The 72,089-nt window shown below is 34.8% G+C and overlaps 2 protein-coding genes across 2 annotated transcripts in view; one reads left to right on the top strand and one right to left on the bottom strand.

Moving 5' to 3' along the window:
* Positions 1-27,988: 27,988 nt before the first annotated feature.
* ift43 (intraflagellar transport 43 homolog (Chlamydomonas)) lies at positions 27,989-58,800 on the bottom strand. Its single transcript, XM_073827446.1, has 9 exons — positions 58,747-58,800; positions 57,944-58,045; positions 51,534-51,604; positions 47,836-47,871; positions 45,568-45,614; positions 32,059-32,131; positions 31,238-31,313; positions 30,955-31,017; positions 27,989-28,538 (listed from the first exon to the last, which is right to left on the bottom strand). Exons 1-9 carry the CDS (start codon positions 58,789-58,791, stop codon positions 28,428-28,430), a joined length of 624 nt encoding a protein of 207 aa, XP_073683547.1. The 5' UTR covers positions 58,792-58,800; the 3' UTR covers positions 27,989-28,427.
* A 3,359-nt stretch (positions 58,801-62,159) lies between these two features.
* Positions 62,160-72,089, top strand: part of tgfb3 (transforming growth factor, beta 3) — a 28,288-nt gene continuing 18,358 nt past the window's right edge. Inside the window, exons 1-2 of the mRNA XM_073827602.1 lie at positions 62,160-62,840; positions 70,921-71,084. Of these exons, the coding sequence (XP_073683703.1) occupies positions 62,495-62,840; positions 70,921-71,084 (510 nt within the window). The 5' untranslated portion in view covers positions 62,160-62,494. The remainder of the gene's footprint in view (positions 62,841-70,920; positions 71,085-72,089) is intronic.

Raw genomic sequence — 72,089 nt, 5'->3', positions numbered from 1 at the left:
GTACAGTAGACCGCAGAAGAAAAAAATGTCAACTCTTCAGCAATAAAAAAAAAGGAAAACAAATGTTAATGGTCTTGAGTAATTTTTTCTTATTAGTATGGATGAATTGGATCATCGAAGATTGGCAGCAGACATCGGTTAATAAAATGGGATTAAATACATAAAGGATATTTGTATTATTAAACATATTTAATTATTGCAGGTTTGGGTTGAATTTTACTGTTTTTATTTAATTCGAGGAAAGCTGTATCTGTTTTTTTAGTAAGTGAGAATCTAGAACTAAAGTAACATCTTACAATTTCTCTCAACATGGGGACAGGAGAGCTTTTACTCAATAGGGGAGTAACTTGCATTACTTATTTGAAAAAAGTAACTTGTAACTATTTTATGTCAACTAAAAAGTAATGCTAGTACTACTTGAAAAAAGTAATCTTATTACGTAACTTGCGTTACTTGTAATGCATTACCCCCAACACTGCATATAACTGCTAAACAAACTGTGCAAAAAGACACTCAGTGAAACATTACCACTGAAAAGTCATGGAAACTGTTATTTTAGCGGCTGAACTTATTGTTTATGCACTTGTAGTTTTCCTTTCAGATGCAAAATTTTATGGGAGTTTGAGTATTTAAATGTTTACTTATTTGTGCCATTATTCAACCATCAAAAAAGCATGTTTATCCTGTTGTGAGCCTGTGTTGTTAGTAGATCACCCACATATGATTATCATCAACCCTACACTAATTTCCTGCTCTTGGTGGATTGTGTTGGTCATTATGACAATGATCTGGCTGTGTCTGTGTTCTTTCATTTTCTACTCATTGTCAGCATTTTCTGCAGTACTTTCCACTCCCATCAGTGCTTTTATGGGATTGCACTCTCATACTAATTTGCCCTGTTTAGTAAAATCTGGCCATTGGAATAGAGCATAATAGTCAGTTCCAGAAGTAAAAACTCCATTCATTTTCTCCATAGGGAAACTGATTTTCAGTAATAACTTACATAGGAAAGATAGACTTATTGCGAGCGAGCTATGGGTTATTAATCAATGATATATGCATTTGCTGATCTGTTTGCATTATTTCAACTTATGTTTTAAAATAACCATATTTAACCACTTAATTTGCGGAGAAAACTACATTACCCATGATGCTCTACAGAAAATTCCACCAATCAGTGAATCAAATCTAGATAACAAAGTTGTTTAGCTCCACTTACTCGCATGAAGCAATGCATAAGTTAAAAAACGCTGTCAAAATACCTTGATATTTTGGTAACACTTTAGATTAGAGAAGACATATTCACTGTAAAAACTCCTAGTTTGCTGCTTATTAATAGTAAGTAAGGTAGAAGTTAGTTTATGTTTTGGATTAGGGGTTCTAGAATATGGCCATCCAAAATAAGGCTTTAATATGTGCTTTCTTAAGTACTAATATGCTAGAAATACACAAGTAGTTAATAGTGAATAATGTTACTGAACAGATGTAATCAAATCTAAAAGAGTAGTTTCTCTATTGTTTTTAATTTGATTAGTAGGTCTGTCCCTTACTAATGCTGTTAAGTTCACAGTCTTGTACTTTCAAATACTTTTTTGTAACACTTTAATGAAAACTTCCCAAAAAGTTTTCATTAAAAAGTGGGTGCAATAATGAAACAATTTCCGTTTGATAATATGAAAAAAAGTCAATTGGAGATTCCGCTAAAATTCTCATTTTGTGCTCCAAAGATAAAATTAACTCATATAGGTTTGGACTGACATGCGAGTGAGTAAATTCATTTTTAATTTTGGGGTGAACTATCCCTTTAACAATCCCTTGTGCTAAATTCAGCCCGCATTCGCTCGGTCGGGAAGTTTTGCTCATAGTGTGATGACCACAGTTCTCTTGAAGTGATTGGAAGACAATCACAGTGCTTTCCCACATCTGCCAGATTACCCAGAAGCCTCAGCGAGAGCTCCGCTGCCTCCACAAACACTGGAAAGAGAGACTTCACAAAGTCCCTGTAATTTTCCAATCACTTGTGTTTAGGGCACATCTCAGTCTCTCTGCGGCTGTTAGATCAGATGTGTTCCCTCTGTTCGGAGCTGGAGGGTCTGTTTGTTTGTAGACATCAATACAATCAGAAGCAAACAAAGTCTTTTCGTTCGGGTTTTCTGTGTCGTCTTATTGACTAATAGCCAGAGCCACACAAAATCAGTTTGTGCTCTGAAAAAAGCTCTGCAGATTTTTTAGAATTCAAATATCCATCACTCACAAGTTTTGCACATTTCTGTTACCCATGTGTTTTAGATTGTTAAACATATTCCCTGATATGCTGTCAGCAACCAATAAGACTATAGAATGCATTAGTTAATTCCATTCAGTAGATTCACTTCCTAAATAGGTAAAGAAAAGGCAGTTTGGGCTGCTAAACAGACCACTGGAGTTTAGACCACATTTAGTTTATGTGGATTTAGATATCCACATCCACAATGATAAATAAAAATCCTCAGAGACCCAAACATTGATTTTCCTGATGTTTTTCCCCCCATTCACTTGTAAACATGTTTTTGGGGGAAATTACAATTTTGAAAAATGTTGCAAACTTTTTTTTATGTAGCAAGTGAAAGTTTTGAATAAGGTTTGAAAAAGGATTTTGAAGAAATTTCACTATTTGACAATCTTGTAATAAATATTCAAATTAATAATAAATATAATTAAGTGATTTTAACAACCTCATAACAATAATAATCAATCAATTAATACATTTAAATAAAATGCATATATGTCATATACATGTTTTGTAAATGGATACATTTTTTACAAATACAAAAGTATTGTGTCATCTGGCTGGTGTCTTTGGTGATCTGTGGCAGTTAATATGCCAATTGTTAACTGTTAACTGCTGTTGTGATCATTGTAGTTTTTACCCATATTTAATGAAAATTATATAATATTTAATTGCTTGATTCAAACATTGCAATTCTGCCATGCTGGGTCCAGAGTTCTTAGAAATTAAATATTTATCTTGGTTTCACATTTTGTAGAAAAAAATCCTGTTATTTTCTTATTCCTAAATTGTTTCTAATAGTTATTTCGAAACATATATTTTAATTTGTAATGATATACTGTATATTACATTTCTGATTCATTCTAAGGTGTTTGAAGAGGAGCTAAAATATGAGTACGGTTCTTTACCTTCTTCACATGTAGCACTTTCTGACATGTCTCTTTAAGAAAAAAAAAATCAAACCAATCCAAAAATTATAATTAAAAAATTATTCATTATTCACATTGCATAAAATTGCTAAATAAATTAAAACTTGGTTAAGCTGTCATGTGTCAAGATGCACTAAATTAATCTCTCTGCACTCTTAAAAATAAAGGCGCTTCACGATGCCATAGAAGAACCTTTTTGTCTAAATGGTTCCATAAAGAACCTTTAACATCTGAAGAACCTTTCTGTTTCATTGTTTCTTTGTGACAAATGAGGTTCTTCAGATTAAAAAAAGGTAAGGATGAAATGGTTCTTAAAAGAACCTTTGACTGAATGGTTCTTTGTGAAACCAAAAATGGTTCTCCTATAGCATCGCTTGAAGCACCTTTATTTTTAAGAGTGTAAGTCATTCATCTTCTCATGGATGGAGACCTAAATGGGCTGAACATGTCAACTTTAGGTTCATCCAATGGTGTGAGTTTGAGGCCGGACTGCTGACCAATGGCAGAAGGGGAAATAGTTTAGTAAACCTGTCTGAAAACAGTTACTTTTGCTATTTTGGTGCTGCTATTGACAAGAAATTACACATTTCAGCAAGCAGTAAAATAATCCAAGCAGTAAAATAATCCAAAACAAATAAGAATTAATCAATTTCTTTCTAAATTTACCCACTCAACTTTTTTTTTTTTTTTTTTTGAAAGAACCAATCTTTTTTTGAAAACCTTGGTCAAGGACAAAATCATTTTTTTTAAATAGTGGTTTTTAGACATTTAAAAGTCCTACAAATAAAAAAAAAACCTTACCTCCAGGAGCATTTAAAAACAAAAAAATTACAAGTAAATTTCAAAAATAGTTACATAGAATCAGCAACTTTCAGAGTACATTAGCTATGCAAAGATCAAAAACATTTAAAGGTAAAATTTTGAAAGAAAGAAATGCAATAAATCATGAAGAACTGAAAAAGTCGTCGGGCCTTTGAATGTTATTGTGAACAATAGAAGGCAAATGGATTCAACCGCTGATGTATGGGAAACATTGTGAACATGGCTATATGTGAGCGCTCAATTACATCATTACCTTCATAACGTGGCAGTATGTGACTCACACTGTCCGAGTGTCTGCGCGCGCACACACACACTCACTCACACGCACGCGCGCGCAGACGGACGCAGGTGGAGCGTGTTCCCGCTGGGCGCTGCGGTGGAGCTGCTCGCTGCTGATGAATGTCAGGCCGGTGCTGAGATCTGCTGGCAGCGCTTCAGCGCACGTCTTCAGACGGCAGAGGAAGTGTCACTCTCCACGGGCATGCTGGGAAAAGCCTGGAGTCGGGCGCGTCTCGCTGCTGCTGTCTTCACAACAAATCAAAGCCAAGCGGCAGTACACCAGCGCGCTCCATTCAGTCCCATACTCGCCCACCGGGGGCTCGCGCTCACCGCCGCGCGTGTTTAGATTCACTGTCTACCGCACAACAGCTGATCTTACCGATGTTAGGAGAGCACACAGAGCCGCCATGCCAAATATTCAACTCCATGCAGTCTGATTATGAGCTGAACTCATTTTTGCTTCTAGCTTGCATTTTTGAGGGTCCTAGCAGAGTTTTTAGGACAGACTAAAGAACTGAGCTACAGTAGTGAGCTGCACATGCTGTCTGCTCCCTGCAAAGACAGATAGCTCTCCACTTACACATGCTGCTTCTGAAGCGCACAGATTTGATTTATTTCAACAGTGTTAAAACTAGAAAATTAATTAATTAATTAATAAAAAAATACACCATTTCCACTCATTAAAAATTTGTTTTCAAAGTCAACTTTATTGTCAATTCTGCCACATGTAAAGGACATACAGAGAATTGAAATTGTGTTACTCTCAGACCCTTGGTGCATAACAGGTAACATTAAATACAAAGGTAGTATTTTAAAATTACGAATAAATACAATTATACATATAATATAAAAAAATATATAATATACAAATAAGGGCACATGGCAGAGAGTGCAAACCAGACAGTAGTGCAAATGCAAACAATGTAGTGCAAATAGAGCTTGTAAGTATGATAAAAGTGACAGAGAGCAGTCTTGTATTTTATTATACACACTATAAACTACATTTTTAGGGTCTGTAAGTTTTTATTTTAATTTCTTATATTTCTTATATTTATTTTTAATTCCTTAAATCATCAAGGATGCATTAAATAAATCTAAAGTGCCAGCAAAGACATTTACAATGTGACGATTTCGGTTTCGAATAAATGCTTTTCTTTTGAACTTTCTATTCATCTGTGAATGTATCACAGTTTCCACAAAAATATTGGGCATTGAAAACTGTTGTTTTTAAAATTGATAATATTCAGAAAAGTTGTTTGAGCAGCATATCACCATATTAGAATGATTTCTGATAGATTATGTGACACTTAAGACTGGAGTAATGATGCTGGAAAATCAGCTTTGATTATTGAAATCAAGTACATTTTAACAGATATTCACATAGAAAACAGCTATATTTTAAATTGTAATAATATTTCACTGTATGTTTTTATCAAATCAAGGCAGGCTTGGTGAGCAGAAGAGACTTCTTTAAATAAGAATGTGTGTTAATGAAGCTTTGTTGGTAACCACTTTAATTCTGTTATCATCTTTACTTATTTTTAATACAAGTTTTTTTTTTATATAATTACATTTTATTTAAATGTTTCACTGTGTGAAATTGCAATTGATTTTCTTGAAATTATTTTCAATTTTATTTTTAAATGCTACTATATTTATTTATTCTTTTTTTATTATTATTATTATTATTTTCTGTCCAGCTCCTGCATATGACCTGACTTCCTTTACCTCAGCAGGGTAAAATGTATCTGTCTGTTAATATCGATGTCTGTTTGCTCAGATATCTCATTTCACATGAATCTCACCTTCACAGCAGCGGTACTGAGTTTCACCTGCGTCACATCAGGAAAATACCCACAAACCCAGTGTGTGTTTCAGTGACACCCGATGAGCGTAAACACCGCCTCATCCCCTCTATTTACTCCTTTATTCACACTCTCTTTAGTTTGAACTAGTTATTATGCCACGGCACTTAAATAAAGTCGTCAGCAGTTAATCAAAGAAAGCTTGTGACTTTGTCTGGAAGACGTAAAAAGCGTGTTTGCTTCACTTGGGTTATAAAAACGTCATTCATTTTGGATATTGTCAGGTTTATGAGGAGACTTTTAGGAAATGATATGATTCAGACACAGACTGCTGTTTAGACACTTAGTTGAAGTTTTATAAGATTCTGTGTTAATTTCAAAGAAAGAACAAATAAAATATCCTCACTTCTCTAAATGTTACAATGTTTACCAAACATAAATGAGATTGAAGGTTTGACCATATTTCTCAAAGTCAAAACATCTTTATCTGAACTGAACATCAGTTTTTATTCATATTTTTAACCAGTTTTTATGAATATACTTTTCTTTTTTCTTTCCATTTTTATCATAGTTAAAGTTTTAGTAATGTATGTGTGTATTGTTTCATTAATTTTTTATCTCAGTTTTAGTTTGAGCTATTTTATGCATCATTTAGTACATTAGTTAAACTAAATTAAAATTACAAAAAGAATCAGGCAACTAGCTGATGACATTAATCTCTTTTAGTTTACTTTGATAACCCTGATGCATGTGTGTGAAAGTCTATTTGTGATCCTGGACCACAAAACCTGTCTTAAGTAGCACAGGAATACAATATTTTTAGTGATACCCAAAAATATATGGTATAGGTTAAAATTATATATATATATATATATTTTTTTTTTTTTATGCCAAAAATCATTAGGATATTAAGTAAAGATCCTGTTCCATGCAGAGATTTTATAAATTTCCTACCATAAATATATCACAGCTTAATTTTTGATGAGTACTATTCATTGCTAAAAACTTACTTTGGACAACTTTAAAGGTGATTTTCTCAATATTTAGATTTTTTTTGCACCCTCAGATTCCAGATTTTCAAATAGTTGTATCTCAGCCAAATATTTTCTCTTTTCAATTAAAAAAAATTACCCTTTATAACAGTTTTTTTAGTGTAAGGTCACATTTGAACAATATTTTCACTTATTCAACTCTTTAGATTGAACTAAATTATTGTATCATGTTAAAATTAATTATAAATTTTAAATAATTTGCACATTCCTTGTTTCATCTGAAAATATAAGTTGTGTTTTAATGGTGTATACTTTCTAAAGGTTTAACAATGAATAAAAAAATGTTTTAATATATTAAAACTGTGGTTCTAATTATAAATGAGATCATACAATGCATTATAAGGGACAGTTAATGCATTCAAATACTTTTATCATGCATTATATATAAAAGTTTTAATGTTACAGAAAGGGATTTAAAGACATAAAACACAAAAATATTTGTCATTGAATTAAAGTCTTGAAAATTAGTGCTGAGAAAATATCCACAATGAAAAAATGTGAAATGGCATTAATAGGTGTTCAAATACTTTCTGAGGTCTCAGTATGACATGTTTTCATGTGACAAAATCACCAGGAGAACAATGAAGCAGAATTTGTGTTACTTCATGACTGTCTGTCTGTCTGGTTGTGTTAGTGTTTTAGTGTGTGTGTGTGTGTGTGTGTGTATGTGTGTGTGTGTGTGTGTGTGTGTACGGTAGAATGATAATAATGTTTCTAATCTTGTAACATGGCACACAGGATTGTGTTCAGTGTTAATGATGAGCGCTGGCCTCCTCCTCCTCCTCCTCCTCCTTCGGCCGAGCCGCTTTCTTTCAATTTGTGTGCTGTCATCTCTCTGCACCGCCAATGAAATTGATGCGCCCTCTTCCCTTTAATTAAATCAAAAAGCGGGCAGGGGGCTTGGCTCCGCAGGGGTCGGACAGGGGGGAAGGGGCCCGGGGCCCGTCAAGCACCCAACAGAACCCGTCCCATCTGTGACACCTTCAGGAAGAGCTGTGCTTGACCAATCGCTTTCTTCACATCTTCTCTGCTTCAAGGTTTGTTTTTCGGATTCAACAGTCGGTGCAGGAGACTTTCCAGTTTGTAGTGTAAAATAGCAGATTTCTCACTTCTTTTTTAGGAAACATCGACGGAATTTCACCTGGAAAGCAAAACTGTTTGAGAGATGTACTTATATAAGTTGATTTTGCTGTGTGCCACAAAAAAGCAAAGCTTTTAAATTAAAGTCTGTTGCAAATTAGTGCAATCTAGGTCATTTTGTTGATGTTTCAAGGCTATTTTAAACTTGAAAACGCTGTTATCAAAAATATTATTAACAATGAGTAAATGTTTTAGGGGAAAAAAACACCATCTTTGATCTGAATATGACAGTTTAGTGGTGATAAATTGACGGCTGGTGTGTGTTTGTGATGTAGCTGAGGGCCGTGGCGTTTGCGAGCCCCTGTTTTGCTATTCACCGTGTGGAGCCGCAAATGAAATTACACGAGGAAGACTAAAGGACGTTCTCTTGAATTAATCCCATTTAGAGCCGAAGCAACTTCAGACTCTTACACTGAGGACTCAAGGTTTACAAAAGAAACATTTACAATTAAAACAATTAAAACAATCAGCGTGAGGTGTGTGCCGTGTGGAGGTCAACTCAGGATAGACAGAGAAACACACATTTAGAATTGCACTTGTACTAAAATCATTCATTATTTTACATGCATTTGAATTAGACTTTCTTGTATTAAGAATAGAAGAATGCATAAAATAAATGTATAAATCTAAATTATAATAAACATTTTAAATAAATACACACCTATCTTGCCATCTTGTCAGCTCATTTTCAAGCTGTTCTCACTGGACATTTCCTTTAATGCTTTATTGAAGATCATATACATATTTATTAACATAATAAAAAATAATATTTAAATATTCCTATTAATTGGCTACATATTTGAATTTGGAACAAATTCAAAGATGAATGTAGAAATTCATATGCAACTTGCCACATGCATTTCTTAACTGTTTGTAAGCAGAATATAAAATCCTTCTTTATGAAAGAAAAACACAATCAATGTCCTGTCAGTTTATAATTTAATTTGAGTTATTTGGTGCGGTTTCTAATGTTTGGAGTGCATTACAAATCGGCATTTAGAGGGAAAAAAATAAAGATATAATTATTTTAAGTAGTTATGCCAGTCGCGATGAATTATTGCGTTGAGTGTAGATTGAACAGATTTGATTTGAAAGGTAATACTGTGGTATTTGTGTGTGTCTGTGTGCAGCAGTGCAGTGAAACACTGACCCCTACTGCACAACATTCACTGCACTGGACAGCATCTGACAAACCACATCTATACTGATTCAGCTGGAATATAACACATGCATCTTTGTTTTCATATGTGTGCATATGTTTATATCGTTGCACCAGTTTTGGCCTATTTAATGTTTTTAAATCACTCATTTATACACATATATGAGTCTGCAGTAGCTGCTGTAGCACAGAATGATTAAAGTATGTTGGTGTGTGTCCACGCAGGACGCAGATACTGTGATCGTAGGTGCACACTGGTGAAGTTCACAATTACTCCAGCTCTGCGCCATTATCCCGTCCTCGACTCCAAACACGCACTTTTAATTTGAACTCTCTGATTAGCGGATGATTGGCTGACAGACGCTCGCGGATCCCAGGTCTCTCTCTCCCAGCCTGCAACTCAATCACAGCCAATTAGCGGCTCCCCAAACACTCTCTCCTATTAGAGCGTCATAATCCGCTCATTGTGTCCTGATTTGCCAAATAAATCACTCCAGAGGCGCCGCGTCTTCCTCCGGCTCTCCTCTCCTCTCTGCTCGCGCTCTGCTGTCGCCTGCGTTCTTCCTCACAACTTTAGTTCTTTCCTAACTTTCTTTAATAACTTTTTCTTTTACATAGCTTTTATTTTTTTCTGAGCAGCGTTTTCTCTCTATCCCTGCACTCTCAAAAAAAAAAAAAAAAAAGGTACAAAAGCTGTCACTGGTGCAGTACCTTTTCAAAAGGAATTAATATGCAGAGTTGCATTACAATATTGAGTTACTCCCTTAAAAGTAACGGATTACGTTATGGAAAGTAATGCGTTACGTTACTTTTTAAATCTGGGCAGGGCTTGCTTGTTTGTTTTTAATATAAAAAGTATTTTTGTCAAATGTAAAATCCTTTTTACAGCAAAAGCCTCAGGCTTAGAGAAAAGTACATTGACGTCTGTACAGTAGACCGCAGAAGAAAAATGTCAACTCTTCAGCGATAAAAAAAGAAAACAAATGTTAGATTATCTCGAGTCATTTTTGTTTATTAATATGGATGAATTGGATCATCGAAGGTCGGCAGCAAAGACATCGGTTAATAAAATTGGATTAAATACATAAAGGATATTTGTATTGTTTAAAATATTTAATTATTGCAGGTTTGCGTTGAATTTCACTGTTTTTATTCATTTTGAAAAACACTATCTGTTTTTTAGTGAGTGAGATGAATTAATGCATGTTCACATTTATTCTAGAACTAAAGTAACATCTTACTCACAATTTCTCTCAACATGGAGACAGAAGAGCTTTTAATCAATAAATGAGGGAAAAGTAACTGGGGTTACTAATTTGAAAAAGTAACTCAGATATTTTCGTGTCAATTAAAAAGTAACGCGTTACTTTATTAGTTACTTGGAAAAAGTAACTTGCGTTACGTGTAATGCATGTTCGCTTTTGGTACCTTTGAGGTACTAATAGCATATTTCAGTGAGTAAATAAGGTACACAAGGCCCAAAATTAAAAGGTGAAGTATTTTGAATGAGATACACAGTTTGTAGAAATCATAGCAGGATGATTCAGCGGCTGTCCTTGTCTTATCAAGGTTAAGAATCCATTCTGTTTGAGCCAAAAGAAAGAGTGAATTATAATAAGTGATGGCGGACGAGCGGACGGGGGTTTGGACCGGCCGAAGTCTCACCTATACGGACTCTCGCAGCTCAATGTCACGTCAAACGTCTCCATCATTTACAATCCTCCTCATTTCTGCATTGAGACAAATGCACGTTTTTGTAGGCAGATTGACTTTCAGGACGAAGCATAGAGACAGGGAGGAAACTAGGAATCTGAGTAATTTGATTGGACGAGCAGATGATGTTGAGTTCATGTTGACGGACATGAGAGGAGATCAGACATGAATGCTGGAATAAATCTCTCACACATTCGTCCTTGGTAATGTCAATAAGATGGGCCCAAGTCAAAATAAATAAGTGCAGCCTATAAATATGATTTCATGTATATTGTGCTCCTGACAAATGTATTTTACCTTTTGAAAAAAGGAAGTTCAAATACAATTCCGTTTCCAGGAAACTCTGACCTTTGTGTGTCTGTCCGTGATCAAATAATTGATTAACTATATAAAACATATCACAATTGGAGGAGATACTTTAAAAACACATATGTGACCCTGAACCACAAAACCAGTCATAAGGGTCCATTTTTTTTTTGCAAAGAAATTCAAAATATTGAGAAAATCGCCTTTAAACTTTCTTAGCTTTGCATATTACCATTCAAAAATTACATTTTGATGTATTTATGTTAGGAAATTTACAAAGAACCTTCATAAAACATTATTTATTAAAGAAAAAGCAACAATTTTGACCCATACAATGCATTTTAGGCTATTGCTACAAGTACACCAGGATCTACTGGTTTTGGAAGACTGGTTTTGTTGTCCAGGATCACATATTTATTAACGAATCTAAATGCTGTTCATTCTGTTCCAAAACTGAGCTTATTCACAATTGATTTTCAGAGTTTTTGCTACAGAATGCATTACTGTAATAGCATAAAATTACAATAATATTGAGTAAAATGTGCTTTTTTAAACATTGAACTACTTTGATAAGCATATTTAAAATAAACTTTGTGGTTTATATGGAGTTTGTTACAATGCATTATAATTTACTTTTCCAAAGAACTCTTAAAAATAAAGGTTTTTAATTAATTAATTTATTTATTTTGGCTGTGATGCCGTAGAGGAACCATTTTGGGTTCCCCAATTAAAGAACCTTTCAGTGAACAGTCCTCAGAAGAATGTTTTTTTTGTTTGTTTTTTTTTGTTTTGTAAGTGTAAAAAAAAATGTTTTAAAAAACCTTTTTCCAAAACCTTAAAGATTCCATGGCTGTTTTGGTTCTTCATGAAACCATCAATGCCAACACTGCAAAAAATGCTTTTCTTACTTTGATTTTAAGTCTCGTTTCCAGCCAAAATATCTACAAATTCTTAAATCAAGAAGGATTTTCTAGATGAGTAAAAAATATTGTCTTGTTTTCAGAAAAAAAAAAAAAAAGTCAAAATTAAGTTTTTGCTTAGAACAAGCTAAATAATCTGCCAATGGGGTAAGAAAAAAAAAATCATATTTCAAACAGAAAACAAGATTATTTTTCTTACCCCATTGGCAGATTATTTAGCTTGTTTCAAGCAAAAACGCACTTAATTTTGACTTGTTTTTTCTGAAAACAAGACAATATTTTTTTACTCATCTAGAAAATCCTTCTTGATTTAAGAATTTGTAGATATTTTGGCTGGAAACAAGACAAAAATCTAAAAAAATTGCAGTGAATAAAGAAACTTTATTTTTAGTGAAGCATGCATGTATTGCTTTCTAATGTAGTCAAATGAAGGCAGGATAATGCAGCTGCTTGTTTTTGGAACCGTGCATATGATCAGCAGAATGCCGTCTATGTAGGCAGCACACAAGATTTTGGAACGGAGCCCGTGATGAAAATACCCCTCAATCCCCTGAGAGGCGGGTGATAAGAGTAATCAAAGCTGCCCTGGGCGCTCGGGGGCGGATGGGTGGAGGGGGCAGATACAGGGCACAGTGTCACAGACAGCTCAATACAATCTACACACGTAGAGCTTCATCTGATTTGAGGGAAGAGCGTCTGTCTTTGTGCTTTAAAGCAGGAGGTCGGAGCCCGAGAGCTCACGGACTCTGCACGCGTGCGTCTCAGCGAGCGGCCGGCGGGTCTGTCTTCATGTTAACTCACTGGATGGAGCCCTGCTGTCCGAACGCAGCGTGAGACGACTGAAGCGCTGAGGGTCCAGACAGAGATGAAGCCGCTCTTAGACCTCCTGTCTGTTCCTTCAGTCAGACGCTAAAGCTCCCTGAGCAACTCACAGAGAAACTCTTGAGTAAGACCACATGTAGAAGCTGGATATTTTAATATTTTATAATTATAATAATAAAATAATAAAATAATAATAAAATATTTAATCTCAACAATTGTGTATTTGTTTTGAAATGGCTTAAAAGGGTGATTAACACAATGAGAGAGAAAAGAACACAGCCAAATATCTAAAAAAAAAAAAAAAAAATCTAAATTAAATTCAAATCCTTATATTTATGATTTTTCTTATTTCCTATTACCAACTAAATCTAATTAATTCCAAAATAGCAAAATAAATCTTTTAATAAATATTTAAATACCTGGAAGGTTTTGGTTAAAATGTTTGTTGTACTTTTAAGTAATTTAAGTGTAGTGAAAAAAAAAAAATACAGATATTAATATTTACACTACCGGTCAAAAGTTTGGGGTCAGTAAATTTTTCTTCTTCTTCAAGGGTGTGTTAAATTGATAAAAAGTGATAGCAAATACTTACATTGTTAGAAAATATTGATATTTTGAATAAATGCTGTTCTTTTGAGCTTTTTATTCATCAAAGAATCCTGAAAAAATATCACAATTTTTAAATAAATACTTTGCAGGGCAACTGTTGCAATATATAATCCAATATAGATCATTCCAATAATAAATCAGTATATTAGAATGATTTCTGAAGGATCATGTGACACTGAAGACTGGAGTAATGGCTGATGAAAATTCAGCTTTGCATCGCAGGAATAAATTAAATTTTAGAGTATATTACAATAGAAACCATTATTTCATATTGTAATAACATTTCGCAATATTACAGTTTTTTTCTATATTTTTGATTAAATAAATGCAGCACTGATGAGCATAAGAGACTTTCTTTAAAAACATTACAACTCTTACTGACCCCAAACTTTTGACCGGTAGTGTATATAATATGTTTTTATATTAGATGTAAAAAAATTTATTTAGCCTTTTATGGAAGTAATAACTGCAAGGTTTTTACGCAATGCTGTACATTTAAATAAAATGCACTTTATTCAATTTTATTTTTTTTTAATCTTTTTTAAATTTATTGAAAATATTGATGTTCCCATCATATTAAAATCTCAATATATATTACAAAAATATATTATATTTGTATTTTAAGATGACAGGAGCATCATTCAGATTCAGGTTTTTAAGGTATGACCTCCATTTGTTAGTTATTTATTTTTATGCCTTTATATAAGACAATACTGTTAACAGCAGGGAGAGAGAAACTGCCTTCAATCTCCTGAACAGATCGATATAAGTTTTGCGCACAAGGCTGTGGATCCAACCTTCTGTGTGTATTTTAATATACACTATAAAGCTTTTATCCAGTATTCTTAGTGTTTGTGTTGTAATAATGTAAAAATTGCTAATATAAGTCAAAGTCCAGTGGAGAAGCAGAGCCCAGTTGCTGCGGGCAGCTTGGAGCCTCCATCCAGCTCAGTTTACTGTCCAAATGAAAGCGGCTCTCCAGTCCAGATCCAAGAGCTTCTGTCATTGCCGTCCAATAATGGAATGACCTCCCAAACACAGTCAGAACCACACCAGCGTCTGCCAGCACACCTATTCAGAAACCTCAGCTCAACCGTTCCTATAATACTAGTCTACTTCTGACTGACTGACTGACCAGAAGCCCTTACCCTTCATTCCCAGCAGCCTGTCTCCTGTTTATTTCCTGTCTTTTAACTCACATACAGATACAGTACAGCAAGTCCAATCAACAACCAATGGATACAATCAAGTTTTGCGTTATAATACAGTAGTACAGTCTGTTTTTCTCATTTCTCAATTTCAATACTCTTGAGCTGTCAAGATATCATATTTCTCCACCTCTAAGCCATATGTGCAGCATAGAGGGACAAGTGCCCTCAATATTCATCAGCTGTAAACAAATTTGGGACTTTAAATGGCAGATTCTGAAACTATTATCCACAAATGTAAATATGTGCCTTACAAGGTACCAAGAGTAATTTATAACATGGGAACAAGAAACAGGAATTAAACAAAACCACAAAGTAAAAGTCTACAAAACAAGAGCTCAGACAGACACAACATGACAGGAATATTAAAACAACTAAAAAAAGTTAAAAATTGAAATTATGACAAAAATCTCAAAATTTGCAACTTTTAATGTCATAATTATGCTTATGTCAGTTTATGACTTCATATCATAATTTTAAGTTTCAATCTTATAGTTATGACTTAGTATGTTATGATTGTGACTTTCTGACTTTTATTGATGCAAAAATATGACTTTCTTCTAATTTTGATTTTGGACTTTTTACTTTTTTGATCTCATTATTCATGCATTGTTATTCGTTAATGATTCAGCATGTTAAAATTTTTGACTTTTTATCTCATAATTCAGATTTTTTGGTCATAATTATGAATTTTGATTTCTTTATGTAATTAGTCATAATTACAACCTCTTAATCTCCTAATTTTGTTTAAATCTCACAATTTCTCATCCTATATTTTTTATAATGCTTAATGTTTTTCTCTTTTTATTTTATAATTTCAACTTTTGCTATAATTTCGACTTTGTCATAATGACATTTTATCATAATTGATCTCTGAATTTTATGATTCACTCATTATTTACCAAAGCACAACTTTTCTTCCTGTTTTTTTTTCCTCCAGTTGAGCTTAGAAAAAAATATTTTTTTTGTCTCAACTATGACATTTGATCTCATTATTTAGAATTGTATGATGCACTCATGATTTTCCAAACCATTTTTGTGGTGGAATTTTACATTAACTCAATTTTAACGTGAAGAAATTTTGTTTACCTTTTTTTGTGTCAAAATCATGAGGGATTGTATGTTATTTTTGATAGCATTTTTTCACATAATTAAAAAAATCAAATAAAAATAATTTAATAAATTGCAATTCCTTGGCACCTCATTTGAAATCCAATCCATTCATTAACCCGATGAAGTCACTCCAACAAAAGAAAGAGCTTTACGAGTTAATGACTCCTCCATTGGTGAGTTTTGAAGGATGGTCTGTAAAGGAGAGCGACAGCAGCAGACGTGGAGGTGGACGTTACCTCGCTGGTTTTAGGAGGTGAGTCCGGCCAGCTGGCACCAGAATCTCGCGATGGAAGTGTTTGGATTTAGAGGAACACAGAGAGACCCCGGCAGACGCACCACAAGGGTCCAGGACCCTCTCAGCACGCCTCTGTAGGGCTGCCCGGACCCCCGCCGGCTCTGGACAGATGGAGCGGCCGACCCCGGAAGCCAGGAAGGAGGAGAGGGTTGACACACAGGAAGGAGAATGGCAGTGGCCGCAGATGCCAAAGGAAGCTCGTGTGTCTGAGTCGAGCTGAACTGCAGCAGGTGTGTGATCAACCTCACGCTTCATTTCATACCGGCCTGCTTTTTGATATCAGACAGAACGCCAGTCACAGCTCTCAGACCCCGCCGGACGCTGGGTCAGAGCTCTAAATGACTGTATTATTATACAGAAGCCATCAAAACTATTTGTCACACTTTGAATTCTCAGTATGTCATTGCATTACATCAGGGAAATCAAGTGTCATTTGTTTTAAAGTCAACCTGAACCCAAGGCAGAAATTTGATTGTATTCATCAGGACCTGATTGGATGGTAAAAAGAAGTGGTTGAAAAATAAAAGGACCTAGTGATGAAATGGAAAGTAATGTAAGAACAGGTGTGTACAATGCTGATTAGGCTCATTGGAAATGTTGAAAAGTTGAAATGGACACTGGATGCACACTTCCAAAAATGTTAACATGCTGTGAGATTTGAAAACTGATATTTTCAAACATCAGCGTCACATACGCAGCTTTATATGTATGGGTTTTCTTGGTAGCTAACGCAATAAAGTGTGTTTTTCTATCACTTTTGCATTCATTAACACTGTTTTAGAGTTGGGTTTGGTGAAGAGGGTTGTTATGTTCCACCACAGCAGAGCATTTAAGCTTTTATGCTGTCTTCACATGCTACTGGAATTATTGTAAATACTAGTTTCCTAATAGGAAATTAGACATGAATGCCTCTTAAGTCTTATTTACTACTGAGAAATTCAGAAATAATTTTGATACCAGAGTTTCCGAGTTGGCCAGTTCATAAACTTTAAACATGGTGGAGGGGACAACCATTGCTGCTGTCAATGCTGTTCTCACAACAACTACAACACTTTGTCTTGTTGCTAAAGTAGTGTATATATAGGCTAGATATGAACAATCAGTCAAAGCATATTGTATGTTTTCAAAGTGAATTAACTATGTATTTGACTGAAAGTCCAGAAAGTTGTCAGTAAACTGCATGTGTAGCATGGTGAATGTTTATATAATTGTCAACCAATGGGATGCTACATTTTATTCTTCCTGACATTAAAGCACTTTGAATACGACAAGCTAGAATGCAGTTAAATACCATTAAAATGCAAGATATCAGGCCCAGAACTGACCTTGTATAGGTTTTATATCATATGATATAGTTCAGCAATGTCACACCAGCAAGAACGCTGTTTTCCTGAATATCTGTATGATTGCATGTGTTATTGTTACATTTTAGAAACATTGTTACATTTTCGCAAATTATAACAGTTCCAATAAAAGCCTCAACAGAACTGTTGTGTGTCTCTGATCAACACAGTGGTGATTTGTTACTGAATGAATCCACGGTTTTTAAGTAAATCCAGTGAGTCAATGATTGACTCGTTCATAATGATAGTCACTTGCTTCATTTCTGAATGAATCTTCTGTTTGAACTAAACAGTTGAATGAATGACTGCATGACTCACTTGTTAAGAAAGTGACCTGCTCCCACCTACAAGTGGTTTTAGTTTCATATTTAGACCATTAAGGCCAATTTAAAACCCATTAATCTCTTATTTATGCAGAGGTGGCCAAAAACTCTACTCAAGTACCATATGAGATACATATAAAAATCAGCATCAGGGGAATTTCTTCATTTCTTACTTGAGGGCATTTTTTTTATCTACCTTAACTGATATAACTCATTAAAGGTTGAAGCTGCAATGGCAGTTTGTTGTTTAGTTGTTTATGCTGATGAGAGAATTTGCGGATGCATATTCATCAGAATTCAGTCAATGAGCACACACACTGAACAACTTTAGAGTTCTCTGAATTGATGAATCAAAATGCCTCTGATTTGATAGTGCATTCATAAGCTCAACGGAAATGTGTGTGATAGGTTATAATGCTCAAAGTGATTCAGACCATTTTTGCAGGCTTGTGTTTTCAAGGCCTTGAACAGAATCGACTCAAAAGAGTGATTCATTTGCGAATGGGGCACCATTCATGCCCCAGATAAAAGAGACAGAGAACATGGAATAAACTATATATTTCTTAAAATGTATTGCATAAAAATCAAGTAACCAGAGGAATGCTAACCAGTGTAGTGAAGTAAAAGTAGTTTTTTCATAAACTTAAGTAAAAGTACCCATCTTTAAATCTACTCTTAACAGTACAATAAAAAATGTACTTGAGTAAATGTACTTCATTACTACCCAACTCTGAGTTATGCAATTGCAATTGCAGTGTAAATGCATTCATGCCACCTCCGAACAGTCAGCGTAAATATACCTAAACGCCACTTTAGATACAGCTTCTGAAAAAATGTTACACTGTGTCTACACCGCAATATGACGAGATAAAGCTACTATTAAAAATCATTTGAATTTTGTGTCAGTACGTCATAAATAGAACGCAGCATCAGTTTACTGTCTGGGATTTGTTGTGTCGTACAAAGATGCATCCACTGTAGACAGCATCACTGATTATAATGGTTTCTATTGTATTTTGTTGCATCGAGCCAATATCAGGTGTAGACTAATACGTTTTCGTTTGAAAACGCATCTTTTTCTCTCCATTTTGGCCTTCCGTCTACACTGAGACGGCGTTTTTGTCAAGGAAAACGGAGCTTTTTGAAAACGCTCTCCAAAGTGGATAAATTTGAAAACGCCGTTTTCACAGTCCAAACTACAACGTGAAAACTTTTGAAAACGATGACGCATATTTAGTCATGTGACGCATATTGTACCAATAGATATCTATGTTTACACCAGTAATTGAGCCTGTGCTATTCACACACTGCTGCTAAATAGATTTACCTTGTACACTCCTCAAATTACAGTCCTAAAATGATGGCAAAAAATTTACTCACAGTTGCTGTCCTGCAAAACATGACGACAACTGCTTTTCAGATAAAATATGAATGAGCACTATATAGACGCGTCAGTGGATGATGAGATATTTCCGTAAATGATCCCGGCAGAAGAATTGCGTGAAAACGTATTACCTCTGTATAATTTTGGAGGCTTTACGCATGCGCAGTAAGGCGAATTTGACATTTTCCTACGTTTCAGTGTGGACGAGAATCTTTTGGAAAACGCTTGGAAACGCTAGTGTGGACGGAGAGCGTTTTAAAACGAAAACTCCGTTTTCAAATGTATCCGGATTAATGTAGACGTAGCCTTGGTGTTACAGCTACACTGAAGCCTAACAATTTTTGTGTGTGTGTAAGAAATTCTGTGTTGAATCAAAATTGTATTAGTTTTGTATGTAATGTCTTTTCACTACAGTTCTCATTTAAAACAATAATGTCTTTAACTCATATTTTGGGTGTTACCTCCCAGCCCAAATTGATGTGCGATTTAATTAATCAGCACGTTACGTAAATAACTAGATTAAAAATTGTAATCGCTCGACAGCCCTGCTTCTAGCATAAAGTATGTTTCTGGGCCGACTGTAGGCCTATCTCAGGTTCTCATCTGATATGACTTGCAGATGACGGCGCTCTGATCTCTTGACTCGCATCGTTTTGCAACATTTATGCGTCCACATCAAGCGCATGGCCCTGACCTCCACGTGCTCTCACATGCAAACGCCGTCTCCTATCCATCCCGCTTTATTGCCACCAGCGGCGGGACAGACGGTCCGTCCTACGCGCTCGGTCGCGGCCCAACGACTCCGGTGATGGAGAGGGTTTATAGGAGGGCAGCGTGCCGGAGACCACCTTGACCCGTCCCTCCGCAGACCCGGATCCCGACACCCAGCTCACCTCAGCTCTTGAGTTATTATCATAATTTCTCATGGCTCCATGTTTTACAGAATGTTTTGTGTTTTATTGCCTGAGAATCAGAGGCAGGAGCGGCAGCGAGCGCCGGCGTGATAAGAAAAGCAGTCATGTGAAAAATGAAAGGGGCCACATGTCCGGCAGAGAGAGGAGTGAGGGTCAAATAATAAAATACATGACAAATGCACCGGCCGTATTTCATGTTCAATGTGAAATGCACACAAACACACATACCTGTGCACACACGCCACATTCACATACAACAAAAACTCATGAATACAATAAAGATCAAATGACAAATGCCAAAACAGATAGCTGTGCTTTTAGAAGCTGATTGGTGTTTACTTGGAGTCTGACAGACATAGTCACTATGAGTCAATCAAAAGTTGTATTCAGTAATGTTTAATTACTTTACTTGAACTGTCTATTTATCTCACAATTACAACTTTTTTTATATAGTTTAAATTTCCTTGCAACCCTACAAAGTATAAACTGTTTGGAGAATGGATGGATAGAACATTTTTTTTTAATTATGACTATAAGTATTGTCAGAAAGTGGTGTAATTTTGACTTTAGTCTTTATTATAACTCTCATAATTTAAACTTTTAATCTCATAATTGTGAGATACTGTCATCATTTTGACTTTTTATGTAATAATTATCTCTCATAATTATGACTATTTCATAATTCAACTTTTTTGTCATAATTATGACCCATTTTTTTGACTGTAGTCTTTATTACTTTTTTAAATCTCATAAAAGTGAATTGATTTAGATAATAGAGATCTAATAATATCATTATGACTTAGTTTGTCATTATTGCAACTTTTTATTTCATAACTGTGACTAGGTTTTTCATAATTATGACTTTATATCATGATTATGACTTATTTTTAATTCATGTTTTATTTACGACTTAACTCAAAAATTGTTGTAATTATGACATAAATTCAAAGTAAGTCATAATAATGAGATAAAGTCACTGAAATTATTACATAGCCACAGTTGGGACTTTATCTCATAATTATGACTTATCATTTTGAAAGTATGTCATAATTATCTCATAATTTCTGACTTATATTTCAACTTTTTAGCTCATAACTGCTATATAATAATTTTAACATTGCCGTAATTACGACTTCTTATTAAATAATTTTGAGTTGTTACAATTGTAGCTTTTGTTATAACTGACTTTTTTATATTGTAATTATTTCTATCTCACAATTATTGACTTATAATGACTAATTTTATCTCAGATTGTGACTTGTATTATAAGTAATAATAATAGTCATACTGATGACTTTTTCTCATATTTATGGCTTTTTATCTAATTACTTTCAACATTGTATCTCATAATTATGAATATAATAAAGATTAAAAAAAAAAAACTAATTACAAAACAGATGGTCCTGGAAGCTGGTTGGTGTTTTCTTTTTATATTTGATTTGGCCTCTGTATATGTATTTTTTAAAAGTGAAATTGAATTACAAAATTCAAACTGTTAGCATTGCTTCAGACAAGTTTTAAGTAGTTTGAACCATTTTTACACTGCCATTATGTCATTATTCTGGAGGTTGAAACTTTTGGACCATGTTCGTTGTTATTTCATGAACAGCTAATTATTCTTCAAACATCATTTGTTATTTGTCACATTTGACGTTTGCATTGATGTACACTGCCGGTCAAAAGTTTGGGATCAGTAACGTTTACAAGTTTTTATGTATTTTAAATTAAAAGTTTCTAATGCTCATCAAGGCTGTGTTTATTTGATCAAAATACTGAAAAAAATGTATATTGTGAAATATTATTATGATGTAAAATAACATTATAATACAATATATATTTTGCAACCTGTGATGCTTTTTTCAGGATTCTTTGATGAATAAAAAGTTAAAAAGAAAAGCATTTATTTAAAATAGAAAGCTTCTCTAACAATATTCACTACTCTTCAAAAGTTTGGGGTCAGTACATTTTTGTTCTGTCTTTTTTTGAAAGAAATTATTACTTTTATTCAGCAAGGATGTGTTGAATTGATAAAGTTATAGCAAAGATTTATATTAGTCAGAAAAGATTTATATTTTAAATAAATGCTGTTCTTTTTAACTTTTTATTCATCAAAGAATCCTGAAAAAAGTATCACAGGTTACTAAAAGTATTAAGCAGCACAACTGTTTCCAACATTGATAATTCTAAAAATAAATCAGCATATTAGAATGATTTCTGAAGGATCATGTGAAACTGAAGACTGGAGTAATTATGCTAAAAATTCAGCTTTGCATCATAGGAAAAACATTTTTTAAATGTATATTAAAATAGAAACCATTATTTCATATTGTAATAACATTTTGCAATATTATTGTATTTTTTCTGTATTTTTGATCAAATAAACGCAGTCTTGATGAGCCTAAGAGATTTTAAAAAAACATTATGGCCCGGTTTCACAGACAGGGTTTAAGCTAAACCAGGATTAGGCCATAGTTCAATTAGGACAATTAAGTAATTTTTATAACCATGCTTACAAAAATACATTACTGGTGTGCATCTTAAGACAAAACAAAGGCACTGATATATTTTATGATCAAACAGTGCAATTTTATTTCAGTTGAAACAACTCAGACTTACATTTTAGTCTAGAACTAGGCTTAAGCCTTGTCTGTGAAACCAGGGGTATGAGTCTTACTGATCCCAAACTTTTGCTCATTGCTCTTTTTTGAGTTGTGAAAGCTACAGTATGTTTCCGTAATGAATGACTCTATTATCTCTAAAGATCAAGGAGAGTTTAATTCCTCATGATATGAGCATGATGCATTAAAGCCCCTGATGTATCTACACATATTAAGTCATGTGCTTTCTTGTAGCCAAACCCAGTGAGGAATCAAACAATACGGCCCCTGATAAGAGGTCGGGACCTGAGGCCCGGCACGTGGTCCGGCAGGTATAAGCGTGTGCTCATAACATCCCGTGACTTCCACGCTTGGTCACGTCTGTCCGCACCCCTCACTCTCCCGTATCTCTCAATCTGCACATTTTCTTACACTTTAATTACACGGCCGTATATTGCCCTGGCCGTATGGATGGGCGATACTGAGAGCAGATAAGATGGAGGAGCTTCTGTCACCACCCAAACATATTAGAACGCCACCAAAGCCAATTATATCCATTCTGAACGACAATTAAGCATCCGACTCTATCCAAATACACCAATACAGACCCGTGGAGCTCCGGCAGCTACGATTTTAAGGCCAGAGGGCATTTTTAATAAAAATGTATGACTTGCCCTGGTTTGTTTTACTAGCCATGGGAATGAGAGACAGGAGGAAAAGACTTTCTTCCGATTAATAGGTCAAGAGTTTTTTTTTTTTTTTTTTCATCAAGTATGCATTAAATTATGGAAGCCAGTTTCCGCCACTGAAGTTTACATCTCGTAATTCTGACTTTTTTTTTTTGCACAGTTGAGAGTTATAGTCAGAATTTCAAGAAATAAAGTCAGAATTGCGAGATATAAACTTGCAATGATGACTTTTTCACAATTGCTAGTTTATATCTCACAATTCTGACTTTATAACTCTACTTTATCATGCAATTGCAATTTTATTTCTCAGAATTGCGAGTTTATATCATGCAAATTTTACTTTATTTTCCAGAAATGCGAGTTTATATCTCAGAATTTTGACTTTAGAACTCGCAATTGTGACTATCATGCAATTGCGACTTTATTTCTCAGAATTGCAAGTTTATATCTCAGAATTCTGACTTTATAATGCAATTGTGACTTTATTTCTCAGAATTGTGAGTTTATATCATGCAATTCTGACTTTATAACTCGCAATTGTGACTATCATGCAATTCCGACTTTATTCCTCAGAATTGCGAGTTTATTTCATGCAATTCTGACTTTAAAACTCATAATTGTGACTTTATCATGCCATTGTGACTATTTCTCAGAATTGCAAGTTTATATCACACAATTCTGATTTTATTTTTCAGAAATGTGAGTTTATATCTCAGAATTCTGACTTTAGAACTCGCAATTATGACTTCATCATGCAATTACGACTTTATTTCTCAGAATTGCGAGTTTATATCATGCAATTCTGACTTTATAACTCGACTTTATCATGCAATTGCAATTTTATTTCTCAGAATTGCGAGTTTTACTTTATTTTCCAGAAATGCGAGTTTATATCTCAGAATTCTGACTTTAGAACTCGCAATTTTAACTCATGCAATTGCGACTTTATTTCTCAGAATTGTGAGTTTATATCATGCAATTGTGACTTTATAATGCAACTGAGACTTTATTTCTCAGAAATGTGAGTTTATATCTCAGAATTCTGACTTTATAACTCGCAATTGTGACTATCATGCAATTGTGACTTTATGTCTCAGAATTGCAAGTTTATATCACACAATTCTGATTTTATTTTTCAGAAATGTGAGTTTATATCTCAGAATTCTGACTTTAGAACTCGCAATTATAACTTCATCATGCAATTACGACTTTATTTTTTTTTTCTCAGAATTTTTTTTTCTCAGAATTGCGAGTTTATATAATGCAATTCTGTCTTTATAATGCAATTAAGACTTTATTTCTCAGAATTGAGTTTATATCTCAGAATTCTGACTTTATAACTCGCAATTGTGACTATCATGCAATTACGACTTCTCATAATTGTGAGTTTATATCACGCAATTGTGACTTTATTCCTCAGAATTGCGAGTTTATATTATGCAATTCTGACTTTATTCCTCATAATTGTGATTTTATCATGCAATTGCGACTTTATTTCTCAGAATTATATAAATATCAGTCATCGCCCTGTATCTCCAATAATATGTCTTAGTAAGATGCTGAAATGATCCAAACATATAATGCAATGCAATCCAATGATGATTGAGAGATGAACAAAAGAACATTCCTCAAAAGATGTGAGATGTTTTGGAGGCTTGTGAAAATCATTCCTCCACTGAGGAACAGTGAAAGTAAAGCTTCTAGAAACAAAAGTTCCTCTTAAAGATCCTGATAATCAGATTTGAGACTAAAAAATTATTAATTGAGAACAAAGTAAAGCCAAACTGCTTCAGTCCAGTAAGTGTAAGTGTAAGTTATTCTGACATTTACTTGATAAAAATCAGTCAAGATTTGACAGCAAAACGACACATGAAGCACCAGCTGAAGGTGGAATTTTGTACAATTACACTAAAAAAACAACAGGTTTACCAGCAAAGTTTTGATCATGTTGAGGCCTTAGAAATGTGAGTGTCAAATATGATACCTCAGCTTTATAGGGTTAAAACTCACACAGGTTTAGAACAACAGTAGCCGATGACAGAATGATCATATTTTGGTGCTGTATCTCTATAATAAGCCATAATCTTCAGGAGAGACGCAGTACAGTGGAGCCACGCAGAATGTAAGATGGAGACAGATAAAACGACAGAGAGACAGAGAGAGAGAGGTGACTTTGAGGAGCTGGACTCAGTCTCATGCCAAGCCTCTCTCTTTCTCTCTCTCTCTTTCTCTCGCCGTCACCTAATCCTCAGTCCGACGGGTCGGTTGTGGGAGCGTTTGGTTGAGGCGGGTCAGTTACCCGCTATCACAGGGCTTTAATCTGAGCGGCCGCCTCCTAAACTGGCTGTGAGCGCGGTGCCAGGCGAGCGGCGGTGGGCGCTGCCATCCCTGAGAGAGACAGCTAGAGGTTGTCTGTACATGGATGGGCACTTCACAGCTCGGCGGGGGGGGAGGAAGGGGCATCGCGGCAGCTGCTCGGGGCATATGGGCAGAATTCATTAAAAGAGCCCAAAAAAGCTCATGTGAGGAGTGAGAGAGAGACAGAAAAACAAAGTACAGCAAGTGTGTGTGTGAATGCACTTTTGCGTATTCATGTACATCACAGGTTCTTGAGAAACGTCTTGCATCATGTCTCAAAGTTGTGTTGGACCTTGAGCCAATCTTAGTTTAGTATCATTAATATATTATTAAATTATAATTGGAATTAGGTTTTATTTTAATACTTGTTTTCATTTTATTTAAAGTTTTAGTAAGTTTGTTGCATTTTTGTCTTTTTTTTTTTTTTTTTGCTGTTCAAAAGTTTGGGATCAGTAAGATTTTTAATGTTTTTTTTAGTCTCTTACACTTAAAAATAGAGGTGCTTTACAATGCCATAGAAGAACTTTTTTTGTCTGAATGGTTTCATAAAGAACCTTTAACATCCGAGGAACCTTTCTGTTTCATAAAAGTTCTTCAGATTATAAAAAGGTAAGAAAGAGATGGTTCTTTAAAGAACCTTTAACTGAATGGTTCTTTGTGGAACCAAAAATGGTTCTTCTATGGCATCGCTGTGAAGAATCTTTTAAAGCACCTTTATTTTTAAGAGTGTATGCTCATTAAAGTTCTATTTATTCATTTATTATTATGAAAAATTACTGCAATTCGATTCAGTTATTTTAATGTACTTTAAAATATAATTTATTTCTGTGATGCAAAGCTGAATTTTCATCAGCCATTACTCCAGCCTTCAGTGTCACATGATCCTTCAGAAATCATTCTAATATATTGATTTATTACTTTTATTATCAATGTTGGAAACAGTTGTGCTGCTTAATATTGTCTACTGTTTTAAGAATCTTTGATAAATAAAAAGTTAAAAAGAACAGCATTTATTTTAAATTGAAATATTTTCTAACAATATAAGTCTTTAATATCACTTTTTGTCAATTTAATACATCCTTGCTGAATAAAAGTATGCATTTCTTTCAAAGAGAGAAAGAAAGAAGTACTGACCTTAAAGTTTGAACGAGGTGTTTATTGTTACAAACGTGTTCTATTTTAAATAAATGCTGTTCTTTTTAACTTTTCATTTATCACAGAATCCTAAAAAAGTATCACAGGTTCCAAAAAAAATTAAGCAGCATTTTGTTTCCAACATTGATAATAAATCAGCATATTAAAATGATTTCTGAAGGATCATGTGGCACTGAAAACTGGAGTAATGATGCTTAAAATTCATCTTTACATCACAGGAATAAATTATATTTTAAAGTATATTAAAATAGAAAACCCCTATTTTAAATTGCATTAACATTTTACAATATTACAGGTTTTTTCTGTGTTTTTAATCAAATAAACGCAGCCTTGATGAGCAGAAAAGTCTCCATTAAAAAGCATTAAAAAGCTTACTGATCCCAAACTTTTGAGTGGCAGTGGACATTTTTTAATTAAGTTTACTTATTTCAGTATTTCAACTTTAAACAAAAAATCTTGTCTTGCCAACTAAATTAGCTTCTATTTTTTATTATATTAGTTTTCTTTAGTAATTTTGTATGTGCTTTAAAGCAAAATAGAAATACTAAGAAAACTAATGCTTATATACATTTCAGTTTTAGTACTTCAGTTTCGGTGTGCTTTAATTATTAAACATTTATAGTTTTATTATCAATAACGACACTCTAAAAGATGCTGTTTTTAGTGTTTTTATTCCAAACCTACTGGTCAACATGACAGACTCTCTTTTAACCTTTAAATCAGTGTAAACACATGGTAAATAATTATTTAGTGATCACTGATGACTTCACGAGACGTATATATTTTCAAAATAGTGAATTTAAATGCATATATTTGATATTCTGTTTTAAATGAAGCATGTTATCACGTTAATCCAGAAACGCAGGAATGAAGCTCATGAGAACAGGATGAGCTCAGATGGTCGATGGTGTGGTCAATAATGATAAGGCCGGCTTGCTCGGATGTGCAAAGTTCATTTTAACTCAATCAACTGGATTTTAGTTCCCTCTCTCATTAACCTTGGATTTACGTTTTTTCCAGATACTACAAACGGTGACAAATGTCTCCAGATTGATCCAGTTAAGAAAAGCAATGTTTCTGGGTTTGCAAGGTTAACCTTGATGAGAAACACACAGGAGATGTCAGCGGCAAAGACACAACGCCATCGTCAAGAAACGCATTCAATATGAACAATATTTTCCTATCTGAGCACTTGACGTCAGTCCTGAGGTGTAAATCCATCTTCAGGCCACAGGAAGTGGAGACTGATCATCTCGCTCTCCTTGATCCCATTCCGTCTGGAGTTCAGAGGAGACTTCGGTGAACAGATGATCCCAATCCCAGACCACATCCTCCTGCACAGACACCATCAACTTCACTTCAAATCACTTCACAAGGAGAAAACGGCCAGGAAACAGGAGAAATACAGCGGATTTAAAGGGCCCTTCTGTCCTCATTTACTTACACTCAGGCTGAGGAACAAATAAATCTTTGCGTATACTATTTCCATAGAATATGACATTTAGGACTCATAATGAGCAGCTCAGTCTGTCAAGCCTCAAAATAATTGAAAAAAAAATGTAAAAAAATAAATAATTAAATAAATAAAGTTGATTTTATGACTTTGTCACACAAATCATATGGTGCTTTTTAAAACAATTTTGATTAATCATTTTGGTCTTCCTCATAAAATACTGTCACTTTATGTAAAATAAATTATTTTTTTCCCCAAAATATCTTTAACATTCAATTTCGCTGCAAAAAATACTTTCTTACTTAGATTTTTTATTTTGTTTCCAGTCAAAATATCTCAAAATTCTTAAATCAAGAAGGATTTTCTAGACAAATAAAAATTATTGTCTTGTTTTCAGAAACAAGAAGTCAAAATTAAGTGGGTTTTTGCATGAAACAAGCAAAATAATCTGCCAATGGGCAGATGATTAAATATACTTTGTCATAAAAACGTAAAACATTTTTACTACTGATTTACAGTGAAAAATGGTGTGTAAAACAGTGTTAGTGTTATTTTAGTATTATGTAATATATATTACTTTAAAAACACTTTACTTTTTGTTCCAGTTTTTCATCTCACTGTAAAAAATGACTGTGAATTTAACGGTAAAAAACTGTAAAAATGCTATGGTAAAAATCTGTGAAATGGTTAACGGTAAGTTCCCCTTCTATATACGGTGAAAAACTGAGCATGTAATTTTACGGGAGTTTACTGTTTTTGGAAATGGAAAAGAACGTAAAATTAACCGTAAATTGACATTCCCAGAATTCCCTGTTTTTAATTTTTTTATTTGATGTTTTTTTGTTGAAATAACTTTTTCTTCTTAGTTTTTTCTTGGCAGTTTTGTACATTAGGGTTGTATGTTACATCTAATGCTGTTAAATTAATGTTTTTTGCATTACTTCAGTTTTATGTGTGTTACCATGATGGTGTTTAATGTTTGTGTGAATGACACTGTGTACCTTCTATAGACGTTTTTCCTGAACACGGAAGTAAGTCCGACTCTTAACTGAAAGAATGCTTTGCATTTCCGGTCTGCATTGTTTCTAGTCAAATTAGGGTATATTCCGAGCTAATAAACTAATGTTAAACCTATTAAAATGTTTTTAAAAAGCACATGGCTCCATAGCGCCATCACTTGAGCGTCATTTGTCAGTGCCTCACTTTAATGAGTGTGTAGATGACACGAAGCAGCGGACGTTGGCTACATTAAAAACAGATGGACGCTATTTGAATGGGTTCCTATGGAAACCGGAACAGAAAAGCATTCAATCTGACGTTAGAATTCGTAATGGCGGCGCTCATCGTTTACTCAGGAAAAAGGTCTATATATGTAATTATTTAAAATCTCCTTGTGATGGGCTTTGGTTCATTATGTGATGTTATCATCACCACCTGCTTTTGGTGGTTATCAGTGTATTGCAAAGGTACAATACAGATTTTAGTTCTTCAAAAAGTTGGTACATTACCATTATATCAGTGAAATTACGGTATTTACCTGTAAATTTAAGTGAAAACCGTAAAATGTAAAACATTGCTACCGTATTTTTTACGGTAAAATTCTGGCAACCACAGCTGCCGTTTTTTTACTGTAAGTGTTACGGCTTTGTTTTTTTTTTACAGTGTATTATACATCTTGTTCTATTTCAACTCTTTAAATTATGGAAATGGCTTTTAATTAGTTTCAGGTTTAGCTGAAACTGGTTAAAAAGATGGCTTCTCTTTCAACCATTTAAAACAAATACATAAGATACAAGAAATATCAAAAAGATGAAAATTATTGAGATTCTTTAGCTCTAGACATGATCACTGAAAGATTATACATACAGATCTGATATTATTTAATAAATAAATAAAATAAATAACATTATTTAAATAATGGTCTTCATTATTTAATATCTGAATAGAGATTCTTTCTTTCTACTTTCTTTGAAATAATTCATGTTCCCATGAATCATATGCACTTTTATGGTGCTTTTTAAATTATTTTGATGTTTTTGGTCCTTAATGGACTGCCATTCTATATAAAAGTGTAAAGGTTCTTTAAAATGTCTTCTTTTGTGTTCCACAGAAGAGAACGACACGAGGGCGACTAAATGAAGACAGAGTGCTCATTTCTGGGTGAACTGTCCTGTAACATATTGTGGGACGGTATGAGATGAAAAATGCTGCTTGTGATTTCATAAATCTGTTGGACTGACCCTCTTACACGGCCTAGAAAGAGCCGGACAGACGCTATATTTACTGGCAGAGCTCACCTCTTTCACCTCTTGCTCCGGGGCTAAAACCTTTGTGAGCAACTTCAGGTCAATCTCTCCATCCTGGGAAACATTCAATACAGACATGATTACTCAAAATACTGCAGCTATACGATATAATGCCAGGGCAGCATGTGACCAAATATTCACCCCAAAACAGAGACGCTGTAGAATGTAAAGGATGAGTTAGACAGCAACCTTATGCTGCCTTACAAGATCCTCGATTTGGACAAAGCCACAGTCTGTGTTCTGAATGATGGGTAATGATGGGAAAGTGTCTCACCAGGGTCTGAAAAGCTGAGTACTTCATGAGGTCGTTGTCCAGGTCTCTGTAGGTCATAACTCTGTTCACCTGGATACTGCAGAGAAAGAACCATAAGCATGTGTCTGTTTATTTTATTTTTTTGCAGCAGCAGCAATAGGCATAAACATACCACAGCTTAATTTTTAATTAGTATTATAATATTTTGTAAATTTCCTACCACAAATATATCAAAATGTAATTTTTGATTCATAATATGCAATGCTAAGAACTTCATTTGGACAACTTTAAAGGCGATTTTCTCAATATTTCGATTTTTTTGCACCCTCAGCTTCCAGATTTTCAAATAGTTGTATATTGGCCAAACACTGTCCAATCCGAACAAACCATACAGCAATGAAAAGCCTTTTTATTCAGATTTAAGATTATGTATAATTCTTAATTTTAAAAAAAATTACCCTTATGACTGGTTTTGTGGTCCAGGGTCAGGTATAAATCAGCAGGAATGTTAAAAGAAAGAAAGTTTCTTTATTAAGTACCAAAGTGTTGTTTAAGCCAGAAGCATATAAACATTTTAACTAAATTAACTAAGTTCTTAGAAAGATCTAGCAGACCTTGAAGCATTTGAGAGTTTGTTTACTTGATGATGATTATTGTTTAAACCCCAACCCTGTTCCTGGAGATTTACCATCTTCCACACCTGAAACAGATAATTAATCTCGTAGGTAGCACTTGATAATTACAGACAGCTGTGTTGGAGCAGGGCTGGAACTAAAGTCTGCAGGTAGGTAGATCTCCAGGAACAGGGTTGGCCAACCCTGGTTTAGACTGTAGTAGGATACCTGGGTGGAGCAGCGATCTGCATGGTGAGGTCTTCCTCCTGAACCTCCTCCAGGTCTGGAATCACTGGGATGTCTAGAAAAAGCAGGTAAAAAGGTAAAATGTGTTTGTCTTGGTAATAGTTCATTGGAAAATACAAGACATTTCATGTAACTACCTACATTTTACTAAGCTCAACATGCTGCAACTAAAGAAAACGCATGCAAACTGAAAAAAAAAACACAGGGATGTATATCTATATGCAGGTGTTTTAATAAAAAAAAACAAGATAAACAAAAGACAAGGAACAATGGGGACGTTGTGAGAATTTGCAGTGCATTTCTGTATTTGGCTGTGTTGTGAGCATTTCAAGCATGTTTCTTTATTTGGTTGCATAGTGAGTATTTGTTACACATTTCTATATTTGTTTGCTTTGTGAGTATTTGCAGTGCTTTTCTTTATTTGATTGTGTTGTGAATATTTACATCACAATTCTGTATTTGGTTGCATTGTGAGTATTTGCATCACATTTCTGGTTGCGTTGTGAGTATTTGCATCACATTTCTGGTTGCGTTGTGAGTATTTGCATCACATTTCTATATTTGGTTGCATTGTGAGTATTTGCATCAAATTTCTGGTTGCATTGTGAGTATTTGCATCACATTTCTGGTTGCGTTGTGAGTATTTGCATCACATTTCTGTTTTGGTTGTATTGTAAGTATTTCCATCATGTTTCTGTATTTGGTTGCGTTGTGAGTATTTGCATCACATTTCTATATTTGGTTGCATTGTGAGTATTTGCATCACATTTCTGTATTTGGTTGCATTGTGAGTATTTGCATCACATTTCTGTATTTGGTTGCATTGCGAATATTTGCATCACATTTCTGTTTTGGTTGTATTGTAAGTATTTCCATCATGTTTCTGTATTTGGTTGCGTTGTGAGTATTTGCATCACATTTCTATATTTGGTTGCATTGTGAGTATTTGCATCACATTTCTGGTTGCATTGTGAGTATTTGCATCACATTTCTGGTTGCGTTGTGAGTATTTGCATCACATTTCTGGTTGCGTTGTGAGTATTTGCATCACATTTCTGGTTGCGTTGTGAGTATTTGCATCACATTTCTGGTTGCGTTGTGAGTATTTGCATCACATTTCTGTTTTGGTTGTATTGTAAGTATTTCCATCATGTTTCTGTATTTGGTTGCGTTGTGAGTATTTGCATCACATTTCTGTTTTGGTTGTATTGTAAGTATTTCCATCATGTTTCTGTATTTGGTTGCATTGTGAGTATTTGCATCACATTTCTGTATTTGGTTGCATTGTGAGTATTTGCATCACATTTCTGTATTTGGTTGCATTGTGAGTATTTGCATCACATTTCTGTATTTGGTTGCATTGCGAATATTTGCATCACATTTCTGTTTTGGTTGTATTGTAAGTATTTCCATCATGTTTCTGTATTTGGTTGCGTTGTGAGTATTTGCATCACATTTCTATATTTGGTTGCATTGTGAGTATTTGCATCACATTTCACATTTCTGGTTGCGTTGTGAGTATTTGCATCACATTTCTGGTTGCGTTGTGAGTATTTGCATCACATTTCTGGTTGCGTTGTGAGTATTTGCATCACATTTCTGGTTGCGTTGTGAGTATTTGCATCACATTTCTGTTTTGGTTGTATTGTAAGTATTTCCATCATGTTTCTGTATTTGGTTGCGTTGTGAGTATTTGCATCACATTTCTGTTTTGGTTGTATTGTAAGTATTTCCATCATGTTTCTGTATTTGGTTGCATTGTGAGTATTTGCATCACATTTCTGTATTTGGTTGCATTGTGAGTATTTGCATCACATTTCTGTATTTGGTTGCATTGTGAGTATTTGCATCACATTTCTGTATTTGGTTGCATTGTGAGTATTTGCATCACATTTCTGTATTTGGTTGCATTGTGAGTATTTGCATCACATTTCTGTATTTGGTTGCATTGTGAGTATTTGCATCACATTTCTGTATTTGGTTGCATTGTGAGTATTTCCATCATGTTTCTGTATTTGGTTGCATTGTGAGTATTTCCATCATGTTTCTGTATTTGGTTGCATTGTGAGTATTTGCATCACATTTCTGTATTTGGTTGCATTGTGAGTATTTGCATCACATTTCTGTATTTGGTTGCATTGTGAGTATTTGCATCACATTTCTGTATTTGGTTGCATTGTGAGTATTTCCATCATGTTTCTGTATTTGGTTGCATTGTGAGTATTTGCATCACATTTCTGTATTTGGTTGCATTGTGAGTATTTGCATCACATTTCTGTATTTGGTTGCATTGTGAGTATTTGCATCACATTTCTGTATTTGGTTGCATTGTGAGTATTTGCATCACATTTCTGTATTTGGTTGCATTGTGAGTATTTGCATCACATTTCTGTATTTGGTTGCATTGCGAATATTTGCATCACATTTCTGTTTTGGTTGTATTGTAAGTATTTCCATCATGTTTCTGTATTTGGTTGCGTTGTGAGTATTTGCATCACATTTCTATATTTGGTTGCATTGTGAGTATTTGCATCACATTTCTGGTTGCATTGTGAGTATTTGCATCACATTTCTGGTTGCGTTGTGAGTATTTGCATCACATTTCTGGTTGCGTTGTGAGTATTTGCATCACATTTCTGGTTGCGTTGTGAGTATTTGCATCACATTTCTGGTTGCGTTGTGAGTATTTGCATCACATTTCTGTTTTGGTTGTATTGTAAGTATTTCCATCATGTTTCTGTATTTGGTTGCGTTGTGAGTATTTGCATCACATTTCTGTTTTGGTTGTATTGTAAGTATTTCCATCATGTTTCTGTATTTGGTTGCGTTGTGAGTATTTGCATCACATTTCTGTTTTGGTTGTATTGTAAGTATTTCCATCATGTTTCTGTATTTGGTTGCATTGTGAGTATTTGCATCACATTTCTGTTTTGGTTGTATTGTAAGTATTTCCATCATGTTTCTGTATTTGGTTGCGTTGTGAGTATTTGCATCACATTTCTATATTTGGTTGCATTGTGAGTATTTGCATCACATTTCTGTATTTGGTTGCATTGTGAGTATTTGCATCACATTTCTGTATTTGGTTGTGTTGTGAGTATTTGCATCACATTTCTGTATTTGGTTGCATTGCGAATATTTGCATCACATTTCTGTTTTGGTTGTATTGTAAGTATTTCCATCATGTTTCTGTATTTGGTTGCGTTGTGAGTATTTGCATCACATTTCTATATTTGGTTGCATTGTGAGTATTTGCATCACATTTCTGTATTTGGTTGCATTGTGAGTATTTGCATCACATTTCTGTATTTGGTTGCATTGTGAGTATTTGCATCACATTTCTGTATTTGGTTGTGTTGTGAGTATTTGCATCACATTTCTGTATTTGGTTGCATTGCGAATATTTGCATCACATTTCTGTTTTGGTTGTATTGTAAGTATTTCCATCATGTTTCTGTAGTTGGTTGCACTGTGAGAATTTGTAGAGCATTTTAAATTTGGTTTCAAGTATTTGCAGTTCATTTGTGTATTTAGTTGTGTTGTATTTCCAGCATGTTTCTTTATTTGGTCACATTGTGAGTATTTGCATCACATTTCTGTATTTGGTTGCATTGTGAGTATTTGCATCACATTTCTGTATTTGGTTGTGTTGTGAGTATTTGCATCACATTTCTGTATTTGGTTGCATTGCGAATATTTGCATCACATTTCTGTTTTGGTTGTATTGTAAGTATTTCCATCATGTTTCTGTATTTGGTTGCGTTGTGAGTATTTGCATCACATTTCTATATTTGGTTGCATTGTGAGTATTTGCATCACATTTCTGTATTTGGTTGCATTGTGAGTATTTGCATCACATTTCTGTATTTGGTTGTGTTGTGAGTATTTGCATCACATTTCTGTATTTGGTTGCATTGCGAATATTTGCATCACATTTCTGTTTTGGTTGTATTGTAAGTATTTCCATCATGTTTCTGTAGTTGGTTGCATTGTGAGTATTTGCATCACATTTCTGTTTTTGGTTGCATTGCGAATATTTGCATCACATTTCTGTTTTGGTTGTATTGTAAGTATTTCCATCATGTTTCTGTAGTTGGTTGCATTGTGAGAATTTGTAGAGAATTTTAAATTTGGTTTCAAGTATTTGCAGTTCATTTGTGTATTTAGTTGTGTTGTATTTCCAGCATGTTTCTTTGTTTGATTGCATTGTGAGTATTTGCATCACATTTCTGTATTTGGTTGCATTGTGAGTATTTGCATCACCTTTCTGTTTTTGGTTGCATTGCGAATATTTGCATCACATTTCTGTATTTGGTTGCATTGTGAGTATTTGCATCACATTTCTGTATTTGGTTGCATTGCGAATATTTGCATCACATTTCTGTATTTGGTTGCATTGTGAGTATTTGCATCACATTTCTGTATTTGGTTGCATTGTGAGTATTTGCATCACATTTCTGTATTTGGTTGCATTGTGAGTATTTGCATCACATTTCTGTATTTGGTTGCATTGTGAGTATTTGCATCACATTTCTGTTTTTGGTTGCATTGCGAATATTTGCATCACATTTCTGTATTTGGTTGCATTATGAATATTTGCAGTTCTTAATTTGGTTTTGTTATGAGTATTTGCAATGTTTCTGTATTTGATTTTGTTGTATTTGCCACATGTTTCTGCATTTGGCTTTGTTGTTGTCACAACACAGGAGAAAATAGGATTCAAACAGGTGAGTTGAGTTCTTAAAAGAGGATCAGCAGACAACAGGTGAGTAAATTCGTAAAAGTTAGCTTGAGGTAAGTCCAACAATGTTTTTTGTTTCTCTTTTAGGTTCTAGAGAATCATGCCTTCATAGAAGAAGAAGCACTTCAGAAGGCCTTTATTAACCCCCTGAAGAAGACTATTGAATAATACATCACTGAAGTACATTCTACAATAAAAAAATCTATTTTATTCTTTCTACTTCAAAATTTTAAGTTTAATACAGTGTTACTTATTTGAAAAAAGTACTAGTAATTTATGAGTGAAAACTGTTTCATGCACAGCACATTAATGTTAAGCTTCAGGCCTTCATCATTTGATAATTTACAATGTAACATTTTACAAAAACAAAAACTTATTATAATTGACTCAGATGTAATTGAATTGCATGTTTATTACAGTCAGATTTATTTACTCGCCAAAGCCAGCGTTGCCTGATTATGGATTTAAACTGACCATGTGAGCGGTATAAAGTTTTTCTCGAGACGCACTCGGCCATATGCTGCAGCTACTGCCGGGTGTTACTGCGGGTTGCAGCATTTCCCACAATCCCCGCAATCATCACAGATGCTGTCTGTCTCCTCTGCGCGGCTCTGTTTATATTGTGTGTGAACTGGCGTTTGATTTCCTCCCTCTCTGCGTTTCTCTCACTCTCGCGCTGACATCCTCTTCCGCGCTGCCCCCCTGTCACGGCGACCAGGCGGCCATGAATATTCAGTGATCAAGACAGTATCTCTTCCCGCTGTGAGGCGGCGCTCCGGCCAGGGGCTCCCCAGAAAGCACCCCCCCACCCCGACACACACTCGCGCTCGTCCCGGCGCCGAGCATTTGGGCCCTGTCAGCGGCGGCCACCCTCAGGACCCTTCAGGCCAGAGCGGCGACCTCCGTGTCCATTCGGGCCGGGCCGGGCTCCAGGCGCGCAGGCCTGCCTGCGAGCCCATCTGTGTGGGGTCGGAAGTCACGGCGCGCCCTGGCAGGAGCCGCGGTGCCAAGAGCCGCGTGCCCGCTGCCCGGAACAGTGGGAACCCGCTTTAATTGGCAAAACTCGACAGGACAGAGCGTGGCATCGCTCCCAAAGAAGGACAAACTTTCACAGCCCTTCTCCTCTTTTTGGACAGACTTTTGCTGGAGTGCGTTCAGGTGTGCCACGAGAGCGCACGTTTACAAAATCACCGTCAAACACGCTCTGACAGTGCTAAGAAAGTAAAAGAAAGCTTTGTTAATAAAACCAGAGGCTGATAAATAAAACATGAACAAAACTTTTGTCACATTCACCACTCAAAGCTGAACAGTTCAAAACCGACACGACTAGAATAATAACTATGAAAGAAAATTCACTTTACATTCTGTACTTATCAAAGTGGGAACAAACTTTTTTAATAATAACTTTATGACTTTTCTTGAATACTATGTCATTAACAAACATTATTACATTATGTAAAGGAAAAGTTCACTTTTAATCCTGTGGAAAAGAGTAGCTCAGACATTCTGCTAAATGATTCCTTTTGATTTTGCTCAAATGCAGTTTCATGATAATTAACCCTAAAGTAAAGTCTGTCGTATGAAGTAATAGTATGAAATTACATTTTTTTTTTGGACTGGAATAGTTTATTGAGCCTTCAGACAAACTATTGAAAAAAATGTAACATAAGAACTGGATTTATTTGAAATAGAAATTGTTTGTAACATTATAAATGCCTTTACCGTCACTTACTGTTACTGATCAATTAGTATGATTAACAATATATATCTCCAATATATCTTAGTGAGATGCTTAGTTTGATGACCAAAACATATAATGCAATCCAATTATGATGGGCAAAGAGACGTTCCTTAAAAGAAGCTGATGATCAGATTTCAGATTTGAGACACACTGATTTTCCTAAAAAAATAATTAATGGAGAATCAAGAAAAGCCAAGCTGCTTCAGTCCAGAAAGTGTTCATCTGGAAATATTACTATTCTTACATTTACTTGATAAAAATCAGTCAAGATTTGACAGCAAAAAGACACGTAAAGCACCAGCTGAAGGTGGACAATTGTACAATTACACTATAAGACCTTTTACCGGATAAAAACTAAACTATCAATCAGATGACAGAAGGCATGGAGTAGATTGTGTGTGAAACAGGTTTATCAGCAAAGTTTGATCATGTTCATAAGTTCTAGGCCTTAGAAACTTACAATTCAAATATAGTACTGTAGGCTTTAAAGGGTTAAAAGTAGAAAGTGCTTAAAACTCTCCTTTTGAAGGAGGAACTTAATACATACAGACCAGAATATCACAAAAACATGAGGCCAGAAACAAAGCACCTAGTGACCAACGCTCTGGCAACCACAGCACAATGTTGTGCATGCAAGAGCAAACCATTCACATTTTTGTTTAAATTCAAAAATCTAGTTATATACCGCCAACTCTTATATACGGCAAGTTCACACTGAACTGACTGAACATGTTCAATCTGTTTATCAATTATAAAATGTTAGTGCTGCACAATGATTCATCGTGATTTGTTTACATACTATATGTGTGTGTTCTGTGTACATTTATTATGTATTTATAAATACACACATATAACATGTTAGATTTATATATAAAATATTTATATTTATATATACACATACACATATGTCTTGAATACAGGGTTCGCAAAATTTCAAAATCTCTGGTAGCCCTTCGGGCAGGTACACTTCAGATTTTGGTAGCCCGAGAATTAATTTAACTAGCCCAAATAAATTTTTTTTTAAAAATATAGAAAATCAGATAGGAGTCTAAATGTCAATCAAAAATGTTTTCAATACACTAATATAAACAAATATCAAAGAAGGAATTTTATTTCACTATTTAGTTTATCTGCAGAATTTTTAAATATCAAATTAAGGCAATTTCTTTATTTTGAAGAGCTGCACAAGTAAAATGAACACAGTATGATTGTGGTTGGACAATGGACAATATAATAGTCAGCCATAAAATTATTTATAATTCAGATACAGGTTCACACAAAAACTAAATATCTTATACAATGGCCTTTATACAATTTATAATTTATTATATTTATTCAAAACATAAATATTACTGTCTTAATTGTTTATATTTTTAGAAGGCACATTAACTTCTTTCACATTAACTCTCTGTCATGAGGGGGCGCTTTAGGAGCGCTGAAATATTAAGGTTTCCCTAGTAACAGCTGAACACAAAGCAGCATTAAACGCTGTTTTATCAGACATGAAATGAAAATACCGACGATACGTTTCTGAGGACAGTTGACTCCCTTCAGATACATTCATATAAAGACATCCGTGTTGCGTTTTGACTTTGAAACGTGCAGCGTGCATATTTATTCAGTGACATCATTGCCATTTGGTGTTTATTTCAGCCCTATCGCGATTATCATCTTTCTGTCCACAAATGTAAGACCTCCTAAATTATAATTAACATTTTACTATTTAACATATTTAAAACTTTTTATGGCCTTAAATTTGATACAACTAAATTGAGGAGTTTTTAAGGACCTCAGGAGCCCTATACTTTACGATAGTCCGTCGGGCAGTCCGGTCAAACATTTTGATTGCCCGACTGGAAAACACAATAGCCCCGGGACGTCGGGCTAGCGATTTTGCGAGCCCTGGAATATATACATACTGTATGTGCATTTATACATAATAAATATACACAGTGTACACACATATAGCATGTAAACAAACATTTATTTTGAATGCGATTAATTTTTACAGCTCTACAAAATGATTGCCCAGATTTTCACAAATCGACACTTACTATAAAGTAAGACTTTTAATAAAATAAATAAATACTTTTATTCAACAAGGAGGCATTAAATTGATCAAAAGTGACAGTAAAGTCAATACTGATAACCCCCTGATAATATTTGCAGCACATTTCTTTATTTGATTGTGTTGTGAGTCTTTGCAGCATGTTTCTATATTTGGTTGCATTGTGAGTATTTTCAGTGTGTTTCTATATTTGGTTGCATTTCTTGTATTTGCATCACATTTCTATATGTGTTTACTTTGTCAGTATTTGCAGTGCATTCTGTATTTAGTTGTGTTAGGAGTCTTTGCAGCGTTTCTGTATTTGGTTTCGTTGTGAGTATTTGCTGAGAATCTCTTTATTTGATTGTGTTGTGAGTGTTTTCAGCTGGTTTTCTTATTTGCTTTCATTGTGAGTATTTGCAACACATTTCTGTATTTGGTATTGTATATGGACAGCATGTTTTTGTATTTAGTTGAATTTGCAGTGCATTTATGCATTTAGTTGCACTGAGAGTATTTGCAGCATGTTTACATATTTGGTTGGCGTTGTGAGTATTTGCGGCTTGTTTCCATATTTGGTTGGCGTTGTGAATATTTGCAGTGTGTTTCTTAATTTGGTTTTATTATGAGTATTTGCAGTGATTTTGTTTTTGGTTTTGTTGTATTTTTTAGCTGGGTTCTTTATTTGGTTTTGTTTTGATTATTTGCATTGCGTTTCCATATTGGGTTGCACTGTGAGTATTTGCAGCACATTTATATATTGGGTTGCATTGTGAGTATTTGCAGTAAGTTTCTTTATTTGGTTTTATTATGAGTATTTGCAGTGCATTTCTGTATTTGGTTTTGTTATTTTTCACAGCATGTTTCTGTATTTGGTTGCACTGTGAGTATTTGCTGTAAGTTTCTATATTTGGTTTTGTTATAATACTTTTATTCAACAAGGAGGCATTAAATTGATCACAAGCGACAGTAAAGTCAATAATAATATATTTTATAGTTGTTTTCAACACTGATCATATTTGCAGAGCATTTCTTTATTTGATTGTGTTGTGAGTATTTGCAGCACGTTTCTAGTTTTGGTTGCATTTCTTGTGAGTATTTGCATCACATTGCTACATTTGTTTGCTTTGTCAGTATTTGCAGTGCGTTTCTGTTATAATATTAATATTTTTGATTTTTATATTAGAATGATTTCTGAAGGATCATCTGACACTGGGAACTGGAGTAATGATGCTGAAAATACAGATTTGATCGTAGCAATAAATTACATTTGAACAGGTATTCACATAGAAAACATATACTTAAAAATATTAAAATATTTCACATTTTTACTATTTTTACTGTATTTTTAATCAATTGAATACAGCCTTTTTCAAACAACTTTTAGAATGGTTATTGATCTCCACAAATGATACAGAAAACCTGTCTTAGGATCTTATGAAGCAGCCCGGATGCCTTAAAATGCTCCCCATAAAGCGTCAAGGAGATGAACGTGGACATTTTGAAGTAGTTTTTAATTCTCTCTTAGACTTTCTGAATCCTGTCACAAAAGCCACGCTCAATTCCATCTCCCTGACCCTGGTAACAAGCCCTGTTATCCTACATTGATAACTTCTTCCTTTTCTCTCATTTTTAATTAAAGCCAATTAAAAATGCCAGCCTCGTTTAGTCACTGACAAGATTCATCTGTGTTCCTGATACACAAATAAATGCAGGCGCGCACGAGCGCTGCTTCATATTCATGAGCACGAGGTGACACTGTCTCCTCATTTCTAAAGCAGCGCGTTCAGCAGATTCGGGCCCCCGCGGACCCCCAGTCAAATTTAATGGTCTTAGTGCAATGACATCAAAAAGCCTCTACGTCCAGCCCTCGCAAACGCTCTACTGGATCCGAACTTTTCCGAATAATGCACCATCGACACAAATGCGGCAGAGTTCAATGTGAGGCGCGGCGAGGTAAAGCTCTCGGTATGCAAACGCCATGATTAAGCGGCGAGAGAAAACAACGGTTTTTAAATGAGGTCGCGCTGCGACCTGTGACACGAGGTCGAGAGGGAATCGACAATGACGTGCACCAGAAACCGCTTTTTGATGCTGATTCTATCAAAAAGTCATGTGTCACGGCTTTACAAGATGATGTTATCTTCGTATTTATTCATGAGTTAAAACATCTTTTCTACAAAAGAGCGAAGGTTGCTACTGAGTTTATGAGCTCATGATGTCAAGTTCAGAGATCAATAATGTTTGCTTCTGTTTTATTAATGCAAACAACCCCAATAATTATTTAACCACATTTAATTATATGCATATATATTATTATCCTCCTGACGATGGATGATAAAACCTCTTGAACTTAGGGTTAGGGTTAGAGACCCAAGACCACAAGAAGATCTGAGACTTGAGGACAGGCTCTTTTGAGCATTGCTAGTGCATGACACTATAGTTAATTTATGTAAGTGAGGATAGCAAAATAAAGTAAACTGTGACCTAATATTATTCCCCAAACATTCTTCATACGATGGACTACCAGTAAAATCGATACAAATTTGGGACTAAAAAATATTTATACACTTTGACCTGACCATTTTTTGCTTACGTTTTTTTCTTTATTTGCTAATGCGACACAAGAGTTGCTTGGTAATTGGTCAATAAAATATTAATAGTTGTGTAAATAATGTCCTACTGAGAGCTGTTTGAATTTTTGGTTGATTGTAATTGATTACATACCTTTCTACCAAAGTTATCTGACATTATCGAGATAAATTTGTTCTGAAACAGTTTAACTCTTGAGTTCTTGTCTTACTACAATTTGTAAACTATAGCAAATAAACTGTGATAATGTGAGAAATGTTGACGGTATCTGAATACATTTTGATTTGACTGTAGTTATGAGATCCAATTAGTTTGATATTAACTGTTATTTAATCATTAATGTGTTATTTCCATTAATATTTTGAGTAAGATTTTACTGATATATATTTTCTGTTTTCGTTTTAACTTAGTTTTAGTAATTTTGTTGTGTATTTTTGTCATTTGTATTATTTTTTAGTTATTTATTTATTTTTAATTTTAATTAATTTAGTTTCAGTTATTTTAGTACTTCAACTTGAACTAAATGAAAATTAGAAATATTGTCATGCAACTATCTAAAATAGGTTTTTATTTTATTGTATTTCAATCTTTTTATGGTTTTAGTTTTACTCTTACGATGCGTTTTCAATTCATTCATATGGAAGTTGAGCATAAACTGTCGCGTGATGCATTCTGGGATATGAAGCGGCGCGGAGAAAGCGTTGAGAGCGGCTGAGAGTGTCAAAAGGTTGGGCATTCCTCAACTTTATGCAAATCTTGAGCGCAAAGCTCCAGGCGACAACCAATCGCTGTGAGAAGTAGGCAAGGCAAGACTTTGACGCGTGTTTCCGAAACTGGTGGATTACTGAGCTGAAATCACGTTATTGAAAAAGTCAAGCAAAATTAAATGTACTTTGCATGTTTTCATTACATGCCAGTGTTTAGTTTGAGAACCGCCGTTAAAAGAAGACGATGAAACGCAAACAGGGTGTAAATATTGTTTTTCCATAGGCGTGCTCTGCCCTAAATTTGACCCACCCCAAAGCAGTGGCGTTGTAGCGTTGCCAGCGGCAGTGAGTGCGGATTAGACGCTGTAGTGGAAACGCACCGTGCTGACCACCCAAACTGGTTTAGCCTACACTCTTAAAAACAAAGGTGCTTTAAAAGGTTCTTCACAGCGATTCCATAGAGGAACCATTCAGTCAGAGATTCTTTAAAGAATCATCTCTTTCTTACCTATTTATAATCTGAAGAACCTTCTTTCACCACAAAGAACCTTTTATGAAACAGAGGTGAAACAAGGTTCTTTATGGAACCATTTAGACAAAAATGGTTCTATGCCATCGTGAAGCACCTTTATTTTTAAGAGTGTAGTAGTATTCCTGAGACTGGCTGTTTTTAAAAGCACAAATAGTGAATGTGTAATCGGCTATTTCATATCACAATTCCAATTTTTGACAAGTTTTTGATCAATATTTCCCTTTAAAGGGGCGATTCCCCACTGACCAGATGGGGCTTTATTAGAAGTCATCTGTCTATGCTTTTCAAATGTGATTTTTCTTTTTAAACAGTGCTACACAACTAGAGAAAACAGAGATGGGCTGTGGTAAAAAAATGAAGGAAAACTTCAACACCCACAATGCACTGTGCTCGATTTAGACTGTGCATGAGTAGAAATACAAAAATATAGTAGTACGATCTGAAGTTTTCACAAAAGTCCTGAAGCTGACAAATATTAAATGCATCATATGCTGCACTTTTGCTGACAATTAAATGAGAATATCTTATATTTTTTTTTTAATTTAAGTTAATTTAATGTTAATTTTTTTATTATTTAAGTTCATTGTATGAGACTGCAAGTGAGAACAGCATACACTCTTAAAAATAAAGGTGCTTCACGATCCCATAAGAAGAACCTTTTTTGTCTAAATGGTTCCATAAAGAACCTTTAACATCTGAAGAACCTTTCTGTTTCACAACAGGCGAAAGAAGGTTCTTTAGATTATAAAAAGTAAGAAAGAGATGGTTCCTTTGGCTTAGTGGTTCTTTTTAGAACTAAAAATGGTTCTTCAATGGCATCGCTGTGAAAAACTTTTTAAAGCACCTTTATTTTTAAAAATGTATGGCCTGAGGATAACATGTTTCTCAGCCTCAAGCTATCAGGTCTTTTGAGTCTAGTGTAAGTGTATGTCATGAATGTGTACAATTGATCAATCTCAGGAGCTAGACTCTAACTGAATGTGCTTCTTTATTCCGTTCAATAAATGAGCAGCCATTAGTTTGAGTTCTGTCTGAGTTTCATAAGGCAGTGTTCATGGTGGAGCTGCTGTCTGGTTTAACAGAGTAAATGTGTTTGAAGTCAAACAGAGCTCACGGGAATCATCTACTCACCACTTTCATTGTCGGAGCCCTCAGGGGTTTGTGGCCTCAGTCGCCGGCTTCAGACACAAGGACAGACATCATGTTAAACACAAGAGATCAGGGACAAATACTCCATCCACGAGTAACACACACACATATCGGTCCAGTTAGTGAGAGTGCCGATTAGAGATGAGAGACACAGTTATAAAAAGATAGCTTGATATTTATGCATTTACTCCAAAAAGACTTTTAACTCAGAAGACCCATAATTTCAACCAAACAGCCATTGTAGCCAAATAGATGAATTGAAAGAAGAAAAGTAAATGTGTAAGAAATAATCATATTTCATAGCAGATGAGGGATATTTTGTATTTGTTTTGGTCTTGGTAGTGGTGCAGAAATTAAATTCTAAACTTTTAACATTTTGGCAACTTTACAATAAGGTTTCCATTTGTTAACATTAGTCTCGTAACTAGTAAACAATAGTTTGACGGTACTAATACATTTGTATGTGTTAACATCAGTCAATGCATTGTGAGCTAACATGAACAAACAATGGAAGCTTGTTTCTGCCACAGAATTAAATTGCAATATATAAACTCAATTGCAATATTTAAAGTCAATTGCAAAAAAAGAAAAAACATTTCAGATTTTTTTCCTCCCAATTTAAAATTGCAATATATAAACGCAATTGCAAGATACAAAGTCAATTGCAAAAAAGAGAAGAAACAATTCAGATTTTTTTCCCCCAATTTAAAATTGCAATATATATATATATAAACACAATTGCAAGATATAAAGTCAATTGTAAAAAAGAGAAGAAACAATTCAGATTTTTTTCCCCCAATTTAAAATTGCAATATATAAACACAATTGCAAGATATAAAGTCAATTGCAAAAACAAGAAAAAAAACTATTCAGTTATTTCTCCCGATTTAAAATTGCAAAATATAAACACAATTGCAAGATATAAAGTCAATTGCAAAAAAAGAAGAAGAAACAATTCAGATTTTTTCCCCAATTTAAAATTGCAAAATATAAAGTCAATTGCAAAAACAAGAAAAAAAACTATTCAGTTATTTCTCCCGATTTAAAATTGCAATAAACGCAATTGCAAGATATAAATTTAATTGCAGAAAAAAGAAGAAACAATTCAGATTTTTTTTCCCCAATTTAAAATTGCAATATATAAACTCAATTGCAATATATAAAGTCAACTGCAGAAAAAAAAAGTTAAATATAAAGTAGGAATTAACTGTATCATTTATTATTCCATGGCAGAAAATAAAATAAACAAATTAAATACATAAAAAAATAAACGCAATTGTGAGATATAAACTAAAAAAAAGACAGTTTCCATAACAAAAAGAAGAATTATATTTAACTAATGTTAACAAACATTAATGAATGCTAATATAAATGTGTCCCTGGACCACAAAACCAGTCTTAAGTCGCTGGGGTATATTTGTAGCAATAGCCAAAAATACATTGTATGGGTCAAAATTATTGATTTTTCTTTTATGCCAAAAATCATTAGGAAATTACGTAAAGATCATGTTCCATGAAGATTTTTTGTAAAATTCCTACTATAAATATATCAAAATGTAATTTTTGATTAGTAATATGCATTGTTAAGAACTTAATTTGGACAACTTTAAAGGTGATTTTCTCAGTATTTTGATTTTTTTGCACCCTCAGATTCCAGATTTTCAAATAGATGAATCTCAGCCAAATATTGTCTTATCCTAACAAACCATATATCAATAGAAAGCTTATTTATTGAGCTTTCATATGATGTATACATCTCAGTTTTGTAAAATTTAACCTTATGACTGGTTTTGTGGTCCAGGGTCACAAATGATTAATAAATATTTTTGACATGTCAGCTAATGTTAATGAATGGACAGCGTTACCAACATTTGTACACTTGCCAGTCGCATGAGTAAGTAAAAGTAAAATGACGCAGTCTTTAGGAGAATTGATGGACAGATACAATTTGCATTAAAATCCTAGTTATAATCGGAATGTTCAGCATGTGATATACTGTCCAGTCCTAGTGGTGACGACGCTAGTGATCTGGTCCCTAACCGCAGGTTATATATGTAAACTCCACCATCACGTCTTTTAATCAGAGTGATTGTTCTCGCATTAACCAAGGACAATTTCAGTACGATGGTAATTTCCTCCTTAAATCAAGAGCACAAACAAACATTCCCGTTTCTTGAGATTTCAGTTCCTAATCACTGCGTGTCAAAGTGAAACATGAAGGAAGTAAGAACAATAAAGGTGGAAACTCACTCCTCCAGCTCTTCAACAGCCGGCCGTCGTCCAGACCTGTGGAGGACATCACAAATCAACAATCAGCATCACAATCACAGCTCGTCTGTTCGGTCGGCATGTGCTCTCAGACTGTCTCTAATCTACAACCAGCAGCATTAATTAATTTTAAAATAAAATGTTGACTTTTTAATGTTGTGAATAATCATTTTCACACTGTTTAAATCAAGTTGAACATTGAGGAAAATAAAATAGAATAGATATTACAAGTACAGCTTTAACCCCATAAAGCCTACTTTTCTAAACGTTTCTACTACTTTCCTAGTTTCTAAAGTTTCATAATCAAAGCTTTGCTGTTAAACCTGTTGTCTATAATCTACTCCAAGCCTTACACTCTTAAAAATAAAGGTGCTTTAAAAGATTCTTCACAGCGATGCTATAGAAGAACAAGTTTTGGATCCACAAAAAAACTTTCAGTCAAAGGTTCTTCAGACTAACAGAATAACTGTAGTAATATTTCCAGATGAACACTTGACTGGACTGAAGCAGTTTGGCTTTATGCATGCTCTATGAATTATTTTTTAGTCTCAAATCTGATCATTATGATCTTTTGAGGAACATTTGTTTCCAGAAGCTTTACTTTAATGATTTTCTCAAGCCTCCAAAACATCCCACATCTATTGAGGAACTTTTATTTGTTCATCCCTAAGACATATTATTGGATTTATATGTCTGATTGTTAGATCATTTTATGTCAGTATCTGCTCTACTACAATAAATATCTTATTATTGATTTACACTACATTGCATCATATAAATATCAGCACCAAATTGCATATTCTTGCTTAGTTTGAGTCTCTGAATAAAACGGAGCTGTTTTTTCCTTACTGTTTCAGATTATATAAGCTATAAAAACCTGATTGATCAAATACGATACTCAACAAAAACACATATGCAAACTTTTTGCTTTTGATTTTTAGTCTATAGGTCTAATAAAATGATCCATTAAAAAAAAGAAAAAGATTTTTGACTATTATTTTAAATGCCAGGCTTGACAGGGTTAATGTCATATAAAGGCTGTTTTTCTGCTGGTGTTGAGTGCCACCTAAAGGATCCTGACAACAATGTGCAACTCGTAAAATCTATAACAAAGTCAATGTTTTGCTAACCCTAAGATAATAAACACACACATATACGCATATACACATCACAGGTTTAAATGATTACATATAGCTCTATAATGCATTGATATCCTAATGTTACAATGTATTCAGAGACTGGACTCTAACTTCTCTCCAAAAGCTTTGATACTGAATTCCTGTGTCAAATTTACCTTTTTTTAAAACACAAAAACATATAATGCACTACTTTATTAGCCTTTAATGCTCTTAAATCAATGTAGTAAGCAGATAATCATGGGTGTTAGTATGTCCAGCCCTTGACACACGTCCCGTCCTCTAAAGCGCTGTTTAAAACTAATTACAACACCCTCCATTAAGACCCGTGTAACGCAGAGAGATAAACATGGTAAAACTGTCTGGAAAAAGTTGTTCAGGATAAAATATATTGTGACAACTTGGCTTCAAAGCTTCATCAATAAACTGACAGATCATTTAGTGTCAATTAGGAGTGATAGATCTGCAAATCCCGGGATTTCTGCAGTGGGATTAGCGGGAGCAGAGCGCCGGTGATTGAGCACGAGGGGTGACATTGAGATGAAGAAAAAGTCCTTGTCTTCTTCAGAGGGGACGATTACTTTGTTTCAGAAGGAGAATCAATGCGTCGAGAAGCCCTTTAACACCTCCCAGCCGAAAGAATCAAGATAAGTTTGGCAGACGTGCAGAAGTGACACTTTGACCTTTCCTGAGAGACGTGTAGAGTTTGCTTTATTCCCCACTAAACTGAGCCAACAGCCGTCTTAACGTACTAACATTTCTCCCGTATACAGTATGTATACACATTTTCTGCATACAAAAAAGGTCTATTTCCAGTGCTACAAATAAAATGGAAGCAACTTTACGTTATATGCTACAAAATCTGAACTTTGATTCTTCATGCATCTTTTTATTTACCACCTGTGTTTTTACAGTGGTTTTCATGTACAATGAAAGCTACAATATTAACTTACATCAGTTAATAAAATACAAAGTTTTACAAATACGGACATTTAAAAAGATCAATCTGTAAAAATGTTTTGCTATTGTACAGTTGTGGCAACTGCAGCGGTATTTATTTATTTATTTATTTACATAGAAATAAATGCTTTCATTATGCAACTTTCACACTGATCAAAAGAGACACTAAAGAATGTCTATTTAACTTTCTATTCATCTGCGAATCCTGAAGAATAAAACTTACCACGTTTTCAACAAAAATATTGGGCAGCACATCTGTTTTCAACATTGATCATAATCAGAAATGTTTCTTGAGCAGCAAATCAGCATATTAGAATGATTTCTGAAGCATCGTGTGACCCTGAAGACTGCAGTAATGATGTAAAAAATTCAGCTTTGACCACAGACAAAAAATTACAATTTACAATATATTCACATAGAAAACAGTTATTTAAAATTGTAATAATATTTCACAATATTAGTATTTTTACTGCATTTTTAAATCAAATTAATGCAGTCTTTGTAAGGAGAAGAGGAGACTTCTTTCAAAAGCACACAAAAATCTTACCCCCCGTAAACTTCTGATCAGTATACAGCAGTTTTATCATGTACTAAGCATGATATATAGGGTTTGTTAGCACTTTGTGTTAGATTGAATTGCATTTAGGACTGCATCATTTCAGACTACTTCTTTCTGTTTTGTTAAATAAATGTAGTACTCTTCTTTATACAGCTGATTCTGTGGTTTTCTCTGCTAGGCTTAATGCTGTTCTTAGCATGCACAGAAATTGTGTTCAGAATATAAGAATATGGCAGACTTCATAAATATATTCAGAATCTGCAGCTAGATTTATTTTATTCAGAACAGAGAAAATATGTGCATGTTCATGGAAAATTTCTTATGGAAACATGGTTGTTTCTGTTTTTGTGCATTAGTTTGCAGGCGAAGTACTGAAAAACACATTGGCAGTTCAAATGATTTTCATAATCCTTCTAGTTTGTCCAGTAAAACTCATTTAACAGAAGATGATGCCATCATGTGGCAACTGACCCTCATTGCAGCGGGGCCACAACTAATGGGATTCTAGGGGCCCACAACAAACCACAGCAGTGATGCTGGATTGAGTATAATTTGCTTTACAGAAAAATAGAATTGCATAACAAATGAAAAGAAACCAAATGAAAGAACACATGTGACACAAATTAAGAAGAGAAAACTGTGATGTGAAAAAATAATACTTTGCTTTGCAATTCTGCAATTATTGCTGGATGCAAATATATCTCATACAAAATGATGTGTGCTGTCTACAAGTTGTGTCTGATATATATTCAAAATATTCTAAAATTAATAATAAATCATGTATTTATCACTAACCTGTTTTTAAAAATGCTGGACTGAAACACTGCTGTTCAACAAAGCTTTGTGAGTGAAGACAGTTCAACTTTCTAGTCTTTGCATTTAATTGACTGTATATTGTGTGTGAAGGGTGTTCATCTGTATGTAGGACAGAACAATATGGGCTTTTCGAAAGGCTGAACATTAAGAATGATGTGCATCTCAGAAAGTCAAAGAAAGAAACCCGAAAACTAGACGCGTCAACTCACTTGGCAGATCCGGTTCCTGTGCTCTCCTCCGCCCATCCTCCCTGCCGACGCGCCGGTTTCGGTGGAGGTCCCTGAGATCAAACACACATTCACAGCAAAATAAGACTCAAGTAAGAGCACTGAATTATCTGTCTCTTCACATCATTAAAGGATTAGCACTTCCAGAAGAAAAAATTCCTGATAACTTACTCAACCCTATGTCATCCAAGACGTTCATGTCTTTCTTAAAAAAAGGGGTTTTAAGGAAAACATTCCACGATTTTTTTCCAAGTAGAGTCTTATCATTCATTTTCTAAAAAAAAATTAAAATTGATATATTTTTAATTACAAATTCTCATCTTGCACTAGCTCGACTTCACGCATTACGTAATCACGCATGCATGACACAGGCAGAAGTACCGACCCAGTGTTTACAAAGCGAGCGTGCAAAGAAAGTCGAACTCCCTTTACAAAAAAGGTAAAACAACAATGTCAGACAATTTTGAAGTTGGAGGAGAAAACCCTATTTTGAACTGGAGTACAATGACAAAGAACTAACCATGTGTGAACTTTCCAATGGATTACGTAATGCATGAAATCGCAGAGGCACATCGCAGAGCTAGTGCAAGATGAGAATTTTTGATTAAAGTATATCGATTTTTATTATATTTAGAAAATGAAAGATCATTTCGCTACATGAGACCCTTATTCCTTGGCTGGGAGTTTGCGTAGAGCCCTTTGAAGCTGCATTGAAACGGCAATTTGGACCTTCAACTCATTGGCCACTACTGAAGGCCACTACTTTTCATCTTTTTGACTGAAGAAAGAAAGACATGAAAATCTTGGATGACATGTGGGGGAGAAAATTATCAGTTTGGAAGTCAACTAATCCTTTAACTCAGACAGTCAAAAATACACACTAATATTTCAGGTAGGACCAAAATCATAGTATTAACTGTTTCCTAAAATGACAGCTTTAAGATAAACAAGAACTATTTTCCGTATGACAAAGAATAATTAGGTTTTTACATGTGTGTAAGGGTGAGTACAGTGCATGTGACACAAGTTTCATTACCTGTACATACACCACCCAATTTTTGTGAGAGTGCATACTTGGTTTGTACTACTTACAGGCCTTGTTTAACACTAGAAATGCAACTGCAACAACAGACAAATGCATTGACAAGCGGTTGTGTGAGGGGTTATGAGATAGCTGCAACTTTAGATTTAAAAGAGTACAAAGACATTTTTTATCAGCTATAACTTCCGTATAAAAATAGTGCAGACACTGGATAAAGCTGAAAATTTGCCTGTGTTTACACATGATATTTCAATATATTTGAAAGGCTACCTGTTCAACTGTGTGTGCAAATGATAAAAAAGTGTAATATTTGTAAATATAGTAAAAAATTGTAATATAGTAAATAATGTTCAGCTTCTTGCACAGACAGATTGTTTCGCTTTATAAGGCCTCAATTTTGTTAGGAGCCAAGAGTATTAATTTTGCGTTGCCTGTATATGCTTTTTCTCAAAGTGCCTATAGCCGCTAATTTGCACTTTATGAATCACCAAGGATCTAAAAATCATCTTTACTCTAGTACTGAAGTGTTCTATCCCCATACATATTTAAAATGCAGCTAAAAAACCTGTGAAAATCATAATATGGAGAATTCCTTAATATTAACACAGTAGACTGTGCCCTGTTTTACATACTTTTCTTAAGATTAACATACTCCCCCGGTTTCACAGACAGGGCTTAAGCCTAGTCCTAGACTAAAATGTAAGTCTGAGCTGTTTCAACGGAAATAAACTTGCACTGACTGATCTTAAAAATATATCAGTGCCCTTTTTTGTTTTAAGATGCACACCAGTAATGTATTTTTTCTAAGCATGTTTATAAAAATTACTTAAATGTCCTAATTGATCTATGGCCTAATCCTGGCTTAGTCTAAGAAACCATTGTAACATATTTTTAATATCTTAATATCATGCATTAAAGTCGCAATTAGCAGATTAGACCTAGATGATAATATAGTTTGCATTTTGGAATGGTACAAGCAATTAAGCAGTTGAGATTTACTATATAGTTTGTATATTATTTTGTGTGTATCTACTGTATGTATACGGATAAAATTGGATATACTTGTAACTTTATATAAAGAGCTGAACATAGTATAGTTATATTTCACAACAATAGTGCAGGACACTGGGAGAGCGCTGAAGGGGTTTGAGGGGTATGTAAGTGTGGGAACTGCTCTGGCCAGGCATGACCCAAAATAGCTTCACAGGGGAAAAAACCCACCCATCTCCCTCTCGTTCTTTCATTCTGAAAATAGTCAATTGGGTTATGACGGCGGTTCTGTGAGCGGCTGAATAACGGTCCAGCTTTAAATTGACAGAATTCCTCGGGGCACAACAAGGGTGGGCAACCCACAAATGCACTTGAAAAAAGACGCATTTCTCATTACCAAATTGGGTCTGCAAATAAGCCAGAGGCCTGCAGGAATTCAGTTACTTTCAACATAAAAAACACAGCAGAGCAAATAAACTTCCGTTCCTGGGTTCCTTCAGCAGGGCCATTTGTAAATCCTGATGTCAGGGCTCTGAGACGGCTGCGGGGAGGATGGGACACGGCTCATACCGCCTCAAACGGGATGCTGTGAGTGAACAAGTCATTTCATGCAACTCGTGGAAAATGGTTCAGGAGACAGAACGAAGGAAAAGAAAGATGACAGAAAAGTGTCCCATCAAGTGCTGGGTAGCTTACTTAAAAAATGTAGTCCATTACTGACTACACATTGCATGATGAAAATTGTAGTTAGTAATGTAATCTAGGTTACTCATTTGAGGTATCTGACTACTTTTTAGATTACTTTTTACGAAGCTCTTTTTATACTTTTCATTCAACATGCCATATTGATGGAACATATATTCAATTTAATGTAAGAAATACAGTGATTTGTGAACTGACAAAAAAAAACTAATAATTAATTTAACGGATTAAAATTAAATAAAAATAAAAATAATTCCATCACTTTAACACTAAAAATATAAATATTTTATTTGTTTATGTGTCCTAATGTGTCCATATTAACTTCCTCAGAGATATTTCAAGTAAATATTTCATTTTAAGGAGTTTGGTTGACAAAAACGTTTAGTCCTAAGTCTTCCCGGGGGGTGTTCCATAAAACACGTTTACCAAATAAGTCAGGCTTATTTCAGTTAGTCTGACTTATTTTAAGACAAATCAAGTGACAATAAGTCAGACTAACTAAAATAAGCCTGGCTTATTTGGAAAATTTGTTTTATGGAACACCCCCCAGGTTTGAAATATTTTGGCCAGAATACCAGAATTACTGGATATGATTGATGACATAAATGCTTTTCACACAGTAAATTGCCGGAACTTACCGGTAAATACAAAAATGCGCTGTTCACACAGGCAACAACGTTCCGTCTTTTTACCGGTAAAACACCATTCACACATCACTTTCAAAACACAGGTAAATTCAGAAATGGCCTCCTGTTTGTAAACATGGAGTGATAAATGTGGTTAGTGTTTTTGTTGATGTTTTCATTTGTGTGTCAACCAAAATGTAGATTTACCCAAAATGCATTACATCTCATGTTTAACCACTGCATAGACATTAGAACCCGAAGATCTGGCCAAGATAAAGCTGCTCTTGGGTTCATGAGTGCTGACTTCCTGGAGCTCACATCTATGATTATTAACAAACCGCATACTTGAAATCTAAACGCATACATTCTTGCCTAAAAAACATTCTGTGACACAACCACAGTAGCAGTAATTATAGCGAATTTAGGTGTTCGCCGTGACACTCGCTGTGAGAAATCCTGCAAGTGGAGTGATACAAATGTTTTTATAGGTTCCCATGGTCATGGTTGGAAAGACCTCTCAGCCAATCAGACTTTAAGATTCAAATCAGTTATTTAAAATTAATGATCTGTGATCAAAGAGTGAATAGTCCCAGTGTTTAGCATGAGGATCAATGTTGCGAAAATATCTAAAGGCAACAGATTTCAATGCTGGATGCTCAGATGTGTCTGCTTTATGGTAAAACATACATATTTAAAGAAGGAGCTAAATTAAACACTGACTATCAAGACATGGAAAACAGGCCTGTCACTCTTTATGCCGGAAAAATGTATTTCATGTAGATGTGAGGTCACAGGGGACTCAAGAATCCTGGTTTTACATCGGAAAACGCAGCCTAATTTGGAAAGTTTACAGAAAAAAAAACATAGCTAGAATTCCGAGCAGAATTCATGTACGGCTCTCAGCGCTCTTGGGGACAAACCAAAGATGGCATGCCACGGATGCCGATGCCCTGCAGTAACGCAGCAGACCGCTGCAAGACCTCAGCAAATATGCCTCAAACAATCCTTAGTTAATGTGTAAGGGAGAAAGTTCACTGAGGGAAAGCTCCTTAAAATAGCACACACCAGAATAAACCAGCGCTCACAACATTCATACTACGTTACTGGCCTTAAGAACAGGCTTTCCACTGCATGCATGCTTAATTAAGACATATGTGACCCTGGACCACAAAACCAGTCATAAGGTTAAATTTTACAAAACTGAGATGTATACATCATATGTAAGCTCAATAAATAAGCTTTATATTGATATATGGTTTGTTAGGATAGGACAATATTTGGCCGAGATACAACTATTTGAAAATCTGGAATCTGAGGGTGCAAAAAAATCAAAATACTGAGAAAATCACCTTTAAAGTTCTCCAAATTAAGTTCTTAACAATGCATATTACTAATCAAAAATTACATTTTGATATATTTATAGTAGGAATCTTACAAAAAATCTTCATGGAACATGATCTTTACTTAATTTCCTAATGATTTTTGGCATAAAAGAAAAATCAATAATTTTGACCCATACAATGTATTTTTGGCTATTGCTACAAACATACCCCAGCGACTTAAGACTGGTTTTGTGGTCCAGGGTCACATATTAGCAAATGCACATGTTAAATTAGGTGTGAGCAATATGGCAAAAATATGACATGATTTATATTCAATATTTATTAACAGAGTGTAACACTCTTGTCACGATTTGGTTTTATACACTGATCTGACGAGAATAACCTAAAAAAAAAAGTTTTTTTTATACACATTATTACATACAATAAATATTTAACAAAAAGTACTCTTCACCAACAAGAATAAAAATAGTCACGATTCTGATTAACTAAATATACAGAACTATGTAAAAACACATATGTGACCCTGGACCACAAAACCGGTCATAAGGGTCCATTTTATTGATTTTTATTGAGATTTATACATAATATGAAAGAATAAATATGTTTTCCATTTATGTATAGTTTGTGAGGATAGGACAATAATTGAAAATCTGGAATCTGAAGGTGCAAAAAAAAAAATAATACTGAAAAAATCGCCTTTAAAGTTGTCCAAATTAAGTTCTTAGCAATGCATATTACTAATCAAAACTTAAGTTTTGATATATTTATGTTAGGAGGTTTACAAAATATCTTCATGGAACATGATCTTTACTTAATATCCTGATGATCTTTGGCATAAAAAATGTATAATTGTGACCCATACAATGTATTTGTGGCTATTGCTACAAATATACCCGTGCTACTTAAGACTGGTTTTGTGGTCCAGGGACACATATATGCTGGAACTCTGTCCCTGACTACATACATTTAACAAGTTACAAATGTTATAATGTTATAATTAAATAATGCATTTTATTAATTATTAATAAAGATGGAAGCTCAAATGTGCTTCTGGATTTACCATAATTGATGTGCTTTTTTTGTGTATGCGTTAATCATGGTTTATATGTGAATAAAAGCCTAATTTAAATGTCTAAACTAATTTTTCACATTTATTGAGTAAAATGAGGACTGACCTCTGCTGCCTTACTGACTGATGGAGATGATTTTCTCTGACGAGAGTCAGCAATTATGATGACTTTTTAAGATACACATAGTCGTCTATCAATCCTGTACATAAACAGTGGCTGTTTATGGTCACAGTATGAGTGATATATGCAATATGAGGGATTTTAGGCATTTTGCCATCTAGAATAATAAGAAATAATGCTCAAAATGATCTTTATTCTGCCTCTTTTCTTTACTTTTACTTACTTGGTGTTCAATGGTTGAAACTGTCCTCTACAGTATATACCACAAGTCCACAAGTCTAAAATAATAATAATAGTGAAAGATCTTTTTCTTATGAACATTTTTGAGGCTTGACAAATTTTTCTTTTTTTCTTCTTTCTTTCTTTCTTTCTTTGAAATGATCAAAATGATGATTTCCCCCTAAAGTTTATTTTACTATTTTTTTTCTAAAACTCAAGGTTGTACAGAGCCTATAGGAATATACATTTTTCACATTTATTGAGTAAAATAAAGACTGACCTCTGCTGCGTTACTGACTGATGAAGATGATTTCCTCTGACGAGAGTCTTCAGCGTTCATCATCTCAGCGGCCTGACGAGCTCTTCTTCCTGATCTGGCAACCTAATCAACATCATCATTATAGCGAAAATCTGGCAACATGTTGTTCTCATACTTTATCCCAAAATGAACACAAAATAAATAAGAAATTATATATTTTTTATATATTTATTATTATATATTTATTATACGTCTGTTTTTAGTACAATCACAATATTTTCATAATCATTAAATACATTATTTATTACTGTAAAGACAATTTTCATTTTTAGAATGCAAAACAAGTATGATTTATTATTTTAAACGCAAAGCATTAATACATAATGGTAGTAGTTGTTGTACTACCTTTAACTAAAGATGTAAATATATTATTCTATAGTACCGCTTTATTAGATTTGAATGTTTATTAATGCGTGTTTAGCTTGAGAGAGTCACGTGATGCACAAACGCCATTACTGTCGCTATGGCAACATGACGCGCCACCGTTGTTTACACGCGATATAAGAGAAACAAACGCAATGTACGCGTTTCCTTCAGCATACAAACAACACTTGATCATGCTGTTCCTGTTTATTACAGTTTAGTGATCTGTTTGACTTGTTCATCCGGCAGGGCATGGGTTGTTTAGCCCACACAACACTGCTGAACTGCAGTTTCAATCACAGCGTGAAACAAACACAAGAGTCTTTCTGTGAGCACGACATGTCTGACTGCCTACTGTAATGCTCGAATCTCGAAAACTGTTTAATAGGCATTCAACTTACATTTTTAGTAAATCCACCGTCTGCCAGCTGGAGACTGTCGTCCATTTCTAACGGAGCCGCGTCCCGGAAGTGACGTCACGCGACCGCCGACCCTCGTCACATCCAAGGAAAAAAAATAAAATAAAAAATTCCAAGCCAACTTCAACAGAATAAAATATCTCTTTTTTTAAAACTCTAGAATTGAGAATATTGACTGGAGAAGAGCTTGGTTAATTCATTTTAAATATTGCATTAATACTAAAATAAAAGAAATAACGTTAGAAATAACGTTTTTGTAATAGTGAGAAAGAGATGCTGGCTCCTTATTTTTTGACTGTAAAGTCGTAAACAAGTTTTGGATGGACTTGGCAGAGATTATTTCTAATTTAATAAATGTTAGTTATTGCTTTGCTTGAAAGGATGTTATCTGTTTAATCTAATCTATTTTATTAGCAAACTTTCACATACATAAACAAACGTTTCTTAATTCCTATGTTAATTTTTGTTTTGTTCTTATTTGGACTTTTATATTCCTTCAATAAGACAAGTGTTTAAAATACTGTGATACAATCCTCAATCCCCCTGATACTTTGTAATATCTTTATATTTGTGCTTTTTTTTTCTTGTTTGTTTATAGTTTTGTATTGTTATTATTTGTATGTTTCTCTTGTTATTATTTTATATGTTTGTCCTTTCTGCAAATAAAAAAAGAAAAAGAAAGAAAAGAAAAAATCCATGGCAAAATCAATCAGTCAAAACACAAATATGATTTTCACATTTGTATGGTTGTCCTTCGAAGCATTGAACAATAAAAATGTATGAAATTAAATGACAATTTCATGATTCTTTCTTTCTTTCTTTCTTTCTTTCTTTCTTTCTTTCTTTCTTTCTTTCTTTCTTGCTTTCTTGCTTGCTTGCTTATGTAGCCATGTTGGTCATTCTAGGCTACAGTTAAAGAAAAGAAATACAAATCTAGAAAAAAATAAAATAAAAAACAAAAGGCTTATAAACAGTATAAAGTACAATGTGAAAGTTTTGATCATGATACCATGGTTTTACCCTGTTTTTAGGCATGTGCCATGATAATACCATTCTGCAAAGCACATTGGATTATCATAAATATAATATTATACAAACATATTTATTATGATCCCTGTCTCACCACTATTTTTAAGAGAATAACAATAATAAAGAGTTTTACCTTATCTAATATATGTGAGCTGATGATTTCAAGTGACAGAAAGCATCCATACACAGACACGATGGAAAGTAATTACAATGATTTTTAAGATATATGTAGTCTTCTATCAATCCTGTACATAAACAGTGCCTGTGTAAGGTCGCAGTTTGAGTGATATATGCAATATAAGGGCTTATATATTAGGCATTTTGCCACCTAGAATAATAAGAAATAATGCTTAAAATACTCAAAATCAGCTTTTCTTTACTTACTTACTTTACGAACTTGGTGTTCAATGGTTGAAATTGTCAGAAGTTGTCTGTTTCAACTTGTCCTCCACAATATATACCACAAGTCTAAAATAATAATAATAATAATAGTAAAAGTCTATCTTTTTCATATGAACTTTTTTGAGGCTTGACAAAGATTTCAAATGATCAAAATTTCCCCCTAAAGTTTATTTTACTAATTTATTTTATTTTATAGGTTGTACAGAGCCTATAGCAATATAAACGCACACATAGAAAGCAAAAGCAATTTTTTTATTAGAATTATTCTCTGTCCCTGAGAGAATGTGGTGTAATGTAATAAGTGTATGTGATTTCTGTGCTGTCCTCTTCATGTCTGTGGGACAGTTACTGAGGGCTCTGACATCCACTCATGCTGTATTGCTTATTTTTGTTTTTTAAGGGATAGTTGGTGGCGTGCCAGTAATCTGGGGTCTTATATTGTTTAGGACATTGCTTGTGCGTGTTGATTCAAGCCACTTGGATCTTGCCATATATAGAAATGTTGATATGCACGTTCCCACTGTAACTTGACATCGGTTACTTCATGCAAACTGAAGTATGTCATGGACAGTGAAATCTGAATGAAGATCACCAGATCATAAAAGGAAAAAAAAAAGGTTTCTTTGTTCAGTAGCATTTGAAACTAAACTGATAATCACAATGCCTTAACCCTTGTGCGACCTTATGGACATTTTTGTCCATTTCAGTTTTGTTTTTTGTTATAAGTGTGCCTGTGTTAATGGCAACTGCATACATTTTGGCTCAGGTGTTTATTTCTATTGAAATTTTAATATTTCACCCTCATTTCCTTCAAAAAAAAAAAAAAAAAAAAAAAAAATCAATACCCTCCGTACAAAAAATACTCACACTCAGGACCTTAAGGACAAAAATGTCCACTTTGAAACCTATTAAAACTGCAATTTTAAAACTCTAAAATGATGCAATATTTACTAACAGGCATTCATTCTATTGGCAAAGCTTCAAATTTTAAATTTTTACCATTTTTTACTAGACTGTGCCATTTTTTTTTTTTTTTTTCAAATTTGGCATATACATTAAAAAAAAAAAATCTAACACTACATAAAAATATAAATGCCTCAAAATTAATGTTGTTGTTTTTCACAGACACACCCAAGAATCTAATGAGCAAAGAAAAAAAAAATTCTGCTAAGCATTTAGTATATGGCAATTACTACTATTCATTTTTTCATAAAAAAAGTATGCAAAATTAGGCATTATGCAAACAAACCAGCATTTAAAAGGTTACAATTCTGAAAATTAATGAATGTTTGGTATCTATGGATAGAACAGATGCTGGTTGACAATATCAGTGAAAGTAGAAAATTTTGCACCTATGTGTAACTTTCTTTCTTTTTTTTCTCTTTTTTTTTGATGCACAAGGGTTAAATAAAGAGCTACCCAAATGAAAAGAATCTAAAACCATGCATTCCAAATCCAAACTTATGCATTTCTCTGCATGCCATTGTGTGTGCGTAATTATTATGAACCCACTGACTCTCATTCACATCTCAACTTTATGCATTATTTAACCACACCTGTGATACAATTAGGATTTCAGTGCTCAGTGTATAATATAGAAGCATATCAGCAGTTTCCATGAAACTTGAAAGTTTATAAATCAAACTAAACATCCTGCAGGAGGCGCACAAACTTTACAAACGCAGCGGTCAGAGTGAGTGCGTCTCTGTGCAGCAGAGAAGGAAATTTGGCGTTTAGATAATTAGGATCACACAGTCATTTCTAAAATATTCTATTCGTTTCCATTGGGTTACGTAATGTGCAATTACATTTTCTATGCGTTCGCTATTATATAAAGCGATTGCATGAATGGGAAAGTGGCGGAGAGCAGTTGGGGTGAGAGTGGCTCCGCCCACCGTACACGTCACGCAGGCTCCGACTATAAAAGCGCAGCGGGAGAGAAATAAGCCTGGCAGTCCAACGCGAGCAGCGACAGAGTGCATCTGACAGGAAAGTCTTCAAAAGTCCTTCACAGCGCTCGTTTTGGAGGAAAATGCGGTTGGGGAGCGCTATGCTGAAAATCAGTTTTCTTGTAAAGTGCCAATGATGGATGTTTAAGGATGTTATGGGATTACTGTGCAGTGCTCATATGGAATAAGGTTGCAGCATGGAATCTCATGGAGAAAACAGGCTCAGCACTTGAACTCCAGCCCACAGAGAGGACAACCTGGAATTCAGTCTCGTTATCCTTTTAAACCTATTCAGCTGAACTGGAACTGTGTTTACTAGAGTGTCGAGAGACAAGTGTACAGAACAAACCATGCATTTGGGCAGAGAACTGCTGTTTTTCCTTCTTTTAAACAGTGTCACCATGAGTTTCTCTCTATCAACCTGCACCACGGTGGACATCGACCACATCAAGAAGAAGAGGGTGGAGGCCATCCGGGGTCAGATCCTCAGCAAACTGAGGCTGACCAGCCCGCCGCAGACCCTGGGCCCTAGTCAGGTGCCCTATCAAGTGCTGGCCCTCTATAACAGCACTAGGGAACTGCTGGAGGAGTTAGGGCGAGAGAGACATCAGAGCTGCGGCCAGGACAACACCGAGACCGAATACTACGCTAAAGAGATACACAAATTCAACATGATCCAGGGCTCCCCTGAAAACAGTAAGTTCTGTGAGGACGTCTCACACTGGAGACGTTGGGGCTTTCCCCAAACAGAGCGTTCTGTATTTATAGTAACACTTTAAAAGAACCATAGAAAAGAAGATCAGGAGTTCAAATGGTCTGGTTGTCTAATAGCCAATACTGATACCCTAGAGAGTGCAATGTGATATGAACAACACCGTTTAAAGAGTTTCTGAGCATTTGCTTATTTACCAAGAATGAATAATATGATTGTGATGTATAATTCTGTTTGAGAAAGTTCTTACAGACAGGTGCTAACAGTGCGGCTCTGGCTCTACGTTACGCTCTTTGCTTGATTTACTAAACAGGTTTTAATCAGTCCTGTTCATAAATGGTGCAACCTGACATCTGAAAACCATTCACATGATTTGTCTGGTCTGGTCGTTCATCGAAGGGTCAGTGCAAAACGATCCCCGACCAATTTTCCATGTGTCTCTGGGTCCTGTCCAAGTCCAGACGGGCCCCAGATTATTTGAGGACACAGTCGGTTGTGTGAATGTCTTCCTAGTTTAGCTCTAGACAATTTGATTGCACACTGATGCGGTTCAAAGGTAAGACAAGAGATTCTGGACAACTGATAGGATTCAGTAAGATCAGAACCAGACGGTCCAATCAGAGTGCGTTCCAGAGGGAATTCACTGAGCTGTTTACTCTCCGTTCTAATAGAACTCACTGAATTAAATGAACTTCTATATATTTCAAGATCTTCCCTTGTGGTGATGTTACACTCTTGAAAATAAACAAGGGGTTTCGCAGTGATGCTGTTGAAGAAACTTTTTGGGTCTTAAAAGAATAATTTTTCCACTATAAAGAACTTTTTATGGAATGGAAAGATTCCATGGATGTTATTAAACCATCAACACCAATAAAGAACCTTTTTTTTTTAAGAGTGTTTACTGGAGGAACCACTAACCAATGTTCTCACAGGAATCCTTTTGGAAGGTTTCATAAAGTGGTTTTGAAAGTTTCTTCAAAGAATTTTGATTGGAACTGTCTCAAATATCTTATTTTTTGAGATTCACTTGACAAGCATGGTTGTCTTGAAGGGTTGATGTATTTCTTATTAAAACATGAAGTTTATGTGGAGCATATTTAATTAGTTGTTCATGTCACTGCTGTGAACTGTGATTTGCTGTTGGTGGCAGGTGGTATTAGGAGGCGGAGCTTTCTCATTCTACAGAGCGACTGATTGGACAAAATATGGCATGTGCTTGAGAGTGCAAGTCAAAGAGTCAACTTTTTTTTTTCTCGGAATGGAACACTTTTGAATTTTGAAAGCTTATACATGCACATTAGTTAATTAAGTCAACTTTTTTTGTCTTTAAGATTTATTTTTGACATTTTTGCCTTTATTTAATAGGATAGATCAGAATTGACAAGAAACGAAGTGAGACAATTAAGTAAACTTTTAAGAGTTTATCCCCATTTTCGCCTATTTATGTCCTTTCTGAGCACCTATTTGGAAATGAGATGGCAGCAAGTGATTGCATCATATAAATGTATATTTTAGGAGCTCCATATTCAATGATGATCATCCCACGCCACTATGCCAAACCCTCAGTGTGTTATTTTTAAATAAAGTCCCACAGGAGCCTTCATCCCGCAGCACAAACAAAAGAAATTTAGCACTCAAGTGGGAAGAGCCTCCACGACGGACTGCAACAGGATCTCTTTTCTTTCCATTAAGCAGTTTTCAGTTTCAGCAAGCACAGTATGGGAGAATGTGGCTGGGATAGAGTAATGTATATTCGCGTTCCATTCACGTCAGCTAAACTAATGGCTTTTTCATGCGCTGGGTTTTGGAAGCTCGTGGCGTGTGGAATCATTTACGCTCCTGCTTTTCCATGCGTCGAGGCAGCGGTCTAGCAAGCGTCCCAGCATTCGTGGTTCTGAGTGCATCAACAGGTTACGCTTCCTTATCGGCCCTGAGTGTATTTGCATCCAAAAATGACTGCGTGACATCATTGGAAAGCATTTTTGCCATTCCAGACCTGTTTATCCATTAACCAGCAGCAGAGCGAGATAAAGCCGTGCACCTGCGTTCCAGCCTCTCAAGTCGCTGACTGATTGGCACTTGAAAACCCTTGAGCTGCCATCGTCGCAGTCAACTTTCCAGAAAATGTTCTCCATTGACGAAGGAACACCCAGTTAGCAGATGGTGACAGTCTCCCGGTTAACAGTATCTGGCTTTTGGAAATCACAGCCGTGGCTGCCAGAGAGCAATGGACGTGGATCAGAGCTGCAGAAAGCGGCCCTTCTGATATGTCTAATAGTAAGAAGGTGATGTAATTTCCAAGCAAAACAGAGATCGCATTTGCAGGCCAAAACACACAAACACGCACACTTTTTTCCCCTTCTCTTCATCTCGTTTTGTGTCACGTGAGCTCTCGAGTCAGCAGCAGGCTTTTGCGCATTATCTCATCTCAGAGTCGGGGGCCTTTCAGCCGTCGTGTCATTTATTTGAGGGATTCCACGTTCGCTCAGAGATACTTCAAATAACCGACCGCAGCAGTCAAACAGTCACTTAACATGGGTCACGGACTATTATACAGTGCTTGATAAATGCACTCAAAATATTTACTGCATGACCTCATTTCACTTCGGACTTGCCATTTGGAAGCAGAAAAAAGACAGCACAGGACCTGAAAGAAAACACACGATGTTCTTCAAAGATAGTGTGTCTTGAATGGCCTTTACAAGTTGCTTTGATTCGCATTCAATCTGCTGTTATCTGCTGTGGTTGGAAATGTTTTAACCCTTACAGTTCTGCACTATTAGCTGGACTTTAAAGGCTTGAGTCTTTGGTAAGGGGAAACTTGAGAAACATATCTTTAAAAACGTATTCTTCAAGGATTAGATGTTCAATCATAAGCTTTCCAGTGAAATTTGGTATATTGTAAGGAGGTGTGATGGTAATGACATCTCTCAGCCTTTTGAGAAAACATTTTAATGCAAAAAGCTAGCAGTTTATTAACTTTTTGATCTTCAGACTGTCATAGAGCACTACAGTGATGTGTTTTTGTAGACGCATTCGTAAGTCTGCATTACTCTGGTCCCTGCAATAAAAACCCAATAGGATTGTTTTCCATTACATTTTGGATCAAAGCAGAAAATAAGCTCAGTGACTAACAAGTTTATGATACTTACACATTTTGTTCTTTATAATCGTCACAAGTGAACTCAACTTTTATAAGGCCACTAGAAGTAAACAAGCTAAATGAAATAAACAAACTAAACCCTCAGTGTCACCAAAAGTAAGCTTTCAGACTTTATTTTAAAACTTTTCCTCGTAACTATCCACTGAGCTGTTTTTGTCGTATTGAGGATGAACCTGGAAATACTGGTTGTTTATACTTGCATCGTTGTGGTATATACCACATATATATATATAATTTTTTTTTTTCTCTGTGGCATAAAGATTTTTGGAATTTTGATCAAAGTTTTTATTGAAAGTTGTGTTCTGAAATGCTGTGATGATAAAGACCGCAGTATTGGTTAGAGTGGTTATTTTTGTATAAGGTTCTTCAAGCGATGCCATAGAAGAACCATTTTTGGTTCCACAAGGAACCATTCAGTCATAGGTTCTTTAAAGAACCATTTCTTGCTTACCTTTTTATAATCTAAAGGATTTGCCACAAAGAACCTTTTATGACACAGAAAGGTTCTTCAGATGTGTTTACGGAACCATTTAGACACAAATGTTTTTCTATGGCATCGCAAAGCACCTTTATTTTTAAGAGTGTACACCTTAATACGTTCTGACATATTGCAGTTTAACACTTAGAAATGATTTAAATAATTTAAGAGGCAAAAAAACAAATGTTTAAAACAATTAAAGTGATATAAGAGACCAAGATTATTTGTGACCCTCGACTACAAAACCATAAGGGTAAATTTTTTTAAATTGATATTTGGTCGAGATACAACTATTTAAAAATCTGGAATCTGAGGGTGCAAAAAATTCAAAATATTGAGAAAACATCCTTTAAAGTTGTCCAAATGAAGTACTTAGGAGTGCATATTACTAATCAAAAATTAGGTTTTGATATATTTATGGTAGGAAATGTACAAAATATGTTCATGGAACATGATCTTTACTTATCCTAATGATTTTTGGCACAAAAGAAAAATTGATCATTTTGACCCATACATGTATTTTTGGCTATTGCTACAAATATACCCATGCTACTTAAGACTTACGCTCTCGTTCCTGTTTTGTGCCTTCATTTGGAAGCACATTTGTCCAGCACCTGTCCTCCTCTCCTCCATTTCCTCTGTTTACTCCTCTCCACTGACATCAGCGCTGCCCTGATTACACCCATGGCTTTCTCAGGAACTCTGGATCATGTCACCTGGCAGGAGAGGAAGGACGTCCCAGACACAGGATGCAGGATGGCGGCTGTTAGTATCTGAGCCAGGACGCCTGGAGACGCCTCCAAGTCTCTCTGTAGTGTCCGTGTTTAGAGTCCAACCATCGAGAGGACCTCAGAAATTAACCGGACTGAACCGGCCAGCAAACTGGCCTGTTTCGGAGATCACGTTAGAAAGTGAAATTTAATAAGATGGATTGGTGGAAGCACATCGGTGGAACAATGTGCTAAAGTAATAATGGTTGCAAACCTGTTGCAGTTTAACAAGGTTATTTGCACATTATTGTTAATTGAAATAAAGCTTAAATGAAATATAAATATTAGAAGAAAAACTTATTTCAGGTAGTTGCCAAATTTCTCATTTCCATGTAATTGAAGTTGAAGGGCTAAAATTACTAAGCAGAAACAAACAAACAAACACAACCTAAATGGTAATGTTTAGAAAGATCAAATACTAATAAAATGACAAAAGCACTCACAAATATTAAAATGAAATCTCTTAAGTATAAAAAAGCTAATTTACAACAGCAATAAAAACTATGACAAATATATGAATAATACTGTCATGCTTTAAAATTAAATGAAAAGTAGTTAATATTAACTAATGCATTTACTAGTATTAACTAAAATGAGCAATATATTTTAGTATTTTATGTTAGTTAATAAGTTTTTTTATTGTTTTTTAAAACATTGTCAGTTCATGTTATCTTAGGCCCATTAATGTATAATAGCTAATACAGCTTTTGATTTCAATAGTGCATTAGGAAATAGATAGGAATAAACAAATGATTAATAAAGGTTTTAGAAGTAGTTTTCATTCTTAGTTAATACTGACTTAAACTACTGCTTTTAACTAGTATTAACAAACAGAATGTTTTTGTAAACGGCTGCCATAGTTTGTAATAACTAATTACCGCTGATTAAAGCATTTTGGGCAATCTGTCTTTCTTAGTTAGTAAATCCTGGAGGTCACTCTCTGGCCGTTTGACCCATATCTGATGACTGCAAACTAATCTTTGTATTCGACTTCATTTATAGCAACAATCCCTGCACTTCCACTCATGGAACAAATGAGCCACGCACTAGAGCCCTGGCGAAAATCAGCCATAATGTGAAATCCACCTAAAACACTGCAGTAGGAAAAATGAGATCATCTTGAAGGAAACCGAAGACTTGATTAGAATTTCAAATCTCAAAGTGGGGCTTTCCACCTTAAAGAGGGAGAGCGGCGTGAGAAGCTTACGAACAGATGATCTGACCAGTCTTGTCTTACTTAGCAGCAGTTGCATTCTCCAAAGATATACCTGTTAACCACAAATGTACAGAATCTCACAAAATGCATCAAAATCGAAAAAGAAAGCAGTGCGAAAGAGCAGTCAAGAAAGAGGCCTGCACAAGCGTGTGGTTTGCATAAGGTACAGTATGCGCTGCGCGTCTGGCCAGATCTGGACTGCTGCAGCCCAACTGGCATAATCTGTCCGTATTACATAAATATTCCACATCTGACTCGCCAGCCAGCCAGTCAGGAATTTAGTGGATCGCTAATGGACTGTGGTCTGTCATCAGTGAGCACAGACTCTAGCGTTAGACCTTGGACAAAGCAGAAGAAATGCTTTACAGTTATTATTCTGTTTATTCTTAGGAGCTTTTTAAAAGTGTTAAACAAAATACTAAAATAAAAGGTGGTTGAATAAATACCTTGTTCTGCCATGAAACTCTAAGTGACGTAACGTATGATATCACAGAGTTATACGACTTGGCACAAGCTGATTGGTTCATGTCGCATACGCAACCAATGAGCTTGCAGCTATTTAAATGGCTGCCAGATTTCACTTATGCATTTCGCAGCGGGCTTTCAGAGTTCCTCTGAAACCCTCCACCTTCCCCAGCTCCACCTGTATAGATCTGCTGCAAGTTATTTTATGCTATTTGTGCAGCAGCAGTATGTCTTAAATACTCATAGCGCCGTAACATCATATGCTTTGCCAGTAGCAAGTTCTATATTTGCTTGCAGCAGCAGCAGCAAAAATCTACAACTACAGCAATGAATAACAACATAGCAGATCTGTTCCGCCAAGACCAAATACATTAACATGCTAAACTTTTCCGAGAGTTGTCATGACAGAAAAAGGTTTAGTCAGTTGGGACAGAATTTAGAGGGTAAGCCAGCACTGTGTTAATCTCTATGTAACATATTTGCATTAATGCACATTAATGTTTGGTGTCTAAAAATACAATAATTCTTGGTTAAATTGATTCAAAGTTTGAAGTGCACCAAAATGTTTATTTATATTTAATATTAGTATTAATTGAATAACTAAATGACTCTACAGTAAATCTTTTGTAGTTCATAGTACTTTTTTTGAAAGACATTCATACTTTTATTTATCAAGAATGCATTAAAGTGATCAAAAGTGACTGTGAACACATTTAAAATGTCACAAAAGATTTCTGTTTTTATAAAAAATGCTGTTCTTTTGAACTTTCTATTCATCTGTGAATCCTAGTTTTCAGAAAAATATTGGGCAACACAACTTTTTTTTTTTTTACTTTGATAATCAGAAATGTTTATTGAGCTGCAAATCAGCGTATTAGAATGATTTCTGAAGGATCATGTGACACCGAAGACTGCAGTAATTCAGCTGTGCATCACAGCAATAAATTTAATTTTAACACATATTTAGATAGAAAACAGCTATCTTAAATTGTAATAATATTTCACAATTTTTACTGTATTTTTCCTCAAATAAATCTGGTGAGCAGAAAAGACTTGGTGTGCAAGAGGCTGTGTTGAGATAGTTTGTCGTGTCGTTTGGATGTATTTTATGCTACTGACCAACATAGAGAACTCTAATTTAAGAATTTAATGTAGATTCATCAACAATTCATCAATTAGAACAAGGAAGAGAACAGGTTAATGTGTATTAGATGCTTGTTTGCATGACAACATTTTCTGTGTACATGGGTAAGCTGTTGTTTGTGAATGACGCTCCACTTTTTGATTGGTGTGTTTAACGGCATGCTTCACTCCCAGCAGAAAGCAGACAGTAAAAACAACTGAAAGACATACTGGTATACATTTATGTTCTTACTGAACACGGCAGCAGTGGTTCATCAGATAATAGAGAAGAGTAATAAAACAGTGCAGACTTTGTGTGTCAATAAAGGATGATATTAGCAGATGCAGTGTTTTGATTGAAATTTGTGTCTGTGCATCTTTCTTTACAACAAATGACATTTGCTGGGTATTATGACTGACAAGACAGACTCGTGTGTGGCTTAAAATGAAATGAGTTAATGACTAACCTTTCATTTTTGGGTCGAATTAATCTTTTACTGAAATGATTTGGTGGTGAAACAGCGCATGAATTAAACATGGAAGACTGAAATAGTGCTTTCAATGTAAAATATTTCATCTCCAAAATAGTTTTCAGTGCCAATATACTTCAGAGCAGTTAATATGAAATTATACAGTATGGTATTTATTCATTGTTGCACCTGTTCTGTAGTAACAGTGAGTTTAGCCCTTCACACATTTGGCTTTCGTTTCAGGATTGCTGAATTATTAGACTCTTGTGGCACAAAGCATAAACAGATGGATGACAGGTTTGCCAGAATGAGCGATCAGAACAAAGAAAACTGATAACTGTTCTCTGACAGTAACTGACCTCTGACCTCTCGCATTGCAGATGACCTTCCCTACTGCCCCAAGGGAATAACATCAAAAGTTTTCCGCTTCAACGTCTCCAGCATGGAAAAGAACGCGACCAACCTGTTCCGGGCAGAATTCCGTGCCCTGCGGGTGCCCAACTCCAGCGCCAAGAGAAACGAGCAGCGCATCGAGCTCTACCAGGTGCTTACACTCATCACATTAACCCTATACCGCCTGACATATGAAATAAAGTACTTCAAATGGAACCATTTATTGAAATATTAAAAGTCTGATTATGTATTTTTACTGAGTATCATATCTGATGCATCAAGCTTTTATGGCTCATATAGTGATATAGTGAGAAATTAGAGGAAATTTGATTCACTTTGATGTATTTATATAATGCAATTCTGATGCTTGTAATATAAATCAATGAGATATTTAAAACAGTATAGGAAATACTGACATAAAATGATCTAAATATCAGCTTTCGCTCTATATCTCCAATAGTATGTCTTAGATGAGATTGAAATGATCCAAACATATAATGCAATGCAATCCAATGGTGATTGAGAGATGAACAAATAAACGTTCCCCAAAAGATGTGAGATGTTTTTGAGGCTTGGGAAGATCATTCCTGCTCTAAGGGAACACTGAAAGTTTCTGGAAACAAACGTTCCTCGAAAGATCCGCGTGATCAGATTTGAGACTAAAAAATGATTCCGAATCAAGTAAAGCCAAGCTGCTTCAGTCCAGAAAGTGTTCATCTGGAAATATTACTACAGTTATGTTTTCTTGATAAAAATCAGTCGAGATTTGCTATGTATTATAACGGATATTAAGACATTTATACTTATGTGTGGCTTATGAGATGAGCCAATAACTAACCTTTAATTTTTGGGGTGAATTGATTTTTTACAGAAATGATTTTGTGTAGAAGGCACATGAATTAAACATGGAATTTTGTAATAGAAAGACTGAAATAGTGCTTTCAATGTAAAACGTACTTTAATAATCTTTAATCCCCAAAATTGTTTTCAGAGTTGAGTGCCCATATACTTTAGAGCAGTTAATATGATGTTTTGGAGGCTTGAGAGATCATTCCTTCACTGAGGAACAGTGAAAGCAAAGCTTCTGGAAACAAACGTTCCTGAAAAAAAGATCCTGATGATCATATTTGAGACTAAAAAGTGATTCATGGAGAAT

Source organism: Garra rufa, chromosome 21 (assembly GCF_049309525.1).
Source record: "Garra rufa chromosome 21, GarRuf1.0, whole genome shotgun sequence".
Classification (NCBI taxonomy): domain Eukaryota; kingdom Metazoa; phylum Chordata; class Actinopteri; order Cypriniformes; family Cyprinidae; genus Garra; species Garra rufa.
Note: the sequence above shows the minus strand (reverse complement) of the source record. Positions and strands in the feature narration are given on the sequence as shown.

Excerpts from the sequence above, each read along its gene's own strand:
- ift43 (XM_073827446.1), bottom strand. The coding sequence starts at position 58,791 with ATGGACGACAGTCTCCAGCTGGCAGACGGTGGATTTACTAAAAAT. Across the intron at positions 45,615-47,835 it reads GCTGTTGAAGAGCTGGAGGA|CCGGCGACTGAGGCCACAAA; the intron begins GTGAGTTTCCAC and ends TTGTGTCTGAAG. Across the intron at positions 28,539-30,954 it reads CGGAGCAAGAGGTGAAAGAG|GAGGATGTGGTCTGGGATTG; the intron begins GTGAGCTCTGCC and ends GTGTCTGTGCAG.